The sequence below is a fragment of the Panthera uncia genome, chromosome B1 (genome assembly GCF_023721935.1).
Source record: "Panthera uncia isolate 11264 chromosome B1, Puncia_PCG_1.0, whole genome shotgun sequence".
NCBI classification, from domain to species: domain Eukaryota; kingdom Metazoa; phylum Chordata; class Mammalia; order Carnivora; family Felidae; genus Panthera; species Panthera uncia.
This window is the reverse complement of record NC_064811.1, coordinates 143,565,452-143,637,540: the sequence shown is the minus strand read 5'-3', so window position 1 is coordinate 143,637,540 and position 72,089 is coordinate 143,565,452. Positions and strand designations below refer to the sequence as shown.

General features: G+C 40.8%; 2 protein-coding genes and 1 long non-coding RNA gene across 4 annotated transcripts in view; 2 read left to right on the top strand and 1 right to left on the bottom strand.

Annotated features, from left to right (window-relative positions):
* The first annotated feature begins 14,460 nt into the window (after positions 1-14,460).
* Positions 14,461-38,223, top strand: AADAT (aminoadipate aminotransferase). The gene is made up of 14 exons (XM_049631329.1): positions 14,461-14,556; positions 14,979-15,075; positions 15,759-15,927; positions 16,931-17,063; positions 20,980-21,054; positions 25,489-25,698; positions 28,624-28,689; positions 30,016-30,098; positions 30,553-30,649; positions 32,349-32,410; positions 32,682-32,746; positions 34,047-34,153; positions 36,621-36,722; positions 37,679-38,223. Exons 2-14 carry the CDS (start codon positions 15,009-15,011, stop codon positions 37,718-37,720), a joined length of 1,278 nt encoding a protein of 425 aa, XP_049487286.1. The 5' UTR covers positions 14,461-14,556; positions 14,979-15,008; the 3' UTR covers positions 37,721-38,223.
* An 11,198-nt stretch (positions 38,224-49,421) lies between these two features.
* Positions 49,422-66,967, bottom strand: LOC125923203 (uncharacterized). Of its 2 annotated transcripts, XR_007457934.1 has the most exons (4): positions 66,752-66,967; positions 66,236-66,261; positions 50,174-50,318; positions 49,422-49,876 (listed from the first exon to the last, which is right to left on the bottom strand). It is a non-coding gene; the product is annotated as an uncharacterized LOC125923203 (long non-coding RNA). The 2 variants fall into 2 exon arrangements; XR_007457935.1 differs by having other exon boundaries at positions 49,422-50,318.
* A 1,783-nt stretch (positions 66,968-68,750) lies between these two features.
* Positions 68,751-72,089, top strand: part of MFAP3L (microfibril associated protein 3 like) — a 70,116-nt gene continuing 66,777 nt past the window's right edge. Inside the window, exon 1 of the mRNA XM_049631323.1 lies at positions 68,751-68,845. The gene's annotated coding sequence lies outside the window, so the exon portion shown is untranslated. The remainder of the gene's footprint in view (positions 68,846-72,089) is intronic.

Sequence of the window (72,089 nt, the reverse complement as noted above, 5' to 3'; positions counted from 1 at the left end):
ACAGATGGCCAACAAGCACATGAAAGGATGCTCAACATCACTCATCATCAGGGAAATGAAAAGGACACTCCTAGGCTAGCTGTTTACCATCTTTAGGAACTGGCTAACCCTCAGAAGGGCAGTCCCTCCAAGGTCAGCAAGGCTTCAAAGACATCAAACCATCAGAACATAGAAAATAAAAGACATGGTTAACACACCCACAACAGGAGCAATGTCAACCTCCTCACTGACTTATGTTGCTCCTTTAGGACAGCAACAGTTCATACTCATGCTTTCAAGGTGAGGCTTTGGCAGGCAATCCACAGTACATAATGTCACTTCCTTCCCTCGGTGGGTTAGGGCTCAGACGGCAGAGTATTTGGATGCAGTGATCACCTGCAACCCTCTATAACTGGAGGACTGGGAAATCCAAACCTCCTCTACTTCTGCCACTTCTTCCTTTTGGAGCCCAAGTAGTCTCAGGAAACTAGGTGTGACAGACCGCCCTATGCCAATTCTAGTCCAACTCAAGGGAAGCTCTTGTCCCAGGAAGGTTTGCTGTTTCCAAGAATTCCAGTGCCCCATGGCATTCATTTATTTCCTTATTACAGTCTCCCAAAATGTGCTCTGACACACGGAAGAGTATAGGTTAAGGTGAATTCCTCTTTGTGGAGTTCTAAGATTCCCTCATCTGATCACTGACTCAGGCTATTAATAAAATGTCCCCACTCTGCTTTCCAGTGGCCTATAAAGCTCTGTTGGGACTTCTAGGTGTTCGGAGAGCTCCTTTTCCAGCTGCCAGAGACTTGGTTGGCCGTACAGTCAAGTGCTTTTTGAGGAAGTGCATCCCTGGCCTGCAAGGTTGACATTTATTTTTCCCTCTTTCCTTTGCCTGGCCAGCTTCACTAACTAGAATTACATCGAACCACAGGCTGAGTATAGATGGAGAATTTCGTGCTCCACATTGATCTGAGTAAGACCGATGTTTGTTTTCCTAATCTAGAGTCTCCCAGCCAAAGACCTCTGCACGAAAATCAGTGCAGCTTTTAACCCATCTTCTTGCTGCATACTCAAGAAGGTGACATGTACTAACCCAGCTCTCTACTCACCCTGATCACAGATACATTTTGTCACCAATACTTAAAGACTGTTCACTTTGAGAACAGAAGTGACCACAAAAGCTAGACATCCTGACATCCCAACAGTCTCTGACATTTCTCACACTCTGACACCTGCCATCCTAGAAACATCCTCATTACACTTGCTAACCAGGGTCCAAAAGGAAACTTTCACTATGCTGGAGAAGAACATCCAGAAAAAAGCCTTAGCATTCAATAATCATTTCCTTTTAAGAAACCATCAACTATAACAGTCAGCTTCTTCTTACAGTAAAAAAGGCACCACTGCCAATTCTCACTCATTCCACAAATGACTAGCCACAGAAAACCCTCTGCCCCTGATATTAAACAATCCTTCCTCTTTTGAAATGTTTTAAAATTGCTCATTTAGGGTGCCTAGGTGGCTCGGTGTGTTGAGCTTCTGACTTCAGCTCAGGTCATAGTCTCATAGTTCTTGAGTTCGAGCCCCATATTGGGCTCACTGCCGTTGGCACAGAGCTTGCTTTGGACCCTCTGTCCCCCTCTCTCTGCTCCTTCCCCGTTTGCACTCTCTCTCTCTCTCTCTCTCAAAAATAAACATTTTAAAATTATTAAACATTTAAACATTTAAAAACATTAAACATTTAAAAATATTAAACATTTTAAATAAATAAAAAATAAATAAAATTGTTCATTTGTTACCTTGCAGCCAACCAAGGACTGCCCAATGGACCCAAAGAATTACAATCACAATTAGTAAGTATTCTCTGATTCTAAAACCTCACCTCAGAAGGCCTACAGGACACTCAAAATTTTCTCTCTTTATGACACAAAAATTACTTTCCTTTCTAACATTTTTTAACTCCTGCCAAAACAAAAGTAGACAGTATGTGGGTTTCCTTGCCACAAGTTTATGAATAAACAGCCTTTATTAATTTTGTCTTGGACTTTGTTTTGTCTTGACACTTAATTTATAAGAACCATAGTTTTCTCAGAGATGCATCACAGGCTTGAAACTTCCCTAAGATGACACCATAATTGCTCAGATGTCTTACAGAGACAACGTGAAGGGCTTAAGAGCCTAATGTAAGTTTAAATTGGATGCTCATTTTTTTTTTTATCTTATAGTGTAAACAGGGGAGAGGGACAGAGAGAAGTGTGTGTGTGTGCAAAAGGGAGAGAGAGAGAATCTTACTATATTGAGGCCCAAGTATCATCTGAGACAGTGGGCTTGGGTTGGACAGCTGGGACCTTATATTTAGCTAACAAAGACACTGAGCAAATTTTTCTTCCCAATATTCAAATTTGGAGGAAATTGTTTTTCCCAAATAAAGCCTATTTGCTTTCATCTCTGCTTGCAAACTGCCAGTTCTTGCCTGAGCTCATCCCATATTTATAATACTTTATGAAAAGCAGCAAGGAATGGCCAAGACTCTGACTCTAGGCAACATCTTCCCCTAGGGCAACCGGCTCCATGAACTCATGATCTGACTTCTGAATTATCACGGAGAGTGGCAGAGGGGCTTCACCGAATGATTTCCTACGGTATGAGAAGACTCACCTGTTTCCAATTTTCTAAAAACAATCCATTCTTCACCATCCATGGCTCAACTGTTAAGCCAATGTCATATATCTTCGATTTTTGTTACAACAACACTCTACTTCCAGTATTAATTTCTATATGAGGGAAAGAATAGGCTGACATAAACTTTTAATGCAGTTTTTTTTTTAATGTTTATTTATATTTGAGAGAGACAGAGCGTGCGCCAAGGAGGGACGGAGAGATGGAGACAGAATCTGAAGCAGGCTCCAGGCTCTGAGCTGTCAGCACACAGCCCAACGCGGGGCTTGAACTCATGAGCAATGAGATCACGACGTGAGCTGAAGTTGGACGCTCAATGAACCGAACCATCCAGGCGCCCCTAATGAAGTGTCTTAAAGATAATAGTCTGGCCATTCATGTGGTATGGCAGCCTTTCTCCCTCAGGACATTTAGGGTCCCAGATTCATTTTATTTTGTGCTTAGCCATATGCTATTGCAGAAGTAAGCAAGCTTCTTCTGTAAAGGACAAAATAGCAAATATTTTAGGCTTTGTAGGCCATACCGTCTCCATTGCAACTCTTCAACCCTGCTGCAAAAGCAACCACAGACAGTAAGTTTTGAAAAATGAACGTGGTTCTTTTCCAATAAAACTTATTTATGGACACTGAAATTTGAATTTCATATAATTCTCACATGTCATGAAATATTATTCTTCTTTTGAGTTTTTTCAACCATTTAAAATGTAAAAACAAGGCCAGATTTGTCCTATGGGCTGTGGTATGCTGATCCCTGTGTGAGAAGGTTGTCCTCATCTGCATGGTTGAAACTGAGTCACAGGCATGTCTATGACCCAGCTCACGTGGTATGAAAAGAGGGGGTCTGGAGCAAGAAATTTTGTTTTAAGCAAATTTTGTTGTAATACCTTTTTGTTCATCTTCCACTGGGAAGAACTTAGTCACATAGCCTCATCTCATGGCAAAGGAAGCTGGAAAATAGAGTTAAAACTGGCTGGTCACATGCCCCAGAAGAAGGGGAGAGCATACAACAAATAGCTTTCTGTTACACAACCCCAAGACTAGTTTCTAAGAACCTCATTAGGGGTCAGTAGCCTGATGTACTTCATATAAGGTTGTCTAAGCCACTACTTTAATTCTGCAGCTCCCTGGGTCTAATTTTGCCTTAATGTCTCTTTCACACAGCTGCATGAGATGAAATGCTCTCCAGTTCTCTGTATCATTCTTCTAATGATCTATGTCCATCTAGAGAGAAACTAGAGAAATATTCTTGGCTCACATCTAAAGTATACTGTATACATGATGCGGTGTTAATCTATGAAGACTGACAAATTTTGGGGGTCCTCGATGAGCTCTCACATATAATAATTACGATGATATAGTAGTTATAACTACATAATAGTTACATAACAGTTAGGGACTCATGTGTGTGCCAGGCCAGTAAACTGCTTTAGAATCTCAAGTACAGCTGGATTTTTTTTTCTATGACACTATCCATTAGTGACACTTGTCCCCTCCCCAACCTTTCGGTTTATAAATATCCTGGGATATTAAAACGGATATACAACCATCGAGAAGTGTCACGCTGGCCCCTCAGTAGCTGAGATAGTGGTGCAGATGGAGGAAAATCCTCTAAGGCTCCAACCAGAATATCCATTGCTGATGTCCTGAGTTCAAGTAATGGGAAGTTGCCAGAACTCACAAACATTACCCACTAACTGACAAGAGCCAGCACAAGTGAGCGGGATTGATGTCAGTCTATCACTTCCAGAAGCTGGATAGAATGTAAAGAGGTTAAGATCTGATTTTATGGAAAGGTCATAAACGAGATGAAATTTTTCAATTGGTAACGGAACTACAGACAAAAACTTCACTGGGGATGGATGGGATCCTGACGGAAAGAAACTGAAGGAGCTAAAGTTGAGGGGATTACATTTAGGAAGCAGATTTCTTTTCTACCTCCACTGACTTCAAACAGACTCTGTGGAATCCTCGTCCTCTGCCCCTTCACAGTATCTGGAGCAGATCCCAAAAGATTTTGGTCATTTTCAGCTTTGAGAACAGCTTTAAGATCACTGTCAGGGTGCCACTACGCAGGAGAGTTTGAAGACAGGGAAGAAGGAAAAGGGAAACAAAGTCAGTATTTCTCAGCCTGACCCGGGATTGCGCTGCTCCATTTCCCTTTCATTCCATTCGGTCAAGTGCTTCACACAAACACTAATGTCAGCTGGTAGTTTGGAAGAGAAGTTCATCTCTACAAATAAATATGGTACTGTCTCTTCTCTTCTCATTCTCTGCTACTATTCTATTACTTGCCCAAACTACTAAAAACTAATGTAAATCCTGTTCTACATTCTCCCCCAACCCATTCAAAATACTTGTGGCTACGAAGTCCACCATTCTGTACTCTGGTATCCTGATACGTGTAAAAATAATAGAAGTGTCATTCCTTCTAAACTCACAATAGTACCACCCAAATCTAACCTCCTCCTATGATCCCTCGGTGCAGACGTACCTCATTATACTGCAGTTCACTTTATTGCACTTCACAGATAATACGTTTTTTACAAGTTGAAGGTCTTTGGCAACTCTGCATCAAACAAGTCTGTTGGCATCATTTTTCCAACAGCGTTTGCTTACTTCATGTCTCTGTGTCACATTTTGGTAATTCTTACCATATTTCAAACTTTTTCATTATTATTATAGTTGTTATGGTGATCTGTGATCAGGTATCTCTGATGTTACTATTGTAATTGTTTTGGGGTGCTACGAACTGCACCCATATAAGACAGCAAACTTAGTCAATAAATGTTAGATGTTCTGACTGACCCACTGACCAGCTGACATCCATCTCTTTCCCTGTCAAACCTCCCTATTCCCTGAGACATAACAATATTGAAATTAGACCAATTAATAACCCTGCAATGGCCTTTAAGTGTTCAAGTGAAAGGAAGAGTCACATGTCTCTCATTTTAGATCAAAAGCTAGAAATGATTAAGCTCAGTGAGGAAGGCATGTCAAAAGCTGAGATAAGCTGAAATCTAGGCCTCTTGTGCCAAACAGCAGAGTTTTGAATGCAAAGGAAAAGTTCTGGAAGGAAATTAAAAGTGTTACTCTAGTGAACACACACGTAAGAAATCAAAACAACCTTATTGCTGATGTGGAGAAAATTTGAGTGGTCTGGATATAAGATCAAATTAGCCATAATATTCCTTTAAGCCAAAGCCTGATCCAGAGCAAGGCCCTAACTCTCTTCAATTCTGTAAAGGCCGATAGAGGTGAGGAAGCTGCAGAAGAAAAGGTGGAAGCCAGCAGAGGTTGGTCCATGAGGTTGCAGGAAAGAAGCTATCTCCATAATAGAAAAGGGCAAGGTGAAAGAGGGAATCCACTCCTAGTGAAGAAACTGTGATAATTGTTGAAATGACTACAAAGGATTGAGAATATTATGTAAGCTTAGTTGATAAAACAGCAGCAGGGTTTGAGTGGATTGACTCCAATTTTGAAAGAAATTCTGCCGTGGGTAAAAAGCATCATGTGCTAAAGAGAAATCTTCATGAAAGAAAGAGTCAATCAATGCAGAAAACTTCGTTTTTGTCTTATTTTAAGAAATTGCCACAGCCACCCCAACTTCACCAACCACCACGCTGATCAATCAACAGCCATCAACATCGGGGCAAAACCCTCCACCAGCAAAGAGATTATGACTCGCCAAAAGCTCAGATGATGGTTAGCATGTTTTAGCAATAAAGTATTTAATTAAGGGATGTACATTGCTTTACATATACATATATTATTATACAAAAATGCCATTGCACACTTTGTAAACTACAGTACACTGTAAGTATAACTTTTTATGTGCACTGGAAAACCAAAAAACTCATTTGAGTTGCTCTGTTGTGGTATTTACTTTATTACAGTGGTCTGGAACCAAACCCACAATATCTCTAAATAGTACCACTGTCCACCCAGCTCTGCCACCAGAAACCCAGAAATAATTTTTGTCATTTCTTCTCCCTTGAATCCATTTCCAATCCATCAAGTACTGTCAATTTTGTTTCCCAATTTGTCCATTTCTCTTGGTTTCCACCATCATAACCAGGTCTCAGCCAAAATACTCCACTCTCATCTGGATTAATATAGTAATCTCCTAATCGATCTCCCTTCATCCAATTTTGCCTCTTCTAATCCAGCATGTTGAAGACAAAATGAACCTAACGTGCTTCCCTTCCGACAACACGTCTATCCTTACCTCTATATTCCCATTTGAACTCTTCCATGTTTTCAATTATTGTTGGGGTAAGAACTGAAACCTTGACTAGAGCCTACAAAAACCAGTATGATTTGACCTCTGCCTACTTAGTTTCATCTCTTTCCATTCAACTCTTCAATTTCTAGCCTCCTTTCACTTCCTTGAATATACCATGTTTTGTTATCTAGGAAATCTTTGCATGTTCTGTTTCTGCTACTGGGAATACTCTCTCCCTTTATCCACTCTACATTTGCCTACTTCTCCTTGGCCTTTAGATCTCAATGGAAACATTGCTTCCTCAGGAGACTGTCTCCCTTCAACCCAGAGACTACATCATTGCACCATTATACACTATCACAGCACTGTGTGCCTTTCTTCTCAGCCCTTCCCAGTGCCTATTAAAGCACCTGATATAGGAAATGTCAAACAAATATTTTTCAAATCAACCCTTGCTCTGGGGGCTTCAACTTGCCAAAAAGAATAATATCCTGCTTCTTATTTTGAATCTTGTTTCAACTGCCACCTGCATACTTCTTTTTGAAAAAAAAAAAGTCAACAGACCAAAAATTTCTATTTCTTTTGAGTTTATGCCCATGAGTAGTTCTAATAGTTGGGTAGGCAAGATAATATTATACACCCCTCTTTACTACAGATTTTAAGCCCAGAATGCCCACCAATAAACTTGACTGTCTAAAACAAACCTCTCTTGGGGCGCCTGGGTGGCTCAGTCAGTTAAGCATCTGACTTTGGCTCAGGTCACGGATCTCACGGTTTGTGAGTTCAAGCTCCGCATTGAGCTCTGTGCTGACAGCTTGGAGCCTGGAGCCTACTTCCAATTCTGTGTCTCCTTTCCTCTCTGCCCCTCCCCTGCTCACACTCCATCAATCTCTCTTTCTCTCTCAAAAATAAACATTTAAAAAATTTTAAAACAAACCTCTCTCATATCATGGTTAGATTCTGTGGTAAATATGTTGAATAAGGGAAAAATGTGTCTTTTAAAATTAGCCATAATAAAATGCTTTATATATGTACTTTGCTCACTTTGTAGTTTTCACATTTTTCTATCATTTGTTGACTTACAGTACCCGCTGAATATACACATACGTATGCTTACTCATCAGTAATAGGAACTTTGTGTTATTTGTCTTAGTAAACTCAGCCCAAGTTTGCACATGGTAAACATTTAGTAATTCTTTTTAATATAATGGATTTAGTCCCCTCAGTTTTCTGAGAAATCCTTGAGATAAATCTTTTTCTTTTCTTTTTCTTTTATAAAAAGAGAGAGCAAGCAGGGAAGGGAGCAGAGGGAGAAGGAGAGAGAGAAAAAGAGAGGGAGAGAATCTTAAGCAGGCTCCATGCTCAGTGGGGAGCCCAACACAGGGCTCAATTCCATGGCCCTGGAATCACGACCTGAATCAAAATCAAGAGTCAGACACTCAACTGACTGAGCCACCCAGGTGCCCTGAGATCAATCCTTTCTAAGTAGGATTTCTCAGAATATTCTGAGTTGTCCCTTTATCATTAATATTGCTTATTATCATTAATATTTCTAATTTAATATTGCTGATAAGAATGAAAACAGCTGATTATTATTAGGCACTTATATGTCAGATGCTGCAAAGCAATTTATATGCATTTAACACTGATAATAATCCTATGAGGAGCACCTGGGTGGCTCAGTTGGTTAAGCGTCCGACTTGGGCTCAGGTCATGATCTCATGGTCCAATGAGTTCCAGCCACGCAATGGGCTCTGCGCTGACAGTTCAGAGCCTGGAGCCTGCTTTGGATTCTGGTCTCCCTCTCTCTGCCCCTCCCCCGCTCATGTTCTCTCCCTCCCTCTCTCTCTCTCTCTCTCTCCACCCCCCTCAAGAATAAATAAACATTAAAAAAAAAAAAAACTAACACTGATAAGAATCCTATGAGATGGGTAACATCTTAATGCAATTTACAATCTAGGTGACTTAGAAATAAAGAGGTTAAGTAATTTGCCCAAGGACACACAGAGTGTAAGTGGTAAAGTCTAATAGTCCCTTAGCCATATTCACTGAACTATATTACCTCCCATCCTTTTAAAAAGGCTGCAGCCATAGGCTTCTATTTTGGATATAAATAAGTATGATCCTATTGGACCCAAACCTCCTGAAGACAACAAATGTAAGTTCTGCACAAAATGCAAAAGGGAAGGAAGGAAGGAAGGTCAGAGGAAAGGAGAGGAAAGGAAAGAAGAGAAATGGAAACAAAGAAAACCTGGAGTCTCCAGAGTAAACAAAAGCCTGCAGAATCTGGAGGGAATCTATACTTGCAGTAAGAGATTCCTATTTTTACAACTTCCAGCACAAGAACAGGCCAAAATGAACACCTCATGGGGCAGCTAGCTCCAGGGAGAAAACTGCAGTCTCTCTGGTCTAAAGAACAAAAGGACAGAGTTCAGAGCAACCACAGGAACTGAAAAGTGAAGGGCAAAATCCCAGAAAAGAGAGCTTGAGAGACGGCATCCCAAATTCTGTGTATAAGTCTGTGTATTCTCTGCCCAAGTCCCTGACTGATCCTTGAACCACGCAGCATGCACATACAGAAAATACCTCAGAGCAGCCCAGCTAAAGATAAAAGAGCTGAACTGAGTTTTTAACTGCTGCCCAAGAGATAGAAATTATACTCTGATGTGAACCAATTTAATTGCCTGCTGAAACAAAAAAACCTCAACGCTTTCAGAGGACTATACCAGAATTCAGAGTCTTTACAGCATAACAGTCACATGCCAAGATAAATTTGAAAGTATTCAGTTTATTAAGGACCAGACAAATGTGACTTCATCTCAGGAAAAAAGACGAAGGAAATTAACTCTGAGATGACCCAGACATTTCAATTAGCAGACAAGGATTTGAGAGCAACTATTGTAACAATGATAAACCAACTACTAATGCTTTCTTTGGCCTTAGAATGTTCCAGGAAAACATGTTTACAATGATGAAAAATATAGTTGATTTCAACAGAAAAATAGAAACTTTTTAAGGGACCAAATGGGAATTATAAAACTGAAAAACACAATATCTGAAATTAAAAAGGCAGCTTTGCAGGTACAACTTTCTTCCTCCGAAGAGTTCTTTCTCTTTTTATATAAAATAATCTTTTGTTTAGTCTCTCTGATAACTAACCTTACCTATCTAACTACTTGGTTCCTCCTGTCTTGAGTGTTCAGGGCCTGATTCTAGTATTTATGACTGGTATAATCTCTATGACTTGATTCCTGACTTAATTTTATTCCACTACCCTAATTAATACTTTTGTCTAATTTGACCTAACCCTGCATCACATCTGCAGTAGTTTTAAAACATGTCCATGGGGCACCTGACTGGCTCAGTTGGTAGATCATGTGACTCTTGATCTTGGGGTTGTAAGTTCGAGCCCCATGTTGGGTGTAGAGATTATTTAAAAGTAAAATCTTTTTTAAAAAGTCCAAATTTCATGACATTCCTTCCTCCAAAAAGTGGGCCTTGATTCCCCTCCCCTCGAGAGTGGACTGGACTTAAAGAATCATTTCTAATAAAAAGAATATGTCAAAAGTGGCAGTGTGATTTCCAAGATAAGGTCATAGAAGGCACTGAAGCCTCTTCCTTTCTTTCTTGGGTCATTCAACCTGAGGGAAGCCACATCATTAAGGCATTCAAGCAACTCTATGGAGAGGTACACGTGGAAAGCAACTCAGTTCTACCAATAGCCAGCAAGAGGTCTTCTGCCAATAGTCATGTGTTATGGGTTAAATTGTGTCCCTCTCCCCCAAAAGATAAGTTGGAGTCTTAACCCCCAGTACCTAAAAATCTGACCTTATCTGTAGATAACTCTATAGAGTTTTTACAGAGGTAATCAAGTTACAACAAAGTCATTAAAGGTAGACTAAATCCAGTATGACTGGTGTCCTTATGAAAAAGGGAAATGTGGACACAGAGACATGCACACAGGGAGAATGCCAAGTGGAAATGAAATCAGAGATCAGGACGAAGCAGGTACAAGCCACAGAAGATCAAAGACTGCCAGCAAACCACCAAAACCTAGGAGAGAGGCATGGAATAGATTCTCCCTCACAGCTGTCTGAAAGAACCACTCTGCCAACACTTTGATCTTGCACTTCTAGCCCCCAAGACCAGAGACAACACAATTCGGTTGCTCTAAATCACCCAGGTTGTGGCACTTTGTTACAACAGCAGCCCCAGGAAACTAACACATCATGTGAATGAACCACTTTAGAAGCAGATTATCTAGTCCTAGGGACAAGCTTTCAGATTACTGCAGCCTTAACCATTGGTCTTTACCTCCGCTTCCTGAGACAACCCTAGTCAGAACTGAGACAGCCAAGTCGCTACTGAATTCCTGACCCACAGAAATTATAAGATAACTGTTTGACGTTTTAACTACTGTTATGGACTAAATTGTGTCCTTCATCCTATATTCATATGTTAAAGCCCTAACCCCAAAGTGACTGTACTTGGAGACAGAGCCTTTACAGAGGTAATTAAGGTTCAATGAGATTGTTAGGATGGCACCCTAATCCAATATGACTGTTGTCCTTGTAAGAAGAGGAAGAAATACAAGGGATGGCCACACACAAAGAAAAGGCCACGTGAAGACACAGTCAGAAGGCCGCCATCTGCAAGCCATGGAGAGGGGCCTCAAGAGAAACCAAACCTGCTGACATCTTGACCCAGACTTCTTGCCTCCAGAACTAGAGAAGACAATTTTCTGTTGTTTAAGCCACTTGATCTGTGGTATTTTGTTATGGCAGCCCCAGAAGAATAATTCAGCTGCTAAAATTTGGGGATAACTTGTCCCACAAGAATAGTTTACAAGATACTTTCCCACACCAGCCCCCTAAACACACACATTTTCCATCTCCATTCACCACCCAAAATGGTCCCAACAGTCTAGCCCCAAAGTACACAAATTAGAAATGTCAGCAATATTTTTTTGAACAGATTTGATGTTCTGAAACTCCATTCTCTCACAGATTGTGGAAAAGGCCCCGTGATAAATCCATCAAGTGACAAGCAATTCTCACCTTTAAGTGAAAATAGTAAAGGATGACAATTAGCCTGTGCATGACCCTGTTCGATTTTAGACTACGACCATGACCAAGATCATAATAGAACTTTGAGAAGAAAAGAAGCTTATAATCCTAACCCAATGGAGAACTTCGGTCCATTGGAAATAACCACTACCTTCTCTCTGCTTCTCTTAGCAGCTTGGTCCTCTGCTGTGGATGTTGAATTATATGAAACTGTTAACCCCTCAACCAACAAACACTTGCTCTTCCAGACCAGTGACTTGTCTCCATTAGATTTTTTAATTTATTACAGTTCCTAGCACAGAGCAAGCACTCAATAATGTTTACAGAATGACTGGATCCAGAACTGCCCCCCCCCCTTTAATTCTACTGGAGGCAGTCCTATGCCAAGACTGTAAAAAGGCAGCACTGAGCTGTGAACCTTGCTCATTCATCTTATCCCCTCAGGAGAACTCCTTCTGCTGCAGCTCCTGACAAATTCAAAGTCTGGTCTGTTTGATTTCTCTGGCAATTTTTAGCTTCTTATTGGCAGGTAACCTCTCTCGAATTTAACTCTTGCCTGTCCCTTTACCATCACAGTGACCATTTTCTGCCTCACATTTTCTGAACACAACCCTAAGGGCCCGTGCATTCCATTAGCCCTCCTCGTGGGCCAATTCTCAGCCTTCATACCTGGCCTAAATCTTTACCCCACTTATAATCAATCAGCACCCTTAACCATCCTACCTATTCAACTCCAGGGCTGAAAACCTGAATCTTACGACTTGATGGCTTTAAGTCTCTTTAGTTTGGGTTCCTGGAATTGTGTTCTACTGACTGGTAAGGGGGGAGGAGGGATTAGTTCTGCATTATTTTTAATGCGTATATAATAAATATTATAAGAGCCACAGACATGTGCATGAATGTGGTTGCAAAAGCTAATCTTTTCAGTGTTTCCTTGGCCCCTAACTCCAAACTCCTTTCACCCTTTCCTACTATCAAAGGGAAGTTTAGGTTTGTGTTAAGTGTCAGAGGTGACCACACTTATTGGAGGCAAAAAAGAAGCTGGAGTATCCAGTAATATCAATATTTTTAGTTATATTTCATAATTAACCCTGACCTATACCTTTAGATGTATTTAGAGGTTCTTGAGCTAATTTCTGGAAACATTCAGGGGAAACTCTTTTTAAAATACACCATCTCAAGGAAGATCCTTAATGCATTCATGAATGAACTAAGGACACAATTTGCCTTAAAAAGTTCCCAAGCAGTTTCTCCAGCCAAAAACATTTGGAGGCTGAGTACTTAAGTAAAAACACTGTAACTATTCATAATAACAGCTAATATTTGGGACGCATGGGTGGCTCAGTTGGTTAAACAGCGTGGTCTTGATTTGGGCTCTGGTCATGATCTCACCGTTCAGGAGATCAAGCCCCTCACAAGTCTCTGCTGTGACAGTGCATCCCCCAAAAAACACAGCTAACATTTATTGAGTGTTTTTACAATATGCAGGCTAATGTGCTCATGTGCTTAATAGGGATGCTCGCATTTAATCCTGCCAACCGCCCCATGACAAAACTTAAGCACAAATGAGTAACTTGTCCAAAGATACCCAGCTGGTAAATCATCAAGTGGGATTTAAACCACTTTAAGTTTCTGAATCCAGAACTCCACTGCCTCTTGGGTTTCTAACAGCTTTACTAATAACATTCCCTTCTGGTATTTAGCTGTTGGCATAAAGTATTTCACTGGGTTATCTCATCCTTTTGTTGCCAGGACCTGGATAAGGATAGAAGTGTCTCTTGGACCAATTTATTCACGTCTAGAAGTGAGCCCTTTGACAGTGTGTCAACACTTATCCAGGAAGTACTCAATGTTTACTGAATGAATGAAGCCAGTTTGGAATTTGTTAAAAATAAATGACTCTTTTATAGCCATTTAAGAATTTAAAAAAGAGGGGCAGTCTCAAAATCGTCTCTCATTAAGTGCTCACATGGAAAACTGTGCATTCCATTTTGGTGATTCGGGAAGGTGAAATCACAGAGATAACTGGGGGTGGAGCGGGGCAGTGGAAGGTGGGGAGGATTATTCTGTAAGGAAAGAGGACAGAGTGCTAGACCCAAAGAGATAAATCTAAATCCTAAATCTAAACTAAGTCCATAATGAATGGTCAGAAAATCCAAGGGGAGGGAAGACGCCAAACTTCGAGGAGACCCTCGAAATATGTTTCAACATTCCACCCTCACTCTCAAATGTTCACATCTGAAAGTTACGTTGGAAATCACCTGGGTCGCCTTGGTGACTTCCCGAGATGGTGCCGATACTTATATAATGAAAGGTCAGTATGAAACGCAACAGCGTCCAGGGGCATGAAACGCGCCAGCTGCTCTGCCAGAGAAGGCCAGCCAGGTAACCACCAGCGCAGAAATGTGGGGTGCGTACCAGGCCCAACGCAGTTTAGGAAGCCCGCTGCAATGGATCAAAGCAGCCACCAGATGGTACTCCAGGCTTAGGATCGGGGTGGACTTCCGGCCCTCCCCACCTCCCCCTTCACCCCCACCAGCCCCTCAGCAAGCTCCCAGGAGGGCGTCCAGGCCAACCCCGCCGCTGTCTTGCGGCGACTCCCAGCTACGAGGTCAAGAGTCGGGTTCCCTTTGAATGGACTCAGGCACTGGCCCAGGGGTGCAAGTGCCTCGCGGCAGGCCGTTACCCCGCCCGCCCCGCGCAGAGGGCGCTGACCCCAGGCGGGCCGGCGCGCGCGGCGGGCGGCCATAGGCTGCGGCGCTGGGCGGGAGGGGGCGAGGCAGGCCGGGGCGAGGTGGGACCTGCCCCGGCCCCCGCGGTGGGCGGCCGGAGCGCGTGGGGCCCGGGCCCGGGACAGGCAGCGGAGCCTGGATTGCGGTGCGCTGGGCCAGTCTGCCACCCGGCCCAGGCTCGTTAGGGACCCAGACGCTGAGCGCAGTCCCCAGCCGGGGAGTTTCAGCGGCGGGGGGACGACCCAGGTGGCGTTTCCGGAGTTGGGAGGCACTACCTGACGCGGCTATTTTGTTTTTCTAGTTTTCAGCTACCGAAGGTTGGATATCGGACATGAATTACTCACGGTTCCTCACGGCCACGAGCGCAGCGAGAAAGCCTTCTGCCATCCGAATCATGAGTGAGTCCTGGGCTGGCGCCTCTGCTCCGGGGCGGGGGGGTCTCGCAGAGCCACTAACGGTGGTGCCTAGGGTCCGTGCCAATTGCACTCTTTCCTTAAACTGTGAAAGCCTCTGTGAGCCAGGCTCTGCGTGCAAACCTGAAGCAGGCACAGACTTTGTTTTCGGAGAACTCGTGCTGGAACGGAAGGCACCGAATTGGTTATCTCTGCTCCAGTGTAGCAATAGAGAGAGGGGCACAGGCTGTTGTGGGACACGTCCTTGCAAGAGGGAGGGTGTGCTGTCTAGAAAGGCTCTTGCCGGCAACATGAGTAGATGTTGGTTTGGCACAATGTGCAGGTGTGTGCGGAGTTGGGAGGGTCTGGTAAATTGGAGAGAAAGGAGTGAGCCTCGAAGCTGGACAGTCCGGTAGGCGCTAAATGGAGGAGGGTTTTCTGTTATCATGGCCCATTGCTTACCTTCCTGATCCCTCCGCCTTCTTAGTTGGACATCTCCAGTCTTTAGTTCCTCCACCAGTGAGGCCGGTCCAGAAGTTATTTTATGTGCTTATTTTCGACTAGCATTCTATCACTAGAAGTTGTTCAACTTTACAGTTTTATGGACTATAATGCAATACATCGAGCTATCTCTGTTTATGAAAATCTTCACTGAAAGTGTTTCTTCTTCTCTTCCAAATTTATCATAGCTGAGACATTGAGCAGGGCACCGAAATCGGTCATCTCCTTGGCTACTGGATCACCAAACCCCAATACATTCCCTTTTAAGACTGCTGTTATCACCGTAGACAATGGAGAGCCCATCCAGTTTAATGAAGAGATGATGAAGAGAGCACTTCAGTATTCTCAGAGTGCTGGGTAGCTATCAATAGATAACATAATTTTGTTGGTTTATTTTCATGAGTAATATTCCAAGGCCCATTGATAAAGTGGTGTGTCTTTTTTAACTGGGTATTCAACAGGTAGGAAGGTTTGGGGTAGAGTTTCCAAAGAATAATTAAGAGTAACAGATGCATTGAATGCTTAACACCCCCTCCGTGACTGCTCCTTGACTTTAAATGATGGGGAGACTCAGAGAAGGCTTCTAAGAGGAAGTACCATTGGAGATGAAACTGAAAAAAAAGAGAGAGAGAGAGAGAGACAGAGAGGGAGAGCTAGAGGAAGAAACCAGTGGGATAGAGGAGGAAAAGGACGATCCAGGAAGGAGCAATTTTAAGTCTGGGGGTAATTTTGTAATAATTAGATTCCCTTAATAGTTGCAGACACCTATGCAGATACTTAGCCCTCAATGCAGAGGTCTTATTTTCTTAAAACAAAGTTGGAACATACACTTTATGATTTTTCTTAGCTGGTCTTCTTCCAATGATAAAGAGTAATTTATTATAGAGTGTCTACAAATTATACTTCATTAAATTTTCTTTGTTCTGTGATTAAAAAGGACACTTAAATATAGCACATTATGTAAACATGAATTATGTGTAATAGACACATAGGCTTTTCTTTCCATGATACAAAGAACTTGAGATTGAACTTCTAGGTAGCCTATGGAAAATTTCCTAGGATAACAAAGAATTGATGATGCAGTGAGTGCTCTAGTGTAAAAGAGACCAGGCTTTGGAATAAGAAAGATGGAGATTCATATCTTAGCTCATTTAATGTAAGCTGACTAACTTTATGTGAATTTCTTAATCTGAGTCTGTTGCCTTCTACTATAAATAGGGATATTAATATTAGCAAAAAGCATTTGAAGATTTTTAAATTGAATGTATAAAGTGCATAATATAAAGCTACCATCTAATTCTTATCTACTATTATTACAATTTTTAATACTATAAATTTGAAAATACATTTTATGCTGTAGAATCCCCGAGCTGTTGTCCTGGCTAAAACAGTTACAAGTAAAATTGCATAATCCTCCCACCATCAATTATCCAACCAGCCAAGGAAAAATGGACTTATGTGTAACATCTGGCAGCCAAGACGGCCTTTGTAAGGTAAGACTGAAAGGAAAGGGAACCCCACATTAAGAATCATATTTATGTTCAGGGCGCCTGGGTGGCTTCAGCTCAGTCATGATCTTGCAGTTTGTGGGTTCGAGCCCCACATCAGGCCCTGTGCTGACAGCTCAGAGCCTGGAGCCTGCTTCGGATTCTGTGTCTCCCTCTCTCTCTGCCCCTCGCCCACTCTCACTCTGTCTCTCTCTCTCAAAAATAAATAAACATTAAAGAAAAAAAATTTTTTAAAAAAGAAATATGTTCATAAATACACTCCTCTCACCTAACCACAAGAGGATCATGTTTTATGAGTTACTGGTAGTCTATCTTTACCTAGAATTTTAAACATAGAATTTAAAGACATTCACTAACCTGATTTTTCTTCAGTGTAGATCATGTGGTTAATAACCCATAGCCAGGAGTCATTAAAACAAGATTCCCATGAAGGGAGTACTCAACTCCTACCAGAAGCTTAGTGAGCACAGCTTAATTTCATCTGGCTCAAAGACTCAGGTTACATTTTGATTTATGTAGTTATGAAATTTCAATATGATTTTTAAATTCTTTAGAGGGGATATCCTGATAGTCCTGAAGTAAAATGTAAATCTCTTGCATGGCTGCTTATATAATCATCTGTGTTCACAACTACTTACATCTGGACTTCTTGGATGTGTGCTTCCCTAGATCTCTATGTATGTCTGTCTCTGACTTCTTTCTGGGTTAGTTCTCATGTTATCTCTCTCTCTCTCGGTGTCTCTCTTTCTCTCTGTTATTCCATCTGCCTCTCTCCTGGGTTATAGGAAGTCTATAACCACCATTGGGGGGGTTCTCATAATAAAGAGACTGTACCTAAGGTTCTCGATTTCATCTGCTTTTTTTCTTTTCTTTTTCATGAATAATTAGTCCTAAAGATTCTCTACACTCAGTCTTCATATCTAGATTAAAAAGTGCTCTTACTTATCTTAAACCATAGTAGCTTTGTTTTTCTTATGAAAATGTGAAAGCTGTAATCTAGTTAGCTTTAATGAATTTAAAAAAAAAATTTTTAACATTTATTTATTTTCAAGAGACAGAGAGCAAGGGGGGGAGGGGCAGAGAGACAGGGAGACACAGAATCCAAAGCAGGCTCCAGGCTCTGATCTGTCAGCGCAGAGCCGGATGTGAGGCTCAAACCCACTAACTGTGGGATCATGACCTGAGCTGAAGACGGATGCCCAACCAACTGAGCCACCCAGGCGCCTCAGCTTTAATGAATTTTAATTAAATTATTATTACAGCATGATGTATTGAAGTAATAAGAATATAATTTTTCCTCCCTATTTTTTTATTTAATTGGGGGAAAAGGAAAATTAGCTACTGTTTGAGTGTTTGCTTGAAGAGAAACAATTGTGATTCCATAGACTAATATGAAAAAAGGTCTTTTCAGTTAAATTCTTAGGAAGGTATACTATGAACTTTTTTTTTCCCAGAAAGATGCCCAAGACAATTTCTTTATCTGTCACAATATCCATCATATCAAAGGAAGATAGCATAGATGGTCAAATACATCAATAACTCACTCATTTACACACACGTTATTATAGAGGCCTTAGTGGGAATCTGGTTTACTATTCCTTCCATTTTGTTCTCCAAGATAGATATCATTTTAGTCACCTGTGTCTCTTGTCTGCATCTATTAAACAGTGCCACCAGATAATAAACAGCCCTTCTTTTCATTTAGGTTATTTGATATCCTCATGTCCCCTAATGGACATAGAAAATGTACATAATTAGGTTTTCATTTGACCTATTGACAATGGACATGCCACCCAAGTAATTTGTTTAGTCCTACGATGTCCTGTAAAGCTGAATCACTTGGAAACTTTCTGGAGGTGGATACTGTTTGTCATATAAGGCCAAAACCCCATAAGGAAAAAGGAAAGGGAACATCCTGGGCAAAATCAGGAAACAAAAGTCAAATTGTCTATCTCAGTTGATAATGGCCATACTGTTTGTCATGAGATACAGGTTTAAGATGAGGAAGGAGAGGCTTGAACCAAGGATTGTGACACACCACAAGGAAAGAAAAGATGATTCCATGAGTTATGTAAGATTTAGTCATAATAGACCCCCTTTGATTTAGGCTAGAAGTACCTATTGTCTAGGTCATATTGTCTGCAAAATCTCCTAAAATTTGTCAAGCCTGTCTTACCTGACCTCTAAATATCCTTTAACATTGTCGATCTTCCCATCCTTTCTGAAACACTCTTCTCTGATTCTCTCAACACCTCACTGGCCCAATTGTCCTGCCTTCTTTGCAGTGTCCCCTTCTACATTTCCATCATTTATTAGACTTCAAGGCTCAGTCCTCAAACCTCTTCTCCCCTCAGTCCATATACTTTCCCTGGGTACCTCTATTCACACCCTTGTGCTCATCATAGCTAGTAACTTACACGTTCCTTCCAAATCCATGTTATCCATCTGTCCACTTGGAACTGTGACAGAATGTTTCAAAGGCATCTCAAACCAGAACATACTCATCACCTTGTCCCCCAGAGATGGACAACTTTGTGGTTCTGTTTATCAGTGAATAGCATCACTCCCTCCAGGAGTCAGTCTTCATGGTTCCCCTTCCTCATTCTTCTATAATCCATAATTGTGTTCTCTTGGCATGGATTTTCTAAATACCTCTTCAGTTCTCCTCTCCACTTCCATCGTCACTGTTGGTCAGGCTATATCTGCATCTTTCTCCAGAACTACAGCAAAAACGTTCCAGAGAATCTCAAAATTTCCCAAACTGTCCACATGTGTTCTCACTCATCTTTTTTTCTTTCATATTGCTGCCAGAAATATCTTCCCAATATGCATACCTGATAATGTGACTCCTCCTTCCCAGCCTCTACCTAAAATTCTTACTGGCCTCATGTGGCTTGAATGCCAACGTGGTATTTCTCTGCCTACTTCTATCAGATCTCACGCCACCTTCCTCTTTACATTCCACTTTAAGCCACAGAATTCTTTCAGTTTCTCAAAATGTACCTATTGTGATCCCCTATACCATCTCATCACTTCCTCAAGGAAGCCTTCCCTGAATGCCTGGAATTCCCTGATTGTCCAAGTCCTCTTTCAGTGAGCCCTTATAGCATTGTGCATCTATAGTTCATAGAACTCACCATTGTTTTTAAGTATACATTTATTTAGTTATTTGATTAGCATCTAGCTTTCCCATTGGACTAGTACCTCCATGAGGATAAGAACCTTGGGGCGCCTGGGTGGCTTAGTCGGTTAAGCGTCCGACTTCAGCTCAGGTCACGATCTCGCGGTCCGTGAGTTTGAGCCCCGCGTCAGGCTCTGAGCTGATGGCTCAGAGCCTGGAGCCTGCTTCCGATTCTGTGTCTTCCTCTCTCTCTGCCCCTCCCCCGTTCATGCTCTGTCTCTCTCTGTCTCAAAAATAAATAAACGTTAAAAAAAAAAATTAAAAAAAAAAAAAAAAAAAGAACCTTGTTGCTCTGCTCATCATTTTGTCTCCATACCATACGCTGGGTTGGCTTAGAGTAAATATTTAGTATATTTTCAAAGAAGGAATAAAAGGAATAAATGAATTTTAGAGTCAAGCTAGTTAATCTTACCCTAAAACAGAGGTTGGAAAACTATGCATAGCTTGAAAAACCAAATCTAGGCTTCATCTGACTTTATAAATAGAGTTTTGTTGGAACTCAGCCACACCTATTGGTTTACATATTGTCTTTGGCTGCTTTCTCACTATAGAGGCAGAGATAAATAGTTGTAATGGAGATATGGCCCACAAAATATGTACCATCCTGCACTTTACAGAAAATTTGCCAACTCCTACTGTAGAATCCTAATGAGCTCAAAAAAAAGGGGCTCTAAGAATTGAAACAATATTATCCAACCTAACCTATGCTTCTTTTGTTAGGTGTTTGAAATGATCATTAATCCTGGAGATAATGTCCTCCTTAATGAACCTGTTTACTCAGGAACACTTCAAGCTGTGAGTACACATTTTTATAAAAGGCAACTCTCTTTCTTATAATAAATAAGAAGAAAACATTGTACCTTTAGGATTATCTGTCCACTGAAAAATAAGAGGAGAATCTTAAATGATATATGTAAAATATGTTAAGTGTACTCTCCACTTTATACATTTCTTTTTACAAAATCTAAATATGTAGACGTTATAATTAGGTTGTGCAAAATCACGTCCAGCTTTCTTCATGTTTCACTTGAAATGCAATTTCATTTACAAAACCGTATTTTTCCATTACCATCTTTTATTACCGTATGCCTAGGTATAATCATGTTGTATGTCAATTTAATATAACGGTAAGCCAACATGGTATAATTAGGACTTTCCACTCTAGCATTAAATTAATGGGACTATAATATCCAGAATGAGGAAGCTGGTCATCTGGCTGTGCTGTGCACTAATCAGAACACACCATTAAGAATTAGGTTTGTTTGGGGCACAATACTTTAGGATAGCCGTGGATTGACTTCTGCATGTCCTCGGGTTAACAGAACTGGAATAAAAGGGTGGAAACTACAGGGAAGCTATTTCAACTCAATGTAATAACCTCCTAGCCATGAGTCTCACCTGGCTCCTGACTGCCTAGGGAGGTAAGGTACTTATTGCCCATCACTGAAGGTGTTCAAAGTTACTCTGAACTGTCATTTAACACAAGTGTTAGAAAAGTAATTCTAGCTTAAAATAGGGAAATGAATGAGATGACCTTTATGCTCTGTTGATTCTAATATCATGGATTCTCTCTTTTTCAAGTTTAATACCGTCTTTAAAATTAATACATAAAACAATAATATAGTGTTAATGAAAGGCATATTTTCTCAAAACTTCTAAGTAGGGATAAAATTGATATTATAAAAAATGCTTTTCCTATGAACAACCTGAAAAGGAAATTAAGAAAATCATTCCATTTATAATAACAGCCAAAAGAATAAATATCTGAAATTAAATCTAACAAAGGGAGCAAAAGACTGGCACTTATAAACTATAAAACACTGTTGAAAGAAATTAAAGAAGATCCAAATAAATGGAAATACATCACCTATTCATCAATTGGAAGACTTAATATTGTTTAGATGTCAGTAATACCAAAGCAAACTATAGATTCAACATAGTCCCTGTCAAATTCCAGTAGCCTTTTTTGCAGAAATAGAAAAGCCAATTCTTAAAATCATATGGGATTGGAAGGAACCCAAATGGCCAAAACAATGTTAAAAAAGAACAAAGTTGGAGGATTCCCACTTCCTGATTTCAAAACCAACTTCAAAGCAACAGTAATCAAAATAGTGTGGTAATGGTATAGGGATAGACATATAGACCAATGGAATAGAATTGAGTCCAGAAATAAACCCACACATCTATGGTCAATTTATTTCGGTAAGGGTACCAAACCATTCAATAGAGAAAGAATAGTCTCTTCAGCATATCATGCTGAGACAACTGCATTTCCACATGGAAAGACAGAAATTGGACCCTGACCTCACACCTTATAAAAATTTAACTCAAAATGTATCAAAGACCTAAGTGGAAGAGCTAAAACTATAAAATCTTAGGAGAAAACATACAGGCAAATCTTCATGACCTTTGGTATGGCACTAAATTCTTAGATATGATACCAAAAACATAGTCAAAAAGAACAAAAAATAGATAAATTGGACTTAATCCAAAATTAAAAACTTGTGGGGTACCTGGGTGGCTCAGTCAGTTAAGCATCCACCTTCGGCTCAGGTCACAGTCTCATGGTTCATGGGTTCGAGCCCCACGTTGGGCTCTGCTGACAGCTCAGAGCCTGAAGCCTGCTTTGGATTTTGTGTCTCCCTGTCTCTCTGCTCCTCCCCTGCTTGCGCTCTGTCTCTCTCTCTCTCTCTCAAAAATAAACAATAAAAAAAATGTTTTTAATTAAAAGCTTTTGTGTATCAAAGGACATTATGAAGAAAGTGACAATATAGCCTACAGAATGGGAGAAAATATTTGCAAATCATATATCTGATAAGGACTTAATATCCAGAATATATAAAGACCTCCTGCAGCTCAACAACAAAAAAACAAATAACCTAATTTAAAAATGAACAAAGGACTTAAATTAATGCCATGAATTGTACACTTAAACAAAGGACTCAAAAGACTTAAATTTAAAAATGAACAAAGGACTTAAATATCTCTCCAAAGAAGATATACAAGTAGCCAATAAGCACGTGAAAAGTTGCCCACCCTCATTAGTCATTAGAGAAATAGAAATCAAAAACATAGGGAGATACTACCTCACACCTACTAGGACAGCTTTTTTTTAATGTAAAATAACAAGTATTGTTGAATATGTGGGGAGATTGGAACCCTTGTACATTGCTTGTGGAAATGTAAATTGGTACAGCCACTGTGGAAAAGTTTGTCAGTTTCTCAAAAAAATTGAACGTGGAATTACCATGTGATTGATTAGTTCAAGTCCAAGTATGTACCCAAAAGAACTGAAAACTGGAGCTCAGATAATTGTACACAAATGTTCAGTGCAGCATTATCCATAATGGCGAAAAGGTAGAAGCAACTCAACTGCACATCAACAAGTGAATGGATAAAGTGTGGCACATACATATGATAGAATATTAGTCAGCCATAAAAAGGAACAAAGTTTTAACACATGCTACAAAATGGATAAAACTTGAGAACATTATGCCAACTGAAAGAAGCCAGAGACAAAAGGACAAATATTGTATTACTCCGCTTATATGTTTCTTATATCTAAAATAGGCAGATTTGCAGACACAGAAAGTTAGTGGTTAGCAGGGCCTGGGGATAGGGAGGAATGGAGAGTTACTGATTAATGAGTACAGAGTTTCTGTTTGGAATGATGAAAAAGTTGGGAAATCAATAGTGATGATGGATGTACACATTGTGAATGTGATTAATGCCATGAATTGCACACTTAAATATGGCTAATATGGCAAAATTTTTGTTGCATACCTATTTACCACGATAAAAACTAAAGTAAAATAATTGCTTTTTCTTAATGACTGGATACTAATTAATAATTACTAAACTCCTTATATAATGCTCATGAATGTAAAACCAATGTCTATGTAAACACATGCACAAATGTTTTCACCTACCCAAGCAGAAACTGTGTGCCACACTGAGGAAGTGTGCAAGTAAGCAATATGTATTTATTTCATGGCCCAATATTAATTTGTTTTATTCATGGTAGATGTGCTTTCTTAGACTAAGAATTTTTAAATTTGTCATAAATTTGTCTGGATTATTCCCAGTTAGTACATAATTCCACATTTGACTGGTAAGAGTGTTTGCTTATCCTTTGGAAAACTTTCTTTTCTGAGAACCTCACTAAATTATTGTTATTTCTTAAGTTTCAATTTTTTTTTATATTCATCCAAGAATAAGACTCCACAAGATTTTTATAAAATTAGGTCTATAAGCAAGGCCGCTACTCGCCATCTCAGGCTTAGCAGTTGGTGAAATGTGAAATACTTGCACATACCCTGGTAAACTGCTGCCCTCCCTGTACCTCCTCATGCCCATCACTACCCTGGCTCCCCTGGCCCCTCCCCTAAGACCACCCTTAACTTCCCATCATACAGAATTAATGCAGGGGGCCTCCAGGACTCTATTCCAGTCAGATACTGTTTCTGATGTTCCCATGCTATATCACCTGTTAAGTATTTTGAATATCACCTCTGCTAGTAACTAATTTAGGTATTAGCATAACAGATGCTTTCTGTTTAACTTGCTTTGTCAAAAAAAAAGCATTCATTAATAAACATCTACTTTATGAACCAGTTCTAACTATAATTATAAAGATAATTCAGTCAGAAGAGACTAGGTTATGCTGCATAATGAATGACCCCAATCACATTGGCTTATGGCTAGAGAGGTTTATTTCGCTTATATATTCCATGTCCACCGAAAGGCAGCCGCAGCTCTGTTCTATGTCATCTCCATCCAAAGCCCCAAGCTGACAGAAGCAGTCTCTATCTGGGACACTCCCAGTTTCAGAGCAAGGGGAAAAGAGAAATAAAGAACCACAAGCTGGGATTTTAAAGCTTCTGCCTGGAAGAAACATACATCACTTCTGCTCACAATTTATCAGCCAGAGCAAGACATAGGACTGGTCAATCCTGACACAGAAGAGCAAGGAAGTATACTTCTTCCTCTGGAAACTGGCAGGGGATATTGTCGAACAATAATGGAATCTACCCCAGGGCAACGATAAAATGAGAATATACAACATCAACCTTTGTAGCATAGACAACCTTTGTAGCATAGAGCTGAGTGCAGGTTTATATGTTTAAGGGTCTAAATGGTAACATTCTTGGTTAGTATAAGAAGAACGATTGATGACACATTTTGTAATCATGTCTGAACTTAGGCTTTCCTTTTTTTTGTGCTCAACAGCTAATGCCACTGGGCTGCAACATTATTAATGTTTCCAGTGATGAATATGGTATTATTCCAGACTCCCTCAAAGAAGTACTTTCCAAATGGAAACCAGAAGACTCAAAAAACCCCAAGAGAAACACCCCCAAATTTCTTTACACTGTCCCAAACGGCAACAACCCTACTGGAAACTCATTAACAACTAACCGCAAGAAGGAAATCTATGAGGTATTTTAAAAGAAGGTGTATGTGGCCATGTTCTTGTGTATTTTCAACATTTGAGAAGAGTATTGTGCAAGCTCTCTTATTAGCCTCTTGCTTACAAGGAAAATAGCTTTTAATAAAAGGAAGTCCTCTATGCCAAGGGCTCTAATAAATTTAAACACAAGAAATTACTCCATCCTTTGTTAACTATGAGATTTTTCTTTTCCTTTAATAGATTATTTTCATATAAAAGGAAATAGTATTTTTGACCCAATATTAAATTTTAGGAAGTTATTTAATATTTGACCCCAAGTTTGATTTTCATTATTATATATTTATATTTTCAACTTGTCAATTTTCTTTCCTACTCCTTATCATTTCAGGTTACAAAGAAATTCTTTAAAAATAAAAGGAATGCTCCTTTTGTAAAGTCTCTTTTAGGTACCTGACTATGATGCCTAAGCTTCCACTATAAACATTTTTTTTAAAAATCAAACACAGGGGTGCCTGGGTGGCTCAGTCAGCTAAGTGTCCAACTTCGGCTCAGGTCATGATCTCCTGGTTCATAGTTCAAGCCCCACGTCAGGCTCTGTACTGACAGCTCAGAACCTGGAGCCTACTTCGGATTCTGTGTCTCCCTCTCTCTCTGCCCCTTCCCTAATCTCTCTCTCTCTCTCTCAAAAATAAATAAACATTAAAAAAAAAATTTTTTAGGGGCATCTGGTGGTGGCTCAGTCGGTTAAGCGTCTGACTTCGGCTCAGGTCGTAATCTCGCTGGGTTTGTGAGTTCGAGCCCCGCACAGGGCTCTGTGCTAACAGCTCAGAGCCTGGAGCCTCCTTCAGATACTGTGTCTCCTCCTCTCTCTGCCCCTCCCATGCTCATGCTCTGTCTCTCTCTGTCTCTCAATAATAAATAAATGTTAAAAAAAATTTTTTTAATAAATAAAAATTAAAAAAAATTTTAAATATCACACACATACCTAGCTATACAAAAATCTTTGAAAAATAAGAGAAGTATGCCTTTTGTAAAGTCTCTTTTATGTACCTGACTGTGTTCCCTAGATTTTTAGCTACAAATAGCTTTTATTTATTTATTTTTAATTTTTTTTAATGTTTATTTATTTTTGACAGAGAGAGAGAGACAGAGCATGAGTGGGGGACGGACAGAGAGAGAGGAAGACAGAATCTGAAACAAGCTCCAGGCTCTGAGCTGTCAGCACAGAGCTGGACACGGGGCTTGAACTCACAGACCACGAGATCATGACCTGAGCTGAAGTTGGATGCTCAACCGACTGAGCCACCCAGGTGTCCCAGCTAATAAGTTCTAAATAAGGGGTACCAGGGTGGCTCAGTTGGCTAAGCGTCTGACTTTGGCTCAGGTCATGATTTCACAGTTCATGGGTTTGAGCCCCACATCAGGCTCTGTGCTAACAGCTCAGAGTCTGGAGCCTGTTTCACATTCTGTGTGTCCCTCTCTCTCTGCTCCTCCCCAGCTCATGCTCTGTCTCTCTGTCTCAAAAATAAAAATAAATGTAAAAAAAAATTTTTTTAAATAAGTACCAAAGTCATATTAAACTGTATAGACTGTACAGTGGAATCATAAAGCTTTCAAACAGTTTCTTTCACTCATTTATATATATTTTTTGAAGTATTGTCTTATTTTTCACACATTCCACGGTTCTGTCCTGAGTTCTCTTCTTATTTACGTACTACTCCCAGATAGTCTCATCCAGTTGTATGGCTGTAAATTTCATTCTATATCATAGAAACGCCTTTCCCCTGAACGCCAGACTTCTGTATCCAACTTCTCCATCCAATTTATGTTTCCAACATCCAACGTAAGTGTCTAATAGGCATTTCCAACCTACCATGACCTAATAGAACTCTTGATTTAGTGCAGCCACACCCCAACCTCCAAGTCACACCCCTAACATTCTCCATCTCCATAAATAGTGCCACCATAAACAATCACCTTTTATTCTTCTCTTTCCCTTCTGTCCTCTCCCAACCCCCTACATCCAGTTCATCCTGTGGACTCCACCACCAAATGGATCCAAATCCACCTGTTTCTCTCTTCTCCCCTTAGTCCCACCATCTTCCCAGCCACCACCTTCCCTCACTGGTCTGCTAGTATGGTTTCCTCACTGGACCCCTGCGGCATTCCAGTTTTGATCCTCAATTATTCTTCACACAGCAACCAGGCATATATGTCGTTCCCCTGCTGAAATATAAATGTAAAGCCAGTCTCATGGTCTTCCTGTTTACAGTCCTCTTGTGACTTCCCCTTGCAATTAAAATAAAATCCAAATTCCTTCATCTGCCTCCCAAAGCTATGTGACCTGGTAGTCTCTTCTCAGGCCTTGTCATTTATTATCACCTTCTTGCTGCAGCCCCCTGGCTTTCTTCCATCCCTTAAACATGTCAAGTTTTTTTTTCTTTTTTTTTTCCCCCCACCCAAGGGCTTTTGGTCTCACTCATCCCTCAGCTTAGAATCTTCCTTGATATTTGCACAACTGGCTCCATCCTGTGATTCTGAGCTCTTGCGTAACCTTGTCAGGACAGGCTTCCCAATAATTCACCCTGAAATAGCTACCCGATCTCTCTCTCTTCCTCTCTCTTTCTCTCTCTCTCTCTGCCCCCACCCCCCACTCAATATCACCCTGCTTAATGTTCTCTCTAGCCCCTAGAACCTCTCATCTGTATTTCTTCTCTTCGTTATCCATGGTCTTATGTATATCATCTTTCCCAGACCTTGGAATGTAAGTTCCATGTGAACGAGAGGCCTCAGTGCCTTGTTCATCCCTCTATCTTCATTATCTACAACAATAAGTACTCAGTAGTTTCTTGGATGGATGGATGGATGGATGGATGGATGGATGCAAAGAATTATGATTCCAGTCAGCTTAGACAGCTGTTAAGAATTAAATATATGACTTTAACCTTTTTTAGCTTGCAAGAAAATATGATTTCCTCATAATAGAAGATGATCCTTACTATTTTCTCCAGTTCAACAAGGTAAGTGGTGATATGAATTTATTTCACAATTGGAAGGTAAGTTGTAAGTTATTACACTGATTTGATTTTAGCCTGGCTGCTGAGTCAAAGCTAATCTATCTTTATGTTGAAATTAAATAAAATTATTAGTAATTTGCTACCACTTCAATCTTGAATCTTTCAGTTTTATCACAGAATTGGTATCTCTCGTGTCTGGCATTACTGCTCTTTCCAGAAATAGACTTACCTTTAAAATAGTAGCTAGCTCTCTATACCATGCATTTGGGCAAACAGTAAATCAGGGCTGACGGTCTTCTTGAACTCCAAATTCTAGTTCATAGCTTTTTAAACATCATACAAGGGATATGAGGTAGGTTTCATTTGGGATATGAACTAGTTTCTTGGCAGTGGCTGACTAGAATGATGTCTGCAAAGGATTGGGAAGCTGCACCCACACTGAAAGAGAAAGAGGGTCATGCCCAATTAGTGATGTCCATTATGGACATAGGAAAAGGCTTTACTGGCAGCATGCCACATATTTTCCATCCCTGTCCTGAAGGCCTGGATTCTACCTGCAGAATAATGGGTTTTTAGATTCTTTTCCACTATATATGCATGCCACTTTTCATGATCATGCTCTCCTAATAGATAGCAGCGGTGGTACAGACTCCCAGTGCCTGATTCTTCAAAATCAAACACTATATTTGCTCTCATGTCTGCAGAGAACATATACTTGCATTCAATGCTCCCTTAAAATCTGCTGGAAAGAAACCAAAACTCTTGATTTTTCTATATAGCTTGCTGAATACCACATCTACCTACCTATTCTTTTCCCTCAACATGACCGGGCCCCTTTTCTTGTATGCTTCTACATTGAAGTCAGTGTTGCAGATTGACTAAATTTCTCATCTTGTTTTCTCTCTCTAGCTGTTCTGAGGATCATTCTCTCTCTAAATAGTCCTGACTGCTGCTGGCCCTCTTCATTTTGGTCTAATCCAGACAAATTTTTCTTGAATCCTTCCTCAAAATCTGCTGATCCTGGATGTCAACCTTTGAGGCTAGGAGGGCCTATTTGAGGTGTCCCTAAATTCATAATAATAGCATCTTAAGCAAATGAATAAACCCTTCTGTGTGTTTCTGGCAGAAAAGCCATGAAGAAAGACGGGTACTAATAAAAGAACATGCATCTCTGTTTCTTATTCCATTTTAAAGGGTTGAGATTAAGGTAACAGAAAAGATGGCTGTGTTCCTATCCAAACCTATGCTCTGTCCATTCTCTACACAAAATAATTATACAGTCACTAACAGAGTTCTCAAGCTAACAATATGTATTTTTTCCATTTCAAGTCCTGGGCACCAACATTTCTTTCCATGGACGTTGATGGGCGTGTCATCAGAGCTGACTCTTTTTCAAAAGTCCTCTCCTCTGGGTAAGCCCTTGTGTCTCAACTTATGGCCAGATCTAAAAAAGATAGACTGTACCTGAGTGTCTTTTAGTCCAAATAATTCTCATTTGAGATACTTGTATTCCCCTTACCTTAAAGCATCAGTTTGATTATTAATATATGCCTTTTCTTTCTTTATTCATCTTCAGAAATCAAAGGTATGTGGGCATTAATCTAAAGTTGTAGTGGGACTGGTCAGGTTTTGGGTTTCACATATGAAAGAACACACTTCAAAATACTTGGTCAGATTTGCATTGTATCTTTAATGTAGTCTTAAATTTGTATTTTAAATAACAAGTAGTTAGTTTTATTAGAACGTTTTCATGGTCTATACCCATTTGTCCCCAGGTTACAACTGTCTTCCTAATGAAGGCAGTAAAGTGACATGTAATATTTGTTAATACAGGATTGATATTGCACCTTTTCTCTTTTTGTGCAGGTTGAGACTAGGGTTTATAACTGGTCCAAAACCCTTGATAGAGAGAGTTGTCTTACACACACAAGTTTCAACTATGCACCCCAGCACTTTTACACAGGTAAGAACAATTTCAGAAATAGGTTTTGTTTTTTTTTTTTTAAACAATGAGAATAGAAAATAGATATTAGCAAGTAAGACTGAGTTAAGGTGGCAGGGAGTAAGTCACTGATACTGAATCTCTAGTTCCAATATGGACTGAATTAGAAGATCAGATACCACAGATGTTTACTCTAAAAGGCAAATCAGGAGTGCCTGGGTGTCTCAGTCAGTTTAGTGTCCAACTCTTGCTCTTGGCTCAGGTCATTATCTCATAGTTAGTGGGTTCAAGCCCCACGTCGGGCTCTGCACTGACAGGGTGGAGCCTGCCTGGAATTCTCTCTGCCTCTACCCCACTCATGTACTGTCTCTCTCTCTCAAAATAAATACACTTTTAAAAAATGTTTTTAATAAATAAAAGGCAAATAAGAATTGAATTGACCTGGTGTTTGCAGTGTAGACCAAACTCCTTGCAGGTCATGGTGTCTTAGTCATCTTGTGTCCCTAGCATCTACCCCAGGGACGCCATAAAAACTTTGTTGAACTTGAAGAAAATGGAAGTGGCCTTACTGAAGTAATATAACTTTAGCTTCATTGTCTTGGAATCCATATTGAGCACAAGGATTCCAAACCTATTTAGGAACTTCTTGTTTGCCTTCATTGCACACGTGCTAACCTCCCCTAAAGACACTGGTTGTAATGCATTTTAGTTTAATAATAAATAAAGTAAAATTTATTTTGGAGAATGTATAAATTTCCTCACAAGCTTTGAGAAATTGTTGGATCCATCCCTAATGCAATCTTTAGAATCAGTACTTAATCTTAGGTAGAATTGCTACCTAAGAACTCAAAATGAATAGAACGGTATACTAAGACCAGGACACTTGTTTGATTTTGTACATTCCGTAAAGAACATATCCCCATTTTTATCAAGTTGGGGTTTTTTTCCCATATTTTTTGTCCCTGTTATCAACAAAACTTCACTATCCATCTATGGCATTAAAGCTTTCATATGATATAGAAAAATCACTGAGAACCTTATATAACTATATATCTACTATATATTTTTTATATTTAGAGAAGCAACATAGTATGGTAACTAATGGCATGGATCTGGAGCTAGACTGCCTAACTTGAATCCAGGCTGTGTCTGTGACCAGCTGTGTGACCCCAGGAAAGTTCACCTAACCCTTGGGCCTTGGTTTCCTCACCAGTAAAGTAGAAATAATAGCCTAATTGGGGTATTATGAAGATTAAATTATCTACATATGTAAATATATTGTAATAGTTTCTGGCATATAGCAATATAAATATTTGTTATTGTCATTGTTATTAATTCACATTTATTTTATTATTTTCTTCTTTTTTAAGCTTTATTTATTTTTGAGGGAGAGACAGAGCATGAGTGGGGGAGGAGCAGAGAGAGGGAGATGCAGAATCTGAAGCAGGCTCCAGGCTCTGAGTTGTCAGCACAGAGCTCCACGTGGGGCTCGAACTCACAAACGAACTCATGAACCATAAGATCATGACCTGAGCCGAAGTCGGACGCTTAACCAACTGAGCCACCCAGGCGCCCCTAATTTACATTTATTTTAAATCACTATGTAAAGCTGGTTCAGCTTGTTATATTTTTTTGTGGTTTACAGGTAATCAAGAGTGATTTGCTTTGATGTCACTTTTTAGAGGGTGAACCATGACATTTGTTGTCTTATCTCTTTTAGCTTCTAGTATCACAGCTTCTACACCAATGGGGAGAAGAAGGTTTCCTGGCTCACGTAGAGAGGTATTGCAATTTAGGTTCCAAATTTTACATAGAAATGTAATTCTTTTTATTCATTTTCATTTTTGAATTATTCCAAAATAACGGGAGAAAAATGCAGTGGTACAAAGCTTACCAGCAGACAGGTAAACAAACATGTTGTGTTCCCATTTCAAGTATTCAACATTTTAAACAAGGTGGAAAACAGATTCCTATCGACTGGACTCCAGAGCCTTTGGGTTTCTTCAATCAAGCATGTATTTAACACATACTTTTCATTGTTCGTTTCTTCCAGGGTTACTGATTTCTATAGGAAGCAGAAGGATGCATTAGTGGCAGCTGCAGACAAATGGTTAAGTGGTGAGTGGAACATATATCCTGTCCTGTGATAGACACTAGCACTTTTATGAGTGGGGAATAAACACCGCATAGTGACTGATAATAAGCCTGGGAGAAAAGAAACAAGAGTCCAGAAGTATTCTTGCCAAGAAATGGTGCCCTGTAAGTAGTCTCAAAAGTAACAATCCGCAAACCCTGGCACTGTTCTACCTATCTCTACATTACCTGTCCGCTGCGAAGAGCTTGTGGTTTAAAGGGAGAAAAAAGGACCTTTTAGTCTAAAAACCCATCAGCAATAACTTAAAGCTAAATGATGCCAGTACTCAAAAGGTTTTAGAGTTACTTCAAAATTTCCCCCAAACAGCTGAGGAATTGTCAAACAACAGTATACTCCTTTTCTAATCAGACTGTATAAAAACAAAATAGTACATTCTAAGGCAGTTCTCTCATTACAGATTACTTGCATTCTAATCGTTAACCTCATCTATCTAATATTGTCTATTGCTAATGTGATTGCAGGATGGTTTAGATTTAATTTTCTACTAATGAATTACATGGTTTTAATTACATCATTAAAAAAGCCTTCAGTATGATTAACAGTAAACAAAAGAAAAAAAACAGTTCCTTATTTCCGTCATATCTTGTTTCTTGTAAGCTCTTGGCAAATACAGAATTGTCTTTTTGATAAGAGTACTATCCTACCACTTTGTATAATGGAGTTAAAGAAAAGGTTCGATTCAAAAGCGAGTTTTAAAAAAAGATAATTAAAATCAAAATAATTATCCTTCCTTCTTGGTTTCTCTATCCTAATACTCAATGAAACTTAAAGCCTACAAATGCATGTGGTCTTGAATTTCAGGAACTTCTTTTCATAATTAATTACATTCTGATAAAAACTCTAATCCACTGGACTTCAAAACTATTACATAAAAGATAGGATTTATTGAAGCACTGGAATAATGTAGGAGTTAAGGAATCTCCTAAATTTGAAAGAGCCACATTTGGCTTCTGTGTGGTTCTAATTAAGGGAAGTAGACATAGGCCATAGACTCCTCACACAACCCTAAGACTGACTAAAATTAGAAATATATACTCATGTATATATCTCCCTCTCTACCTTCACCACCTCTCTTATTTGTGAAATAAACTCAGAGCATCAATTGTCAGGAGTCATAAAATTCTATGTTTTAAAAATGCTATCTCTGAAGGAACATTTTTAGAAATACTAGTTGACAGTTACTGCGATTGCGTCATTAAGTAACAGATTTGACATCATCAAAACTGGCTTTAGCAGATATTTATTCTCTTCTTTGGTTTGTAGGTTTGGCAGAATGGCATGTTCCTACTGCTGGAATGTTTTTATGGCTTAAAATTAAGGGCATTTATGATGTAAAACAACTGATTGAAGAAAAAGCCATTAAGAAAGAGGTAAAAGGGGAAAAGAGTTGTACTTTTTCTTTAACATGACTTCTTACTTAAAGTAAAAGTTGCCCTCCACTCCAACCCATAATATTTTAATATCAGATGTTACCTCCTATCTCTAGATCTCATGTCTCTAGTAATATTATTAAAATCATAATAGATTTTTGAGTCACATAATTATTCTTCTGGTCTACATTAATAATAATATGGTCATCCCCGCTACTGGTTAGTTTAGTAGCTAAGAGCAGAGGGGTTTTTTTTGCCTTATTAAGAAAGTAAAACACACTCATGGCAGCAAACTTGGAAAATACATAAAAGAATCATGAAAATTTTTTAAATAGCCTACCCCAATTTTGTGACCATTTGTAATATATTTTCTTGAGGGGCTTGTCTAAATCTAGTATTTTGGCTCTGCAATTATTTTCCATTGTCAAAATTACACAGAAAAGTTTGTATCTTGTTATTTCCACTTAAAATCAGACTATAAGGACTTCTAGGTTTTTTGTTTTTTGGTTTTTTTTTCTCATTTTGTACTTAAACCTACTTAGTTATCATTCGGGGGCATTGATTAAGGTGAAAAATCTAAATATTTTCAAAATTGTTACCTAATAAGGTATCTTTTCTCCGTGAATTAATTCTTTTATCACATTTGCCAGTCTTTGTAAACACTAAGATCTGTTTCTAGGATCACTTTTGTCTTGAAGCAGGAAGTACAAGCAAACAGATTGTGTTAATGCTGGCACAGGACCACGCTAGTGCCTGAGACAGGAGGTGGTCTGGACGTTGAAAAACTCATGTCCAGAGATTAGACGTGGAAGCTGACTATCTGGACTTCAAGTCAGGCATCCTCTCTAACCATCTTACTTGACGACAAGGCTCATCTTTATTCATTGTTCTAATCCTACTAATTCTACATACTAAGTACTTAACAAGTACTGACTTATTTCAAAAAATACATATTAGTATAATAAACCAGTTTTATGTCTCCTTTGCTTTTCTGCCAATGCCATTATCATCAAGAACATTTGATAAGTGGCTATTTATTTGTATGTATCTCTGAGCTGGGTGCTAAGGATATAGACCTCAGACTTTCTTGTAGTTTTTTCAGTGTTCTCCATATATCCCATATATCCTGTTGCATGTAACCTTTTCTTTTTCTAAATAATCTCTAACTTTACGATCTCAACCTTAGCCCAATCCTGGTCATCTTGTAAAGGGATTATTACTACTCCCACCTTCTCTTACAGCCCCTTGCTTGTAATACATCCCCAAACTTTTCCACTATATTGGGATAAATGATGGTTTTCATTTTATTGTTATTCAGGACACAGAAACCCATCTTCTGCCTTGAAATCTCTTCCCCAAAATGGCCCAAACCATGTCACTCCCAACTCATCTTACTTTAGCAGACAGTGCCCAGATTTTTACCATGTAATAATCCTTTTGAATATCATGATTGTATTAGACAACATTCTCAAAGACTTAACACAATCAAAGTTTATTTCTGACTCACATAAAACTTTTAAAGATGTGATCTGCAGGCAACTCTGTCCAAACAGTGAATCAGAGACTGTAGTTCCTTCCTTCTTGTTGCTCTTCAGTCTTCAACCCATGGATTACACGATGGCTACAAAATGGAAAGAGCATGATGGATCACACATGGAGAGATTTTTATGGGGAAGCCCTAGAAATGGCATGCATCCCTTCACATCCATTGGCCAAGATTTGGTCATATGGCCACATATAACTGGAAAGAAGCTGGGGAACAGAATATATTTCTATACCCAGGAAACAGAAGAAATGGAGTTCACAGTCCGTGAGCCAACTGCCATGGTGCTCACATCAAGAACACCACTTGTTCCCACCACTCTGTCTTGACACACTTACATAACATTTTTTAGTCATTCACTTCATTAAATTTTTTACCTCCTTTTAGTTCTTTGGCCAGACCAATTTCTTCCCATCTCAAGGCCTTTACACTATCTTCTCCCTAAAATACTCTTCCCCCACTTTTTGCTCGGCCAACAACTACTTATCTTTCAAGTTCCGGCTTAAAAGTTACTTCCAAATTTGATAACTTAAAAATGGTCTTTCATTGTTTGAATTTATATTACTTTCCTAGTTGGTTAAACATTTATTCATGTTTATTACCATTTCTATTTCTTTTATAACCTGTACTTTGCCCATCAAAGCTCGAATTTTAGTGTTTTTCTTCTTAGTTTCTTTGTATTTTTTATATGGAGAAGAGGTAGCATTTGCCATATTTCTTATAAACATTTTTCCAGTTGGTGTGCTATTTTATTTATTATAGGACATACAGAATTTTTATATAAAATGATTTTTCTCATGATTTTCTTAAGTTTTTTTCAAATGTAAAAAGTCTTTACCCACTCTGAGATTAGATCTACCTATATTTCCTTTAGTTTTTTTTTGTTTTAATGGTTATTCGCTTGTTTTCCATAAACTCTCTTAGATATTAATGCTTCCTGGAAATGTTTTCTACGCTGATACCTCAGCACCTAGCCCTTACTTTAGAGTGTCCTTCTCTTCAGCTTCTCCAGAACAAATGGATATGGTGAGCACAATATTCTTTTCATAATAACACTAGATATCAATTCCACTTTTTTGGTGCTTGTGTTCATTTTGTGAGTTATAACATTATTTAATGTCTTCTTGGGTTTCTCAACAACAGGTTTCAGTTAAAAAGTCATGAATTACTATTAAATGACACACTTTAACAGTCATAAATAGACAAATTCACGAGACCAAGTTGTAGTTAAATTTCCTTGTCTTCGTGAATAGTTTTCAGACTTGCTGAACAGTGTGAGCAGATTATTAACATGTTATGAAGAAAATTTCTTTCCTTCCTTCATGGAATTAACATGAGTCAACAGTACAAATTCATGAAAGCCATCAGTCTCTTTCTCTGAAGAAAAATGTATCAGCAAGGGTCAAATACAATGATATTAAATTCATCACAAGTCTGGGTTTAGCCAAAATAACAAGAAGCAAAGAAATGAGTTCCTAAGGACTGTGTGTTTGGGAGTCCAAATAGAAGAGCCCTAATTGAACAGTGCCCTTAACCTTGAGAGAAGAGTCTGCACTTGCCCTTGCAGATGTATTGGTTCTTGGTGTGTTCTTTATTTACTTGCTTTCTCATGTCGCTGAATATACTTTTCAGAAGTTATGTCTGCTTTAACATATGAATAGAGTTAGACAATTGAAACAATATATAACGTATGTTCAGGTGAGAGATCATATGAAAAAGTAATTACTGTTGTGGAGAAAATGGAAAATAATGATCTTGAGGGCTATAAGAATACACAAAAATCCTGGAACTCTGACAAGCCTATATCTACATGTATTAGTGGACATTGCTGGCATCCTACCCTGATAAAGCTGATGTTAAATTTGACTTTCCATTGATTCAGTTCAACCTAAGATACTCTTTGTGTGAACTTTTTAAATTATCACAGACTTTTCCTAAGTAGCAGCCTAATTTCATTAATTCTTATCTCTTTCCTATTTTAGGCCTTCCAGAGATTAGCCCAAATTATTAAAGAATCTTTATGAAGAAACCTTTATAGTACTCATGGATTTTTCAAATAAATTATTTTTATGATTTAGCAGGAAGAAATGATCGTTGGCATTAGACTTACAGGTTAGATTTCATCAAACGTGTCATATCTGTAGTAATTTAACTAGATGACTTTTAAAGTGCCCTTAAATTCATCAGATTGCCAAAATATATTTATAATCTACTTATACCTTTTGATAAATATTCAACCTGAAAATTATTTTTATCCTGGATTTTATTGTAAAGAACTCTAGCTGCTCTATGGTTTCCTATAAATTTTCCTTGAAACTTAACATTTTACAGTAAATTATTTTGAAAATGTAAGAAAATAAATTCAAAATGGTATATAATGTGAACTCTTTCTATTTTTAGGAAAATTTAATGAAAGCTTGTTGCAAAAATTGTTAGGATTTGTCCATTGTAAATGATTTTCAGTAAGAGGACTAGAGACATTATGTTGTACCATAGATATCCCTTTAAAATAAAATTCTGAAACTAAGCACACCTAAAGGCATCAGACCTATTAATTCTAAATAAGGAAGAGAGATCAGGGGCTTAGAAAAATATGCTACAGTGTATTTTCATAATACTGCACACTTTACAAAAATACAGTCTTATCAGTTATGTAATTTAAATCTATACCCCTTTGAGGTACTTAGGATATACTTTTTAATGACTTTCTTTCTCACCTTTTCAGACCCTTATTTTTCCCATATGGCTATTGACGTAATATATGCTTATTAGAAATTTTTCAAACAATATAGTAAATATAAGTGATAAAGTAAAAGCCACTTGCTGTCTTACCCCCCAGTGAAAACCGCTGTCAACATTTATCATCCATCCTTTGAGATGTTTTTCTATGCATGTGCATGTTATATGTAAAATAATAGGATCTCCTTATGACAGTGTATCACAAATACCCTGCATTTGCTTTCTATTGCTGTTTAACAAATGACCGCAATGTTCCAAGATCTAGTAATTGTTAAGTTGTAAGTTCCTTTAAGGAATTAGGAAATCATTGTTATTTATGACATCCTTTGTGTATACAGGCATACCTCAGAGATATTGTGGGTTTGGTTCCAGACCACCACAAATAAAGCAAATACTGTGATAAAGTGGGTCAAATTAATTGTTTGGTTTCCCGGTACATATAAATGTTTACAGTATACTGTAGTCTATTAAGTGTGCTATAGCATTATGTCTAAAGAATAATGTGCATACCTTAATTTAAAAATACTTTATAGGGGTGCCTGGGTGGCTAAGTCGGTTGAGCATCCAACTCTTGATTTTAGCTCAGGTCATGATCCAAGGGTAGTAGGATAGAGTCCCACATCCGGCTCTACACTCAGCATGGAGTCTGCTCGGGATTCATTCTCTCTCCCTCTCCCTCTCCCTCTCCCTCTCCCTCTCCCTCTCCCTCTCCGTCCCCTTCTTCCCCTCTGCCCCTCCCTGTTATCCATTCTCTCTCTCTCTCTCTCAAAAATAAATAAATAATAAAAATTAAAAATACCTTCTTGCTAAAAAAAAAAATGCAAACTACCATCTGAGCTTTCAACACTAATAATCACTAATCACAGATATTAACAAATATAATAATAATGAAAAGTTTAAAATATTGCAAGAATCACCAACACATGACAGAGGCACTAAGTGAGCAAATGCTGTTGGAAACATGGTGTCAATAGACTTGCTTGACACATAATTGCCACAGCCTTCAATCTGTTAAAAAATGCATTATCTGTAAAGCACAATAAAGCAAAGCATAGTAAAATGAGGTATGTCTGTATAAACATATCCACCATAGTTATTAAATATTTTTTTGACATCTGGATGAGATGTTACATCTTCCAACAACTAAAGTTCTTGAGCAAAAATCTCATCTCAAAGCTCTTATTAGCTGACTCTAAGCCCGTCTTTATTTAATATTTATTTATTTTGAGAGAGAGAGAGAGCATGAGCAGGAGAAGGGCAGAGAGAGAGGGATACAGAATTCCAAATAGGGGATATCCCAAGTAATAGGGCAGAGCCCAATACAGGGCTCCATCCCACAAACCATGAGATCATGACCTGAGCCTACATCAAGAGTTGGATGCTTAACTGACTGAGCCACCCAGGCACCCCTAAGCCCATCTCTGTTTTTAAGACAACCAGTGGTAGTTATTTAGGAAAGTCTGGAAAGACACAGGGCCTGGAGGAGGCCTGAGATGAACCTAACAATTCCACTACTGTAAGAAGAAAGAGGAAAGTATGAATTCAATTTATAAAAGTAAAAGTAAAATAAGCCTTCTGCTTATTCAGTAGTTTCAAAAATAATGAAAATTTCTTAGCCAGCACTATATAATTTCTGGCTTGCATTCGTTAAGTCACCAACAAAGAGTAGTTGATTTACATATTGATTTATAATTCCCTGCTTTCAAGGAAGGGATTACCTCTAACCACAATCTATAGGAATCTGTTTCTTCCAAGAAAAACAGAGTGGGAGAAAAGTAGAGAAGGAGAGCACAGGAAATGATTAGGCTGCCCCTTATTACTCAGTGTTTATTTTCATCCAGGGAGATTACCTTCCCCTCATAGAGTAAAGCACTAGAGAACTTTCTGGAGCCACTGTCAATTTTTCCAGCCTCTTGGGAAAGCTGTTTGGCAGTGTATATCAAGAAACGCTAGGGGCGCCTGGGTGGCGCAGTCGGTTAAGCGTCCGACTTCAGCCAGGTCACGATCTCGCGGTCTGTGAGTTCGAGCCCCGCGTCAGGCTCTGGGCTGATGGCTCGGAGCCTGGAGCCTGTTTCAGATTCTGTGTCTCCCTCTCTCTCTGCCCGTCCCCCGTTCATGCTCTGTCTGTCTCTCTCTGTCCCAAAAATAAAAAATAAAAAAAATAAAAAAAAAACGTTGAAAAAAAAAAAAAGAAACGCTAAAATGTTTATATCCTTTAACACAAGATATTAGATAGTGTGGACTGGCCCACTGGACAGAATTCTAATTTCCTTCTCGTGTCTTTGGGCGCGGTGGAAATGAAATACCACATTTCCAGATGCCCTGCAGCTACAGGTCCAGGTATGAGTGAAGTTCCATCATTCAGATGCCTGGATTCGGAACTGAGTTTAGAGGGGAGCAAGTCAAGAGGCAAGGCATCCATTTGCTAAGGCAATGTGATTTTACAGCAAGCAGCTTCTTGGTGTGGGGTTTTCTGATCCTGGCAGAAGAAATGAAATCCCAGGGCTAGAAACTGTCTCTGGAAACCCCATTTACTTTTACACGCATTCCAAACAATTTTGGAAGCCACAGAATATATGACAATAAACATTTCGCTTAAGTTAGCTAGAGTAGTTTCTGTTATCTGCCACCGAATGCCAACCAGGCCAGCTGTGTCCGGGTCTCCAAGACCACCCTCAGGCTTGATGGTTCCCTAAAAGGACTCAGAAGACCCAGAAGCTAGTGTAGCCACAGCTGCCATTTATTGCAGCAAAAAGGATAGAGTAAAATCTCAAAGGGAAAAGGCACGTGGGACAAACACAATCTGGAGGAAACCAGGCACAAGCTTCCAAGAGTCCCCTCTTAGCGGAGTCACACGGGATATGCTTAATTCCTTGGGTGATGATGTGTGACAGCAAGGGCACAGTGTCAACAGGGGAAGCTCACCTGAGAGCCTGGTTGTCAGGGGTTTTATCAGGGGTCAGTCACACACAGTGCCTGCCATGGTGGACCTCAGTTACTAAAGCTCCACAGCCACAGGGGGATCTCAGGTGTCCACCGTAAAGCACGTAGTAAAAACGATCTAGAAAAGCAGTTATAGCATGGCTCAAGACCCCAGACATGAAAAACACTCATTAATGAGAATATTCCAAGAGCTCAGTCCCCACGAGCCAGCCGAGGGCCAGTCACAAACACAGCCCTCATTGCAGTGACCCAGATCTGCTGAGTTAACCCTTTACCACCCACTGGGAACTCCACTTACGGACATTCATAGTAAAGAATTACCCAAAATATGGAAGAAAGTAAAAAAACATGAAGACAGTAATTGTAATTTAAAACAGCAAAACATTGGGGGTAGGGGTTGAGGTTTTGGGACTGACGTTCTCGCAGTAAGAAAATGGGTTATGTCAATTATGGTTCATCCACTTAAGTTTTAGGCAACCACTAAAACACTACTATTAAGCAGTATCATTCATTTTATGAAGCACTATGTTAAAATGATTATATATAATATGGAATGAAAAACCAGGGTATGAAAGCATACATATACTCTAATTACAACTATGTAAAAAAATAAGACATCCACCAAAAAAGCAAAAATTGGGTAATTTTTTATTTTCAAAATACTCTTTAACATGGCTCTTTACTTTTATAATAAAAAAATTAATTAATTAATTTTTCGGGGCCCCTGGGTGGCTCAATCGGTTAAGCATCTGATTTTGGCTCAGGTCATGATCTCATGGTCCATGAATTCAAGCCCCACATTGGGCTCTGTGCTGACAGCTCAGAGCCTGGAGCCGGCTTCGGATTCTGTGTCTCACTTTCTGCCCCTCCCCCACTCATGCTCAGTCGCTCTCTTTCAAAAAATAAAAAAAAAATGTTTTCAAATAAAAATAAATAAGTTATTTTTTAAAACCTCAAGCAAATTAGTCACAGTTTTGTTTTTGTTTTTTTTATTTCAGTTGGACAAGTAGAGGTTCCTAGAGGCAATAGTGAAAAAATAGATCTAGGGACAGCAAGGAGGCAACTACCATGTAATGAAAAATCAAATTGAAAGTCATATCCATACAACCATAATCAATTTGGATCTGGTCAAATATTACATAGGTTTAATTTCCCAGTATTAATCCATGTAGTTTCTGTGTGGAAACCATGGTGTCACTACACATGGTCCATGATGAACAGAAGTAGCTGGAACATTTGGTCTTGGTGGTAATCAATATGGATATTGCAGGTTGGTCTAAAAGGGAGGTTGTCACTTGGCATGGTTTCCTTTTAAGTTTGAATGTTTGTCAACTTTAGCAATTTCCTCCCCCCCATATAAGAAAGTCTTTAATGCTTTTCATATAATGTTTGTACAGCATGTTATAGCTTTAAATTCCTTTTCAAATGCTAATTAAATCTCTCATGGGTAGAAATTATTAACTTATCAAAAGTAGGTTTAATTAAAATTTTTGGAGAACCTAAAGTCTTAATAAAAATAAAGCAAATGAAATTTTATCTGGTGATGTGTATTTATTAAGGTTTTAAGTTACCTTAAGTAAAAATCCACAACACCTTTCTCCAGAACCCAATGGTAACTACAAGAATGTCATTTTATGGGCAAAGGACATGAATAGACACTTTTCCAAAGAGGACATCCAGATGGCTAATAGACACATGAAAAAATGCTCAACATCACTCATCATCAGAGAAATGCAAATCAAAACCACAATGAGATACCACCTCACACCAGTCAGAATGGCTAAAATCAACAACTCAGGCAACAACAGATGTTGACAAGGATGCAAAGAAAGAGGATCTCTTTTGCACTGCTGGTGGGAATGCAAACTGGTACAGCCACTCTGGTAAACAGTATGGAGGTTCCTCAAAAAGTCAAAAATAGAACCACCCTAAGACCCAGCAATTGCACTACTAGGGATTTATCCAAAGGATACAGGTGTGCTGTTTCAAAGAGGCACATGCACCCCAATGTTTATAGCAGTGCCATTGACAATAGCCAAAGTGTGGAAAGTGCTCAAATGTCCACCAACAGATGAATGGATAAAGAAGATGTGGTATATATATACAACAGAGTATTACTTGGCAATCAAAAAGAATGAAATCTTGCCATTTGCAACAATATGGATGGAACTAGAGGGTATTATGCTAAGCAAAAGTCAGAGAAAGACAAATATATGACTTCACTAATGTGGAATTTAACATAAAAAACAGATGAACATAAGGAAAGGGAAGCAAAAATAATATAAAAATGGAGAGAAACAAAACATAAGAGACTGTTAAATACAGATAACAAACTGAGGGTTGCTGGAGGGGTTGTTGGTGGGGGGACAGGCTAAATGGTTAAGGGGCATTAAGGAAAACACTTGGGGTGAGCACTGGGTATTATACATAGGGGATGAATCACTGGAATCTATTCCTGAAATTATTATTGCACTCTGTGCTAACTTCAATGTAAATTAAAAATAAATAAATAAATTTAAATAAGGGAAAAAAAACAATGTTATTTGTAAGATGGTATGTTTGATTAGCACAACCTTACAGTGACCCTACTTTTATGCTTCAAGGATTAAAAATTTCATGTATTCATTCTGTTTACTCACTTAGCAAATATCTACTGAGTGCCTACTATCCCAGGCACTCAACATACAGCAGCAGTAAACAAAACAGAGCTTACAGTCAGGGCAAGGGTTCATGAGGGAAGATAGGCAACAAAGAAATGTATTAATAAAGTATTTTACATAGTGTAAGTGCTTACAGGGTAAGAGGATAAATAATGATGGAACAGGGGTGCTATTTTTAATACAAGACCCAGTGAAGCCCCTAGAACAGGTGGCATTGGAGCAGAAAGCAGACTGCAGTGAGGGAGTAGGCCATGCAGGTGAGCAGCACTCCATGCAGAGGGAATTTGAGAGGCAAAGGCCCTGAAAAGGGACCGCACTTGGTTTGTCTGAGGTACTACAAAGACTTCAAAGAGGATAAAGAGTAAACAAAGGTGGGGCGCCTGGATGGCTCAGTCAGTTAAAGATCTGACTCTGACTCATAATCTTGGCTCAGGTCATGATCTCATGGTTCATGGGATGGAGTTCCATGCTGGGCTCCGTGCTAACAGCGCAGAGCTTGCTTGAGATTCTCTCTCCCTCTCTCTCTGCTCCTCCCCAACTTGTGTGCACATATTCTCTTTCTCTCAAAATAAATAAATAAACATTAAATAAAAAGAATAAACAAAGGTGTGTTAGACTGCTTGGCTGCCATAACAAAGTACTACAGACTGGGTGGCTTAAGAGAAATTTCTTGTCTCACAGTTCTAGAGGCTAGAAGTCAGAGCTCAGGTGTTAGCAGGGGTGGTTTCTTCTGAGGCTTCACTCCTAGGCTTACAGATAGCCATCTTCTCCCCATGTCTTCACCTGGTCTTCCCTGTGTACACAGCTAAGTCCTAATTTCTTCTTCCTATATGGACATCAGTCACACCGGCCAAATTGGAGGACCTCATTTTAATGTAATTATCTCTATCTCCAAATACAGTCACATGCTGAGGACCTGGGGTTTAGGACCTCAACATACGGATTTTAGGGGCACACAGTTTAGCCCATAACAAGAAGGGAGGGGTAAAAAGATAAAAAGTCAAAGAGATGGGAGGCTTAGGGGAGCAGACTAGGTAGGGCCTTGCAGGCCACACAAGAGTGTGAACTCTTCTGATGGAAATGGGGAGCCACTGGAGGGTTTTAACCAGGAGAACAGCATTAGCTGTTCTTGGATTTCAAAATCACTCTGACCCCAGCATGGACAATGGATTGGAATGGAGCAAGGGTAGAAGCAGGGAAACCATGTCATAGAGTGGAGACAAGACCTTCTCTTTTAATTAGGACAATCAAGAAAGGACTCCCTGATGGCATACCATTGAACGTGAGTAAAATGAATAAAAAGTAAAGGGAAATTCCTGCTAGTACCTGAGGAAAGAGAGAAGCAAAACAATTTTTCAGTAGAAACTGAATATAAAGAAGCCATGTAATGAATTTAAGGTTGAAATAAGTATTACAGGATTCCTACTTTCACATGATTTAAACATGTTAACTTATTTATTACTCTTATTAGCTTGACTCGGCTAATTTGCTTTTCTTTCCTATTGCTGCTGTCAGATTTTTTTATTCCCATTTTATTTCATGTACTTTCTGCAAACTGTTTTGTGTCTTCTTTTATTTGGCATTTATAACTGAAATTGAAATTTTAAGTACTAACCTGAAATATAGTCATAATTTCAGTAGCACTTAGTATTTAAATAGCGAGATTATCCATATACTACAATCATGTACTCATTAGAGTCACTGAAAAAGCAATAAAAATTAGAGCTCCAGGAGCTCTTAATAACTTTTTAAAGTTTATTTATTTTGGGAAACAGAGCACGTGCACACATAAGTGGGAGGGGCAGAGAGAGAGGGGGAGAGAGAGAATCCCAAGCAGGCTCTGCACTGTCATGCAGAGCCTGATGCAGGATTTAATCTCATGAACTGTGAGATCACGACCTGAAACTAAGAGTCCAACGCTTAATTACTGAGCCACCCAGGAACCCCACTCTTAATAATTTTACATGTAAAGAAGAAACTAAATAAAGAGAAAATAAAAACGTTTCTTAATACGCTTCAGAAATATTGGAAACTGCTTTGCAAGTTTGGATTTTTTGATGCCCTCCATGCTGTGGCATTGCTACTCTCTGCCAACCTCAACTCACAAAGACTTGCCACAGGGTCTTCTTTTCCAAGGCTCCTTGACCCCCTTCTCAACCCCATCCTGGAAGGAAGCAACAAAATAATGGGGACCTGGAATTTCCTAGACACCTAAACTACTGCCCTGCCAGCAACATCGTACATGCAAAAATTCAAGAAAGCAGAGAAGGAAGGAAGGAAGGAAGGAAGGAAGGAAGGGAGGAAAGAAGGAAGCAAGGAAGGGAGGGAGGGAGAAAGGGAGGGTGGATCTGCATATATTTTGACCTAGCAATTTTAGTTCTAAGAATTTACTGTATGGAAGTATTTTAAAGACCCTCATCACAGCATATATCACTGAAAGAATGAAAGAGCCTAGAAGTCTAGCGATAACAACTTTCCTTCTAGAGCCCCCAAGTGGCCGTACTTCCTTCACTTGCTTAATACCTACTCATCCTACCAGGGCTCAGTTCAAATTCCACTTTGAGGGAACCCTGTCCTGGCCCCCAGGATGAGAGAGAGTAGGGCATTCTGCTAGTGACTCAGATGGCATCCTCTTTTCCTTTGTAGCTCTTACCATAATAGTTAAGTAATCACATGTACAGTTCTTAATGTTTGCCTGTCTCCTTCTCTTCTCAGATCATAACTTCTGTAAGGGCAGAAACTAGGCCCATTTTCTTTACAGCTGTACCCTCAGAGCAGATCACAGTGCCCAGAAGATAGCATGCCCTCAATAAATAGGTGTTGGCCCTGGATCTACTTTAAATGGATAAATTTTATGGCATGTGAATTACATCTCAATAAAGCTTTTTTAAAAAGATGTTGCCACTAATCTGTAAATTAATTAAACATTAAACTAATGAAAATTGTCAGACAGTGGCCTACAATGTAGTTAGAAAAAAATATTTGAGCTGTATGTCTACTGACACGGAAAAATCTTCAAGAAATAGTATGCAAAAGAGTTTTATAAAACAGTTTACACAACAGGATCCCATTGGTTTGGTTGACAAAAGGATATACCCATATATTCAACTAATATTTATTGAATGCCCATATTTCCAGGCACCATTCTAAAGGTTTGAGATTCCAGTGAATAAAGATCCTCGTTATTGTGGAGCTTATATTCTAGCATGGCAGATTGGCCATAGGTAATAAACATAATTAATAACATCTTACAGTATATTAGAAGGTAAAAAAGGCCATGTGGTGGGGGGCGGGGGGCATGGGGTTGGTAGGCGAGTATCTGGGAGTGCTGGACAGAGACATACTTCAGTTTTAAATGGGAGGTTAGCCTAATCCTTTGCAAAGGTGAATGAAGACTCGAGAGAGGGAGTTAGCCAAGCAGGTATCTGACAGAACAGCAAGCCCCCCAAGCATGTTTTGTTTTCCTCTGCTCAAGGAACAGGGTGGAGATCAGTGTGGCTGCAGCAAAGCAAACAAGAGGGAGTGCATTAGGAGAGGAGGCCCAGGTAGCAATAGTCCCTTGTTACCATCGTAAGCACTTCAGTTTTCACTCCATAAGGGGCGGGGGTGGGGGGGTATTGCGAAATTGTGACCAAAGAGAGAGATGATTCCCATTTGAGACGATGGCTCTGGCTGCTGAACTGGGGGGTATGGGAGAAGCAGGGAGGATGTCTAGAGTCTAGCACAGTAATCCAGGCAAGAAAGGATGGTGGCCCACACCCAGGAAAGGGCAGAATGGGTGGCTAAGAGATGTTCAGTGCCCAGATTTCTAAAGATAGAGCCAACAGGATTTCCTAATGGACTGAACGTGAGGTGTGAAGAGAGGAATCAAAAATCAAAGTTTGGGGTCTAAGCACCTGGGGGATGGAGTTGACAGTAACAAAAATGAAGGCAGAGGATGAAGCCAGTTTGAAAAGAAAGAACTGGAATTGAGCTTTGGGTGTATTATTTTTGAGACGTCTACCAGACATCTGTGTTATACTGTTTTCAAATTATCATAACTGGCACCCTCTGCTAAATTAGCTGCTGACAAGAGGCCAAGACTACAATGCCCAGAATCCCCCTCTCCATCAGTCAGCCAGTGACAGGCCTGAACTTTGAGGCACTTGTTCTCTGGAAGTGGTTGCAGCCGCAGTGAGGTTCCAAGTGGCATCTGGTTGAGCATTCTGAAAAATGCCCACGTGGGGATAGTTGGTGGGTGCTTGTTATTCACAGTAGCTTCAGGACTTTACTGACTATAGCCTGAAAGATTTGGTGCAAGGATCCCAAAATGTGCCATGGCTTCCAGACATGTGCTTGCTGTAGGCTAAAACACACGTGACAATTTTTGACTGTCCTTTCTTCCAACCAATGGCCTTCTAACCATTGTTTAAACTTCCATTCGTAGTCAGCATGCATAGTCTTCTGTTTCCTTCACTGATGAAACATGCAAATGAAGATGTGCAGTGGGCAGCTGGGAATGTCAGTCTGGAGTTTAAGGTGGGAGGTTGGGGCCGGAGATGAGATTTGGGGGTCAGCAGCTAATGACGGCATTCAAACCTTGAGCTTGAACAATCACCAAACACAGAGAGAGAAAAGTTCAAGAACTAAGCCTAAAGCAAACCAACCTGGACAGGCCGCAGGAAAGAAGAGGCTAAGTCTGCTGAGGAGGAACCAATGAGGCAGAAACATCCAGACCAGCCTGGCACCCCAGAAGCCAGAGGAGAAACAGCCACAAGGAGGAGAGAATGGCCAACCATGCCAAGAGCTGCTGACTGGTCGATTAGCTGACAGCTGAGAACTGACCCACCAGGTCACATAAAGTGGATGTTTTTGGTAACCTGGACAAAAGCAGTTCTATGGGGTAGAGGGGGATTTTTAAGCCTGATTGGAGGGGGGTTTAGAGAGAATGAGAGGAAAAGAATTGCACACAGCTGTGTTCATTGTAAAAAGCCCAGTGACTTACATGAAAATGCCAACAAGCAATATCTCTGGGTCATGTTATTACAGGTGAGGATTTTTATTCATTAGCTGAAATGAATATGCCCTTCTTCTATAATTAGTAAAAATAAAATTATTATCAACATCTCTCTCTAAATGCTTCAATTACCTATCTGCCATGGCCAGAGGCTGACTCTGAGTTCCAAGGGGCTCCAGTCTAAGAAACAGAAAGTGTAGACAGATACAAGTTCCTGGGTGTCAGTCTCACGTCCCAGACACTGTGCCACCTTCTCTTTATCCCAAGAGCACCAAATGATGCACCTACTGTCTGCTGTTCCCAAACTTCAATTACTGAGCATTTTCAAATTAAATAGCACCCTGACAACTTCAAAATTCTTTTCAATTATTAAAATAAATGTTTATGGAACACTTCCCATATAGCAGGAATTTGCTAAATAAACATTGCATTTAAAAAGATGAACGTGGGGTACCTGGGTGGCTCAGTCAGTTAAGCATCCGACTCTTGATTTTGGCTCAGGTCACGATCTCATGGTTTGTGAGTTTGAGCCCTGCACTGGGCTCTGTGCTGACAGTGTGGCCCCTACTTGGGATTCTCTGTTTGTTTCTCTCTCTCTCTCTCTCTCTCTCTCTCTCTCTCTCTCTCTCATTTCCTCACTAGCACGCGCGCATGCTCTCTCTCTCTCAAAAATAAACAAACAAAACTTCAAGAAGATGAATGTGATTGTCAAGTGCTTAATTTACACCATGAACACCGTTTATTCAGGATAGCCAGAGACCCATCTAGCAGATATACCTGTCAATCCCACCGAGGAGAGAAGGCAAACATGAGAAACTTCAGGCACTTGAAGCTTGTAGGACCTAAAAAGGTAAAAAAGAAACCTTGGGAGATCTAAATGTGACATTTTATAAGGAGTGTTAACTTGTTATTGGGATTTAAACAGTTGAGAGATTTTTGTGAACTGCTTCTGAACGGGGACTCTCTTCTGATGTTCTGTATCCAGCACCTTCCCAGTAGTGCATATGGTTAGCACTTAATTAACATTTATTGAACTAATTACCTCACTTACTCTCTTTTACAGAAATAGTCATAATGATTATCCCCTCTTTCTAGCAAGTACAAAGTTAGGTTTAATGAGGGCAGACTAATTAACATACGAGGAAAGCTGGAGAATCTTCAAATGTTTGGAGGACCCACGGGGGCGTTTCTCTCCAGCCTCCAGATGATTTCTGTCATGTTAATAGTGATGGGCTCAATTTCTAGTCCCTGGGGTTGCAAAGTCCATCTGCCAGTGAAGGGGATCTTCAAAGTACAAAAGGAAAGAAAACAAGGATTTTAAAAAGTGGATTTGACAATATACTAAGGTGAGAAATAATGATGTTACATCTCGAAGAATCTTCTAACCATTGATAATAGACATACAGTAAAATCTTACAAGGTTAATGAATAATAATGAAGCTAACTGCTTTTCGTGCATTACCCAAATTAATGTTCAAAACAACTGGAAGCAGAATTATTAGCCTTATTTTACAAATGAGAAAACTGAGGTTTTGAATGGACTGAATGATGAATGACCTAAGGCTGGGCTCAGGGCTGCCCCGATAAATGAGGGAAAGCACCGGTGGGGTCCCAAAAGGGGACACAGAAGCATTACCAGTATGTTTGTGCCACAGTGATCAGAAAAAGAAGAGGCACAGGAGTGCAATTCTGTAGGGGGTTTAGCAGCATTTAGGGACCTCCTAGCTACAGATAGATTCTTGGTATATAATTGCTCAAGAGAAAGAAGCCAGAATCAAACTTACATTATATCAAAGACTCAGAAATACACAGCTGTAGATCTGTTATCAATGGTTATCAGGAGGGAAGAATAGGGACTCCTGGGGTGGCTCAGTCGGTTAAGCACCTGACTTCAGCTCGGTCGTGATCTCACGGTTCATAAGTTGGAGTCCCGCATCGGGCTCTGCGCTAACAGCTCAGAGCCTGGAGCCTGCTTGGGATTCTGTGTCTCCCTCCCTACCTTTCCCCCATTGCACTCTCTCTCTGTCAAAAATAAACATCAAAATTTTTTTAAAAAGAGGGAAGAATAAACATGAAAGCCTTGGGGGGATGACAACTGTTAGAATGTCAAGCTTCAATAATTTGTGACAACCTAGGGAATCTCAAAAGTGTGTGTGCAGAATTGCTTCAAATTGTATTACATTCCCATGCTGTAATGAAAAATGTCAAATTTATTTGCAATGTAAAATGAAGTGATGAACCTTGACCAGCAGGTGGCAGGCTTACCTCATGACGATTTTTTAAACGTTGCAGAGGGATTACAGTAAACTTTTGACTCTAATATCATTACAAAAACTCATGTTTAGCAGGAATTAGGAGTACAATATTATTTGATTACACTGTGTCCTGGAACTTTATGACTAAGGTTGACTAAATTTGTTCATTCAATTAACTGCAAGAAGACAAGATAATACAAGTAGGTATTAAGTGAATTCATCATCAAGACATTTCCATACACTAGACATAAAGTACAATGTTTAGACAATTCTAAATCATGGCGGGAATAATATATTTAAATACTGATTTCCTGAGAACCCTGGGGGGTTCAGTCGGTTAAGCATCCGACTCTCGGTTTTGGCTCAGGTCATGATCTCACAGAGTTCGAACCCCATATGGGGCTCTGCACTGACAGCGTAGAGCCTGCTTGGGATTCCCTCTCCCTCTCTCTCTGCCCCTCCCCTGCTCTTTCTCTCTCTCTCAAAAAAAATAAATAAATGAACTTTAAAAAACAAATAAACAGGGGCGCCTGGGTGGCTCAGTCTGTTGAGCGTCTGACTTTGGCTCAGGTCATGATCTCACGGTTTGTGAGTTTGGCCCTGCATTGGGCTCTGTGCTGACAGCTCAGAGCCTGGAGCCTGCTTCAGATTCTGTGTCTCCCTCTCTCTCTGTGCTCCTCCCCTGCTCACATTCTGTCTCTCTCTCAAAAATAAATAAAGATTTTTAAAAATCTTTTAAACAAATAAATAAACAAAAATGTTAAAATGAATTTTAAAAAAGAGTATGTCTTTCTTCACCTTATTTACATTCAGATAACCTCGGGCTTCACTAACTAATGTAATAAGTTAACATGCATGACTTCCCCCAACAGTACGTTAGGCAGAAAGGAGGAAAAGAGAAGGTTCCTGCCTTCAAGGAACATATAACCATATAATAGAGACAAGAACAGTAGAATCTTATGTTCCTGGGAACCTTCTAAAATTCTGAAATACATGATTCCATATATATTCCCCTCAAAAGACCTACATTATCAAAGAGCAGGATGCCAGTTAGTTTGACTTTTGAGTAGGGAATGGTCAGCTAGGCACTCACTAACTCAACTACTCATTACCACCTCACCCCACAGCCTGATCCCCACACATTCGCACATCCACTCTTCAAAACTCGGGTGATTAAAATTTGTATGTCAGAAAAGCTTCATGTGCCTAGGTATCAAAGTTCCTTTTACCAACAGAACCAGAAAATGTTCCATCTACAAATGCCAGGTCTAATAAACACATGGCACAATAAAAACATAAAGTGATATTGGGGCACCTGGGTGGCTCAGTCAGTTAAGCGTCGGACTTCGGCTCAGGTCATGATCTCGCAGTTTGTGAGTTCAAGCCCTGCATCAGGCTCTGTGCTGACAGCTTGCTCAGAGCCTGGAGCCTGCTTTGGATTCTGTCTCCCTTTCTCTCTGCCCCTCCCCCACTCACACTCTGTCTCTGTCTCTCTCAAAAATAAAAAAATAAAAAAACATTAAAAAAAAAAACATAAAGTGATATCAGGGCACCTGGGTGGCTCAGTCGGTTAAGCGTTCAACTCTGGCTCAGGTCATGATCTCACAGTTCGTGAGTTTGAGCGAGCCCTGCATTGGGCTCTGTGCTGACAGCTCAGAGCCTGGAGCCTGCTTCAGATTCTGTGTCTCTGCCTCTTTCTGCCCCTCCCTCCCTCATACTCTGTCTCTCTCAAAAATAAGTAAACAGTTTTTAAAAATTTAAAGAAAATGGGGCGCCTGGGTGGCTCAGTCAGTTGGGCGGCTGACTTCAGCTCAGGTCATGATCTCGAGCTCCGTTAGATCGAGCCCCACGTCGGGCTCTGTGCTGACAGCTCGGAGCCTGGAGCCTGTTTCAGATTCTGTGTCTCCCTCTCTCTGACCCTCCCCTGTTCATGCTCTGTCTCTCTCTGTCTCAAAAATAAATAAACGTTAAAAAAAATTTTTAAAGAAAAAAACCATAAAGTGGTATATACATTTCAGATGCCAGTTAATAAAAATCAGGTTAGTGGTGCAGGTTACAAGAATAGAACTGGGCAGTGTGCTGGTGAGAATACTTAAGCAAGATTTCCTGAAGTCAATAAAGGTGAGCTAGAGCTGGGATGATGGCAGAGAGTCAAAGAAAGAGGAGGGCCATTTGGGTTGGGAGAGAGATATGAGAAATCATAAAGGAGCTTTAATTATTACAGAACGTTTAGAAGACACTTCGTTTAATTTAATTTTTAAAATAATGTGCTCTTTACTGCCCACTAATCTCATAAGAGGGTTGCATCTGATAATTAATCTTCTAGGATCCTACTGGTGCTAACCCTCTATAAGTTGATTATCTTCATGCCAATTGCACGATTATGGACTGAATTGTGTCTCCCCAAAATTCTTATGTTGAAGTCCTAACTTCAGATATCTCAGAATGTGACCTTACTTGGAAATTGGGTGGCTGCAGATGTAGTTGAGATGAGGCCACGATGGAGTAGGGTGGCCAGAATATGACTGGTGTCCTTATTAAAAGGAGACATTTGGACACAGACACACACCCCGAAAGAACGCCATGTGAAGACTGTAGTTAGGCTGCCACAAGCCAGTGAACTACCAGAAGCCAGGAGAGAAGCCTGGAATAGATTCCTCCCTGATGCCTTTAGAGAGAGAGCAGCCTGCTGACCCCTTGATCTTGGACTTCCCGCCTCCAGAGCTATGACACAAGTTTCTGTTTAAGCCACTCAGTAGCTGGTCCTTTGTTACAGCAACCCCAGCAAACCAACCACATGCATCAACCAAAACCCACTACCTTAACTCAGCATCATATATGTACAAATGTATCCAGTGAAATACAGTGAGCATTCAGATGTAGCAGTCTATTAGAATTGCAGATCAGGGGACAAACTGTGTCATGCAGAGGCTGTATAAATCCAGACTCTGAGTAAATCTTCTTTTGCCAATTTGAAATGAAGTGTAGCTGCTGGTGGAGGCCAGTGAAATAGCAAGAGAGGCCAGCTGAGGCTCCTGTCTGAGTTCTGCACCCGGGGGGGGGGGGGGGGGGGGGGGGGGCTGTACCACTGCTCGATTAGTCCCCATCTTGTTTGGAACATCAGGCTCTAAGCAGTCACACCGCCCTCCTTGAGTTACTCTTCCTGTTCTTGATCGAATGGTGCATCGGTTGGCAGATGGACTACCTTGTGTGGCAGAACTGGGCTTTCAACTCCGACTGGCAACCTGAAAATGATCCAGAGTGCTCCTGACCCTGATGCCCGCATCTATACCTCTCCGGCTTTAGTGGCAGTACTGTGCTGATTCCGGGGGATAAAATATGTCCATATCTCTTTGCTTATTTGGTGGCTTATTTATTAACGTGTATCTCCATTTCTGAAAAGGACTTGAGGTGACTTAAAAACACCTGTCCAGCATGTACATTACAAACTGTATGATCTGGGGGCTTCTGGGCGGCTCAGTTGGTTGAGTGTCTGACTTCAGCTCAGGTCATGACCTCACAGTTAGTGAATTCAAGCCCCACGCTGGGCTCCACACTGTCAGCACTGAAGCTTTCAGGGCAGAGTCTGCTTCTGAACCCCTGTCCCCCTCTGTCTCGGACCCTCCCCCACTTGTGTTCTCTCTCCCTTAAAAATAAAACATTAAAAAAACTGTATGATCTCAAATGGACAGGGTAGCTACACATTCTATAAAGTCTGTTTTTATGGAATTGTCAGGTCTTCCCAAATACCGAGGGCAAATGCATGCCTGTCTGTGCTGTTAGAATGATGTGTGCTTTCAAACTCTAAACTAAGTTTTATCTGCCATCATGTTACCTTTTACACATAGCAGATAATCAAAGGTAAATTGATCAGTGTAAATGATAGAGAAAAGGGGGAGGGAGTTCCCATTTCTCATTCTTATCTGCTGATTACATTTCCCTATTAGAGGCTCAGTAACACAATAAACTCCTTATGCAAGAAAATTCACTTTGTGGAAAATGTTCTGTGTGTGTTTATAACTTATTCTCATATGTACTGTAAAGGTGATAGAGCTTCTAAAAATTAAAAGACACAGAAAAAAACTATGACAAGAGCCTAATATACAACAATAACAACAACAACAACAACAAAAACCCAGGAGAAATAAAAATAAATTGAGTGAATAATTTTTTCTAGAGACATAAGCATTCAAGCACTACCACTCCTTACAAATTTTGTACACAGAGCACTGCAATTCCAGAAAAGAGGCAAGGGTAGGGAATGACTGACAGCATTCAAAATTTGTAAGCAATTGATCTTTTAGAAAATATTTTTTTTTAATTTTTTTTTAACGTTTATTTATTTTTGAAACAGAGAGAGACAGAGCATGAGCGGGGGAGGGTCAGAGAGAGGGAGACACAGAATCCGAAACAGGCTCCAGGCTCTGAGCTGTCAGCACAGAGCCCGATGCGGGGCTCGAACTCACAGAGTGCAAGATCATGACCTGAGCCGAAGTCGGCCACTTAACCGACTGAGCCACCCAGGCGCCCCAATTTTTTAGAAAATATTTAAAGAAGGGGCGCCAGGGTGGCTCAGTTGGTTGAGCATCAGACTTTGGCTCAGGTCAAATCTCTTGGTTTGTGGGTTCGAGCCCTGCATCTGTGCTGACAGCTCAGAGCCTGGAGCCTTGTTAGGATTCTGTCTCCCTCTCTGCCCCTCCCCTGCTCATGCTCTGTCTCTCTAACATCAAAAAACATTGTTTTTAAGTTAAAGAAAAAAATCAGAATCCAAGAATTTCAGTGACAGCAAATGATCGTAGACCTTTCCTGTAAGAGATGCTTTGAACTATCCTCAAGTATCACAAAACAACAAACAAACAAACAAAAACAGAACTGCATGAAACACAGCCGCTCTATCCTGAAAACCTCATGTAACTGCATCCTTACAAAAAAGAAAACTTCTCAGGCCCTCATGACAGCAGCACACTGCACTAATATGGCACTAATGTTGGCTGATGCTGAAATTATCACTCCTTTGTCCTGCTGTAAGCTGATTCTTGCATATAAGGAGACATGAGTCAGTGTAAGACTATTACCCTGAGGGATGATGCTAGGTTCTAGATAAATGTTTTCTGGAAACACACCATCTTAGTCAGTTCTGGCTACTTTAACAAAATACCATAGGCTAGGCAGCTTACACAATAGACATTGCCTACAGTTCTGGAGGCTAGAGTCTGAGATCAGGACATCAGAATGGTGGGGTTCTAGTAAGCGCTTTCTTCCCAGCTGTGGATGGTTGCTTCCTCACTGTGTCTTTCCATGGCAGAGAGAAAGACCTTCTTGTGTTTCTTCTTGTAAAGGCACTAATCATAGCGAGAGGATCCTACCCTCATGACCTAACTACAACCCTACTCCTAACATCATCACAGTGGGGGAGAGGGTTTCAACATATGGATTTTGAGAGAACTCAGTCCATAGCACACACACATAGGATTTATGCAGTTTTGCCCATCTTTTGAGGTCCTCTCTCATGGAAACTACTCTTATGCGCACAGTACACAAACCAATGGGTTTTGAATCTGTACTTTGGGTTACGACGGTACAGCAAATGCACCTCCACAGTGACGGTGAGCTGTGCCCATGTGTGTATGGAGCTTCTCAGTGTACATTCAAATGCCATATACAGTTAGTTAGCACTTTTACACACAAGATCATAGGCACTCGAAGGAAGGACCACTATTCCCATTTTGTAAATGGAGAACAACTCAAGTGGTAGGATACACCAATGGGAGGAGAGGAGCATCCATGGCAGTCTGGCCAGAGGATGCTGGCGGGATAAAGCAATATGTAGAAGACTCTTATTCCAGAGCAACTCGGCCTATGGAGGCCCAGCTACTCTGCTCCCATAGAATGCCAGGCCTGTTGGAACAGGGTTCATTATGTTCCACTCTGGGTTGGAAATATTAAGCGTGATTAAATGAGAAGAACACAAAGATTCGTGGAGCTCATGAAATCCACACTCTCCATCATTCAGGTTTTACTCAACAACATGGCAAGTATCAGTGCCCTTGTGACCCCTGGAAAACCATGTTGTAGCTGAAGCTCTCCGTAGTACTGTCAGAAATATATCTCGTTGCTAAGATAAGCCATTGCAGCCACTGATATTCCAAGCCTAAAATTAACTCAGCATTCCTGGCATCTAAACCATCAAGTTATTTCAGGATAACCCTTGGTTCAGTTTTGATCATCCAGTTTCCTTAAGCAGGTTTACACAGTCCTGCATGGCACTTAAATTAGTAAGGATATCATTAAAGGAAAGGCTAAGAAATGTATGGTGCACTCACACAAATGGAACAGAAATAAAACATTATTAATGATGGACCTCAGTCATTTAATCAACTTCAGACTGCCCACCAGGCTGCACATTTTTCTTTAAATGATGACAAGTTGTGCTGATCCATTATGCCTCATCAATCTGCCTTGTGACCATCTTAAAACATTGGACAGACTCCTCTAGAAACCTGTACAAGGTGAAATCAAATTCCAAACATAAATGATATCTTGGTTTCACTGGCATGCTGTAGTATGCTGTTATCTGAGACCAGTAACCAACCAAACAGGCCTTCAACAAACAGTTCAAACTGGCTCAAAACCTCTCTGTGCCAACCTCGCTCCAACATGGCTTAAGCATGGAGCTGTGGCAACTCGCAAATTATTTCACTGAATCAAAGAATTGCCATGGACTTCACTTCACAAAACTCCTATTTATAGGACAAAAGGCACTGGAGCTTCTGACTTTAGCATCTGATCCTTATTAGATACAGAAAATGTGACTCCTTATTATGTTTAATCCTCATAGCATTATGCATCTCTTAGACATTATAGTTACAGAGGTTTGGTATTAAGACAGAATGGCATCAATCTTGTGGTCAAGCAGCAACCCTTACGTGTCTCCCCTCTAGACTCCATTCACCTGGGAATTTGCTGGGTATCTTCCAAACAGATGGATCTGACACCCAGATAGTTGTATAGAGACTTTCCTTTCATCCCTCCTTTTTGGAAATAGATTATATACTCAAACAGGTATGTTAAATATTATGGTCAATGTAAGAAATTTTCTAGATTAATTTTTACTATATACTAATTTCTGAACCTGGATGTACAAGAGAAGCCACATCCCCAAATGTCAACTTGCTTCTAACCAAATAATCATTCTTTATTTTTTTTTAGGCAAACAACTATTCAAAATGAATTTGTTGCCTTTTTCTCCATATACCTCTTTTCCTAATGGAGACTAGTTTATTTGAAAACTGTATAAGTCATTATTAAGTTCATATTTTATTCAACAGACATTTAGCAAGCACCTACTATGTGTAGAATAATACTGTGGATGCAGGCTGCAAGAACATGAGATGTGGCCTCTATCCTCAGGAGTTTTAATTAGTTTGGGTGCATAGGCAATGCATGTTAAATGTAGCTTGCACAATAAAACAGTTTTAATGTTGTACCAGATAAAAATGAAATCACTTAATTTTATGTTTAGGAAAATTCTTTGGACTGATTAAAAACATAAAATTCATTATATTTTTATTGTTGCTGATATGTATTCTTGCTGTAAGCCTGTCACTGAAAATTCATTCATCATGCTTAATGGTTTTATTAATCTTCCACTATAAATAACTCATGGGATAAGAGTCACTCTCCAATTTGTTTTATAGCTTACCAAAAAAAAAAAAAAAGTCACCCTAGTTCTTTTGTAAATGAACTGCCACTATAAATTATGCAATCTTCCTGAATTGTAGACAAATCTGGCATATTTGTTTTATAATAAATTAAAATGCATGCATTAGACTTGATTTTTCCTCTTACCGCAATATTAGTTTCACTGATCCAAAATATTACATCTAATTCATTCTAAAACTCATGAATTATATGGCTAATTTATTGTGATGATATTAAGAGTAAATCATACTGAAACTGAAAAAACATTATTCAACTTACCATGTCATCATATGTGTGCTGGTGATCCACAGTCACCTTAATGTTTAGGATGATACACCTTGACAGTTAATGCAACAAATAGAAAATAATCTCACTCTAAAACTATCAATATGCATTTACAGATATTAAAGGCAATTATTCCATTAAAAAGGTGCATTCAGTTGATAAGAGCATAAAGTGAAGATATATATACCCCCTTCTCAAACCCCTGTTTCTAGGGCACTTCGGTGGCTCAGTCGGTTAAGCATCCAACTCTTGGTTTCGGCTGAGGTCATGATCTCACCATCATGAGATCGAGCCCTGAGTCTGGCTCCTCGCTGGGCATGGAGCCTGCGTGGGATTCTCTCTCTCTCCTGCTCTCTCTGCCTCTCTCCCACGCATACACGTGCACGTGTGTGTGCTCTCTCTCAAAATAAATAAATAAACTTAAAAAAAATCCTGTTTTCTATCACTCCATGGCCCCACCTCTAGACCTTCCAAGGAACTCACAGCTCTAAACTACAAGTCCAGATCGAGCTGCAGCTCTGAGAGTCCTACTGGCATTTGAGGAGCTCTGAGGAAATCCCCAGGGGTGATCCACTGGATGCTAGATATCTTTAATAGGACTGAGTCAGGTGTAACAGTGCCTTAGCACTAAAAACTAGCAGGGCATCAGCCCATGCTTGGTAAAGCAGAGCTGATAAGAGGATGGTGGGGAGTCATATCAGCCCCAACACCAAGCTTCCACCTGGTATCACTATAACAGATTGGGAGATAGCGGGGAGGAGGATTAAGAGCAGTGGCAAATGACTTCTAACTACATTCTTTTATCATCCTCAACCATGATGACAGAAGGTAAATGCAAGCAAAAATAAGACAGGGACCAGGAAAGAGCTGGAGCAGGAAGCAGGATATAACACTCCTGATCCAGGGTAACCTTGAGCACCCAGAAGATCCCCAGGGCCCTGTGCTTTTAGACTTCAGCCTCTTGGCCCCCTTAGCACTGCCTGAAGAAAGATCCACTTAGACTAAGGCCTTCTCCTACAGGAAATGAGACGCTGGTGGAGCCAGGGGTTGGGGAAAGCTGAGGACGTTGAGCAAGGGAAGCCTAAGAAGGGATCTGATAATACATCAGCCTCTCTGAAGCTGCCGATACTACTCTCTCAATATGGCTTCTTAACAATTTAAATGCATTTGTAAGTAGATCTCAAATTTAAAAAGGTACATTTTTGTACTGAATACAGGCATCAAAGAGTCAGTGATCCTTGAACTGGGTAACTTCTGCGTTCCTGATTTGCCTGTCATATCACATTTTGAATATTTTAGGTTAGTTAACAATTTAAGGGAAATCTATGCCTGAGCCAGAATCTTATAAGAAATCAATGAGTTCAAACACTGAAGCATGTGATCTTTGGGAACCATCCGGAAGTCGGGCAACAGGGATGCTGTTGGACAGCTGCAGCCTGGCTCCTCTCTGAGGAGTCTCTTGGATTCTTCCCTTATGGGCTTGGGCTCCTCATTTCCCCATTAGTCTTCTCACGACTCTTCCCACAATATTATGAAAGGCAGGCAAAGAACACTCTCAAGAAAAATAGTGTGACGGTAAATACAAGCAAAAATAAGAGACAGACAGAAATCCAAATTAAGACCTCTGTAAGCAAAACACCCTAGTCCCCAAAGTTCCTAGTACTAGTCCGTAGTTGTAGTACATAGGAACTTCAAAATGCCAGACCTCAAGCTATAAAATGAACTTACGGCAGGGAGAGGGAGTGTGACTTTCCCCTGGATGACTATTTTGGTGCTCTTTTTTAACACTAACACCTTCAGAAATCTCGTCCGTTCTCTGGCTTTTCCGGTACCCTTAGGAGTGGGGGCCCAGGGCCAGGTAAATTACAGGCTGGTAAAGGGCTCACAGATGACAGGGAGCTGCTCTAGGTGAACTCATTATCTACCCTGTCTCTTATGAACAATAAGCAATAGTAGACGTTTAATGTGATTAAATGTCATATTCACGTAACAGTAGAAGACTCCTAAAGACAGGCTGGGTATTCCCCCTTTCAAGCTTAGTCCATCTTCAATAATTAGTGCTATGGACCAAAGCACACACACAGAATTATAAATCACTGAAATCAATCACATCAAGACAGATCTGCAGAGTCCTTTTATACTCCACTCTATCTTCTCCCTGTCATTGTTAGGCAATGTCATTATGCTTATTAATGACACTTAGCTGTATCTCTGAGCCACCTCACCCTACATCCTACCTTCTACCCTTACGAGCACCAAATCGTAATTTCTGCTCAGTTTAAGAAAATCGGCCCATTTAGTTCATAAATATAGTCACAAAATTCCTCCAGTTTTATGGATGGTTAATTTCAAAATCATGCCACCTTTAAAATTCCTATGAAAGCAAAAATGAAGACTCCTTGAAGCTAATAGCAGAAATGCTATTACATATAATTAATAGCAGGAATTATGATAGGGAACCCATAAACTATGATGCTGAAAAATCAGCCACTAACTGTTCCTTAGTAACTTTCTCCTTCAAAATGTTCATGCTTTCAGCCATATACTCATTCACAATTTATTAGCAGCCTTGCCTTTCTGCCAGCTGACCCAAATCAAAAAGAAACATGCTGGTGACATTCCTGAAACACATCATCAGAAAGAAAAGCAGAATCAATATCATACAGACTGAGAGGCTAAAATCTGAATGGCATTTCAGACCAGCCAAGCAACTGATGGTATTTGTATTTTAAAATGCCTGCCTCCAAGATACTCCAATGTGCAGTTCTAACACCAATATCCAGCGTGCAACTCAACAAAATTTATTGGCATCTATTATATGGCAGAAACTATACTGGATTAGGTTGAAAAGACTTACTAAAGAGAAGTTTCAAAGCTCATATATGCCTGAAAAGCAGGTGGTCCAAATGGGAAACCTATTCCCTTAGCCAGATAACCACAGTTATGTCATAACCCCAACACTATCCTTAAGAGGAAAAAAAAAACCAAAACTATTCATAAGCACACTCATCCATGGTGGAGAATGAACCAAACACGGTGGTTCCATTAATTACATATAGAAGTTGTATTTACTATTTGAAAGAGGGAAGGCAGGGATCACATTGAAGGTTAGCACACTGAGCTGCATCCTTGTGATGGGAAAGAACAGTTTCAATCTGTTAGAAAACTTTATTCCAAGAGTTGGCTCAAACCACCATTGTAACATCATAAAAAGTAAATTTTAGGGCCCTCTCAGCCCTGAGCTGTGGTGACAATTCACTTGTAGATGTCCAGAGCCTTCACGTTCCCCACTATGGAGCCGCTCAGGGAAAGGCCTGAGCTTTGGATGACAGCTCCTTGCTTTATAGAAACCTGGCCCAACAGAGGGGAAGACCCCAAGAAAGGAAACCAGATCTCCATAGAATGAAGGGCTTCTTACCTTTCCAGTGTCCTTCAAATCTTACCAAATGAAAACTAGCTCTTTCTACCTACTGCTGGGCTGGCATCTTATTCCCCCCATTCTTGGTGCTGTAAGTCCCCTAAGCCCCCACAGAGAGCTAATACTTCCCTCCCCTCCACCTCATCCTCTGTCCTCTCTGCCCCAGCCACAGCTTGGGGCTTCTTCCCAGCCTTTGCCTTCACAGAAGTCCCTGTATCCACACAGAGACTTTTGGTGTCCCATTTAACCACAAGATAAAAAGAAAAAATATAGGATTTCCTTCCCTTGCCTCTGAACTCTAGTATATTTGCTACTCAAGAGAGAGATGCATGAAAATCACCAGAACAGAGATGGACAATTACTTTCAGAGCTTATTTTGTATTTCTCATTGCACAGACTTATCAGGTTATTCCAGTTGGGGTCATAGTGATGCTCCAGAGGCTCACCTGGGCTTGAGAGCCCTTGGTGCCTGAGCAGCATTCTGAAGCTGGTACTGTGACCTCCCCGTCAAGTGTTGGGGACAAAGGATTGTCCTCGTAGGACTCCTGGAGAATATGTTGGCTTCCTTTGGATGTTTGCTTTCCCACTTGTCAGACAGTGATTTGTTCATTTGGTAACTTGGGTCACCCAACACCAATCTCCTCCACCCTATCGTAGGAAAGTGAAGGTTTGGCCTTCCTTCCTTCCCAAGGAAAGTGTAAGCTGGAAGAACAAAACTTCATGCTATGCACAAAACAGAACTTTTCCAGAATCCAAGAGAGAGGCACTTGTGAAGTCAAGTTTTTACAAAGGGGTCTCCCTAGGACTCACCCCATGGCCCCAGTCAGCCTTTCCTTTTCACACCTCTCTTACCAAGGAGTTCCCTCTTCTGACCTTCCTGTGCAAATATCCATCCACCTTTCAGAAAGCTCCTACACAGAGGTGGTGATTTCTAGATTCATCTCTTCTCTGGCCAATAATTCATTTCCTTAAATGGGAGTCATTGTCCACAAGGAAGCCCTGGGGGGGTGGGGGGGTGGGAGGCTCGACTACAATGCCCATTAATGTCCCAGGCTGGCAAACTGTCCAGGAGGGCAGGGCTTCAGTGTTGTCTCACAGGGAGGTCCAGGAAGGGCGTGACCCTATAAGCTGGAGCCTCTGCTCCCTGTGAGTAGCAGGCACGCCATCTGCTGCCCTGATTTTTGCAGCTGGCTAACTGGTTAGACCACACACATGCACACACACCTACAAAGGACCAACACAAATACTCAGTCTAAACCCACGACGAGGAAGAAAATATTTTTGTAATATTCATTCAGACTTCTCAGGAAGCTTCCCTCTCCTTGGCCAGCAAATCACAAGACTGTGGGGAGACATATTTGTTTTCTTTCATCCCTTCTGCTGGCCCCTCCCTAATTGCATCCTTTCAGACTCCCAGGAACAAGGAAAAAGCCTAATGTAGGTTCATAAACCTCTTATTGTCTCTTCCAGGAAGGGGACAAGGTCAGACCTTCTGCTGTCCCAGTCACCCTTTGTCAAAGAAGGCCAAATTGAGGGAAGAGGTGCTGGAGAATAATACCTACATGGTCATCTGGCCTACATGGTCACCAAGTAAAACCCCTGTGGTTCAACACACAGAAAACCAAGAAGCTACTTTGCTACGTACGCTTCTATATTCTCCAGATTCTAAGTCAAGGCTATTTAATAAGCACAAATATGGACAACACTTTTTTAAATGGACCGATTCCCTTCCCACTCACATATATCTCTCCGCCAAAGAAAACCAATACTGGGGATACTTGAAGTTCTGGACTGACAGTTATTACATGATGTAGAACTACAGTTCTCAAATACAGTGTCTGGAATTCCCTTCAGGGCTTGCTAAAATTGCTGCCCCATAGACCATTCTGTCCAGGAGGTCTGTAATGTGTTCCTCATCCCATGGAGGGTTCTGAAGCCAGTGGTCAGTCCCCTCCATAAGTTAGCTGTAAGAGCTCTGGGAAGACAATGGGAACTGGTAGAACCATAAAAATTATGTTCATTCCTAAAGGGTTAATCTGCTTTCCAGAGGTGCCATACTTTCAACGGAAAAAAAAATAAACAAAATCTATTCTAAGGACTAACTATATAATTAGAGGATTATAACAACCCCAGGGAAGGAAACACAATGATAGAGAACAATGGAATTTGTGGATTAATTAGCAATACAATGCTGAGCTTTCAGCAGTTACAGACTGATAATACAAGAAAATCAGATTGGCTCACAAAACACTTCCTGATTTCTGAAGCCGGTAAAAAATTCACTGGGTTTAAGGTCAAATCTGAAATCTTGCTTATATTGCTCAAAAAAACATAACCATTCAGCAGGTTGTATGTGATGTGACTTTGTTCTGGTATTTTTTCTTTGCATTCCATTTACAATACTCAGGAAGAATTTTAAAAATTAATGAACTTTAAATATCGCAAGGGTACAAACGTCTATCATTCATTTGTTAAGTAAAATGTTACTAAAAACTGAACATAAGGATACAAAGATGGTTGAGACAAGCCCTTGCTGTCACATCGCCTACAATGTAGTGGAGAAGTTGAAAAAAATAAATAATAAATCAAGGTTAGGTATCAAAATGAAGACAAAGTATATGATACAGGTGAAGTATTCAGGATGAAGTCATCTTGTGGAGGTCACAGGGGAGTCAGCCTGAACTGGACCTTGAAGGCTTAACAGTTGCCAAGGGGTGAAGAAGAGGAAAGAAGAAACAAAAGAACTAAAAGAACATGGAGGCAGGAATTCCCATAGCAAATAGGTTGCATCCACTAGGATATGGGACATGAGGAGACACTGGCTGGAGACTAATCTGGAGAGGGAAACAGGGGCCAGTTCATGCTTAAAACTTTATCCTGAAGGCACTATGAATCAATTTAAGATTTTTAGCAGATATGCTTAAATATAATTTGCTTAAAAGGAAAAGTCTGAGGAGGCAAGAAGGCTATATTGGAGGCAACACAGAGAGAGAGAACCCATTTAGAAGGGATGACAGACCCGAGAAGGCAATGCAGGTGGAGGGTCTGTATTCAGAGATGTCTAAGGGCAGTGACTCGCTGGATGACAGAGGAAAGGCAGATGGATGAATCCAGGATAGCATTCATTTTTATGGGGCACACACCAGTAGCCAAGTTAGGACATTTAAGTAGAAGAGCAACTACAGCTCATAAGTTCTGTTTTGAGACGTATTTGGCTCAAGTTTCCCCGAGGGTCATAGCAATTAAGATTGGTAGATGACATATAAAGGTCTGAACTCAGGGAGATTTGGAGAGGAATATAATGTTAGGAGTAAAGATAATATTCAAAATATTAATAACCAGTAGAGACAAATAGTGAGGCATAGATACTGACCAATCAGAGCAGGTACCTGATGGACCAGAAACAATTGGAGCAATCAACAGCTACCATGGCCCTATATGCACACACCAACTGAATACCACCTTGGCACTGACAGTCATAGCACTGGATGAGCACCCTTAGGGAGAGCCGAAGAGAAGAGGGCATAGGACAGAAAACTTACAATGGAGTGGTCCAAAGGAAAAGAACCTGGAGAAAGAAGAGGAGAAGGAACAGTCAGAAAAGTATTAAAACCAAGAAAGGTTTGTGTCATGGCAGACTGGGGACCAGGAAGCTTCATTTGTTCCCCCATCTGAATAGCAGTATGGACTGTTAAAGAGATGTCCTACCCATCTTTTCCCCAGCCAGACTATTTGTGGTGTGGATGTCTATAGGGATCAACAGCAGTGCTCAGAAGGTACCAGCAACGATGGAGTCTCAAAGTTCAGGGATAAGGGTGACCCCAGCACAAGTTAGAGTCTAGGGGGAGACAGTGAGGTTCTTCCTAGGAGTGACCTGCCACCTAAAGACGGTGCCTCCCATCAGGCCAAAGCTGAACCAGAGCTGGATGAGAGGGAAAGGTTGAGATGAAGCCAACCCTCAGTGAGGGTATTTCCCACTCTCAAACCAAACATCACCTGCCTATCTTTCTCCTCCTCGGATAGAAAACAGAAAACAGAAAAGTATCCCACTCACCCACCTGGGCTCACTGCAAGGCTCTCTCTGGGTTCTTGAGCTTATTCACCACAAGCCTGTAAAATCTCTTCCCTGTTATCCTTCTGCACTTCAGTGTTGTCTTCTGCAACAGAGGATTCAGAGCAAGTTTCCCACACTTGCCTCAAGCCCATCTAAAACAGCAAGAGAGTATTCTGCAGATTCTCTGAGAATTTGAAAAGAGGTGGACAGGAGAGTCAGAGGGAACAAAGAATTGTCCAAAGTGGGGGGGGGGGGGGGGGGGAGGAATATACTCCTGCGGAATTATTTGAAAGTGAGGACAAACATTTAATCTTTGATAAAACAAGTGAGAATTTAGGGTTCTACTACAAATGTAAAGAGTTCTTATTAAATACTTGAAAAAAGGTTTACACTTCTCTAAAGAAAGATGGGCTGAAAAGTTCTTAGAGCTAAAATATGTGATTATTGGAGATGCCATAAAGCTAATATTAAAATATGATTTCTAATTTCAATCTTTTAGGGAAAAATCAAGCTTTGAGTCACTTATAAGCCAGATCCCACGCACCCTGCCCCCGCCTCCCAATTCAGCCTGGGTAGGGGCGACGTGTCCAGGTGTCAAGGCCATATCCCCCCCGCCCCCCGCTTGCACCCGCCTCCTGACCTTCGAGGTCGTGACTAGCGAGCGCAGCTACATCAACCTTGGGCAACGAGATGCAGCCGCGTGCGGCATTCTGGCACTGTTCTGAGCATGCTCAGTTGAGTCCTGACCCACTTTGCAGGTCCGAGCTCTGGGCAGGGGGTCGGAGGTGCTACTTTGTTTCGTTCGCCAAGGACAGAGTGAAGAAGGAGGGAGATTGAGAGTTGCTTAAAGACGCCTCTCTCCTGTCAGCAGTCCCTGACCCGGCGGCGGAACATGCCCAGTCTGGCTACAAGAGCCACGGTGAACGTCAGTGTTGAAAATCCACCTCTCCTAGTTTTCGCAGTAGCCGAAGGAGAAGGGGGCGGTACTGGAGTAAAAGGATCGAGGTGAGGCGTGGCCAAGGGGGCGGGCCGAAAGGAGCCGGGGAGGAGGAGCCTCGCCCAGCCCCCAGAAATTGTCTCCCTCAAGTCTAAAAAGAAAACGAGGAGGGCTGGGGGCGCTGCCTACGTCGCAGGGTCGTGCCGCCGAGGTTCTGCAGGCGTTACTCACAAATAATTTTAGAATAACATACCTTCTTTAAAAAGCACCATATCGTTCATTAGAGAAAACATAGAAACCTACAAATAATCGAAAATGAGGAACATTTAAAATCCCTGGAACCCCACCTCTCAGAAGCCACCAGTGAACGTCCTGCTGTGTTTTCTTCCAGCTTCTTCAGTGTGGGCTTTAGAACTGACAGCAGAGTCACCCGGGGAGACAAGCGAAGCTTTTAATTGCAAAGTGACTTGACAGGTGGCCTTGGAGACACGGTAAGTTAAGGGGCTGGACGTTGGCTCTCTCCGGTATCCCAGGATGGGATCCTAGGAAACCTGTTCCCGGGTGTCCCTAAACAACAAGGCGACGCGACGCTCAGAAAAGTTGCGCTGGAAGCCCTGGGAGCGCCCTGCCCCCTGACAATTATCAGTCACGCTGCCCAAGCACCACAGCGTCGGAAATAAGTGCCCTCGGCTCCAGCAACACCCAAGACGTGCTTGAGCGGGGCCCCGGGGCCGGCGGAGTCCCACCCCGGGAGGCTGCGCAAACTGAATGAGGGACTCCGCGCCCCCAACCCGCCCCACTCCTCTGCGGGCGTGTCCCGCGGCTCCCACAGGTTCGCCCGGCGCCGCCAGCTCCGCCCCGCGCCGGTGGCTGCAGCGAAAACCCGGCGGCGACACCCCGCCTGGCCCCGCGCCTCCGCGCCGCCCGGCGAGCCGCACTGGGCATGCTCGGCACCGGCCGGCTCCGGCTCCAGTAGGTGGGAAGCTCCGCACTCTCGGCCGCCCGCGGCGCAGCCCGCATCGCTGCCAGGCGCTGGCGGAGGCGGCTCGCCCGCAGTCGGTGCTGCCGGGCGTTGGGCGCGGGGCGCGGAGCGGCGACAGCTCGCAGGCTGGCCATGGCGAGAGGCGCACGGCGGCCACCTGAGTGGCGCGGCGGCGTCAGGTTAGCAGGGGCGCCGGGACAGCATGGGGCGACTGGGCGCGGGTGGCAGGGAGCCCCGCACGGGGTGGGCGGCCGGGTCGCTGCGGACGCTGGGGCCGCGGAACTTTCGGGCGCTTAGGCTGGCGAAGCCCAAGGCGTCGGCTGCGCACTGGAGGCGCCGCGAGGTCCCAGAAGCGGGCTCCTGGGGGTCGCAGGATGCTTCGAGATCCGTGCGGGGCGGGACCCCGGGGGCCGGTGGGTTGGGGACAGCCACCTCTTGGGCTTGTGCCATAATCTTCCTACGGTGAGGAGCGCGGTGTCTACAGTGTGCTGCCGAGGAGCCTCCCAAACCTCCGGGGCCACTGGAACGCCAAGCAGCGGCGGGGGCCTTCGCCAGACTCCAGATCGCTTGGGTCACCGTGCCTCAGTTTCCCCGGGACGGGGGTAGGGTGTACTGTCCCGTGGCCGGGAGGCCCGGAGTTTGGGTTCTGCGCCCAGAGCCGAGAGAGTGCCGCGTCCTGATGCTGCAGGAGTGCGGGAAGCTGTGGGTGCAGCAAGCCGCCGCCTCGCGACTGGAGCTCTCGGAGTTTGTCGCATTTGACTCCATAGCAAGTTGACATCGAATTGCTTCATGGCGTGGAATGGGGAAACGTGCTTCGTTAGTTAAAAAAAAAAAAAAAAAAAGTAATTGCAAAGCCTATTTATTTTAAGCTCGACCATTAACTTGCCTTCGCCTCCAAAAACAACTTGAGCTTGCAAGTTGCAAGATTTATAAAGCAAGCCAGCAAAAAAGGAAGAATGTTTGTAGGTACATTATCTGCTCACGCTGTAGAAAATAATCTATTATGGTTGAATTGTCCTTGTTTTTAAGGATACTTGGTAGCAGAAAAGTTTGGTTACAGTGGCAGTCTTTATTTTGCGTTATCTTAGCTTATATTAAGAACTTGGAAATCTAGCGTTGGAGAAGCTCAGTGTTTTTTGTAAAGGTTTCTCACTTTTGCTTCAGATGAAACACATTTTTTTTTTCAGTTGCTACTATGCTGAACATAGTAAGATTGTTCAGGATGAAATGAAAGATGGAAAAAGATTTATATTAGGAAAAGAACGTTAGAACGATGCGGTTCTACTAGCATTTTACAGAAAAATGCGGTTTGTAGATCCCACTGGAGTTTCTACTGTTGGTTCTTCCTAAAACAGTTGGTACCATTACCACTCTTTGGATTATTGGATTTAATAGGAGCAAGGTAAACAATTCTTGTTCTAGTGGGAACCAGTTCTACCTCTAAGGCTATATTCTGAAGCCTGTTTCCATAAGTACCACTTAGTAGGTTCAGTTGTTTTCTTTATTAAGCTTATTATAAAATTTGTTTGCATTCTTGACCTTAATATGCTTTGGAGGTGCAATGACTTTTCATTGGTTTGTGAATAGCCTTTAATGTTTGTTTTGGCCTGAGATGGCTCCAGCTCTAATTCCAGATACTCTGAGTGATTTCCCCAGTGGGCTTTATGCTTTTGCCTATACATAAGCAAGATTTAAGAACAGGAAAGGCTTGAAATGTCCAGACAACAACAATAACAATATGATTAGTATTTCTACCAATTTCTTCCATTTTAGCCATAGAGTTTGGCTTGTGGTGTTCATTGCTCCTAAATGTAACTTGTAAATACATTCATAGAAAAATTTAGAAGTTTGAAAGAAAACAGCGCAAATATTGAGAATTGTACTTCCCTTTTCTATAAAAATGCATCACATTTAAAGTCTGCCATGAAGTACTGAGTATATGTGCAACTTACCCAGTACACAGGTCGTGTTCTCTGGCTGCATTCCCTAATGGAAGTCAGTCATGTCTCCCCTTAGCCTTGGGCTCTTCTTGACCTAGAGGAAGCAGCAAGGTTTTAGTTTTCCTCTTGGTGAATGTAAGCTCTAATGCAGATCAGTAGGACTCTTCTGGATCCAAACATCTCATTTTTTCAAGGTTAGAGAAAACAATGAAATTTAACAAGAGGCACGTTGAAACACTGCTTCTGGCTTCAGGGATTCCACCAGAGGATGGAGTCCCCTAAACTAAAATGAACACAGCTGACAGGAGTTAGGTTGAAGAGGGGTCTTATTAACGAAGAAAATGAAGGGTTTTACTAATGAAGAAAAAAATAGGAGGGTAGACTTTGTATTCCAATCAGGAAACAGGTGATAATTGCTTCTTTTTTGTCCCTGTTGGGTTCTTCCAGCTAAACTGTTAGGCGCATCATTTTTCATTTTATTTCCATGTCTTCAGATTTCTATACTGTACTGTGTTTTTAGTGACATTGGAGATTCACAGCAAACTATTGGCCTTTAAAAATAGATATCCCTCTCCCCTCCTCCCCACCCCCCCCCCTCCCCCAGTTGATTCAGTCGGTTAGGCATCCGACTTCGGCTCAGGTCATGATCTCACAGTTTGTGGGTTCGAGCCCTGCATCGGGCTCAGTGGTAACAGCTCGGAGCCTGGAGCCTGCTTTGGATTCTGTGTCTCCCTCTCTCTCTGCTCCTCCCCATTCACGCTCTCTGTCTCTCAAAAAATAAATAAAACATTTAAAAAAATAGATATCCCCCCATTCGTGTGACCATAATTTATTCAACTTCTCATGTGGCTTGTGAGTTAAATAATTGAGGCTATTTCAACTTTGCTTAATTGGAGCTTTTTGTTCTTCTTTTTTTTTAATGCAAGAGCTTCCAGATACTGAAATACCAAATAAATATTGTGGCAAAGTTGCTTTTAACCTCCAACATAGTACAGTCAGGTTTGTTAGACGAGTGTCATTTTTTTGGAATTCAGAAATCACTTGGATAGCATCACTTCCCTAACCTAACCAAGCACTGGGGGTGCAGCTTGCCCTTTTACAGCCATGCCCAGGAAGACACTAAAAATTTAACATTTTGTGATCCATGGCAATGCACATTAAAGTTAGAAATATCCCTAGATGCAAATGGTTTAAGTTTGCTACAGTGCCTCCCTGGAATGGTTAAAGGATTAAGGGGTTTGGTTGATGATGTGATAAGACCCAGTTCAGAGCTGTCAGAACTAGTTTCTAAGCTGTACTCCAAACATACTGTCTTGCCTCTGCCTCCACCCAAGGTCTTCACTCATTAAAATATAACATTCATTTTTCTTCCCGACAGCCTTTAATAGGTAGGCCCCGGGGGCTGCAGAAACAAATAAGGCTTAGTGACTCAGAATCTAGTCAGAGACACATACTGGAGGACAAATAAACTCTAGTGTGAGGG

What these genes read in the sequence shown, in the direction of transcription:
- AADAT (XM_049631329.1), top strand. Translation starts at nt 15,009, where the DNA reads ATGAATTACTCACGGTTCCTCACGGCCACGAGCGCAGCGAGAAAGCCT. An exon ending in GCCAAGACGGCCTTTGTAAG is followed by an intron (nt 17,064 to 20,979) that starts GTAAGACTGAAA and finishes TTCTTTTGTTAG; the next exon opens with GTGTTTGAAATGATCATTAA. An exon ending in TTCCTGGCTCACGTAGAGAG is followed by an intron (nt 32,411 to 32,681) that starts GTATTGCAATTT and finishes CGTTTCTTCCAG; the next exon opens with GGTTACTGATTTCTATAGGA.